The 60,948-nt window shown below is 39.6% G+C and overlaps 2 protein-coding genes across 2 annotated transcripts; both read left to right on the top strand.

Moving 5' to 3' along the window:
• The first annotated feature begins 907 nt into the window (after window positions 1-907).
• Window positions 908-37,729, top strand: PI4K2B (phosphatidylinositol 4-kinase type 2 beta). Its single transcript, XM_065404892.1, has 10 exons — window positions 908-1,181; window positions 7,939-8,096; window positions 17,711-17,911; window positions 19,712-19,843; window positions 22,936-23,089; window positions 25,456-25,523; window positions 26,136-26,235; window positions 28,123-28,256; window positions 32,179-32,238; window positions 35,995-37,729. The coding sequence occupies exons 1-10, from the start codon at window positions 908-910 to the stop codon at window positions 36,166-36,168; spliced, it is 1,455 nt and encodes a 484-aa protein (XP_065260964.1). The 3' UTR covers window positions 36,169-37,729.
• Window positions 37,730-42,986: 5,257 nt separating this feature from the next.
• ZCCHC4 (zinc finger CCHC-type containing 4) lies at window positions 42,987-58,640 on the top strand. The gene is made up of 13 exons (XM_065404981.1): window positions 42,987-43,132; window positions 43,833-43,951; window positions 45,303-45,385; window positions 46,254-46,529; window positions 47,134-47,214; window positions 47,517-47,589; window positions 49,543-49,693; window positions 50,253-50,353; window positions 52,918-53,039; window positions 53,254-53,329; window positions 53,890-53,941; window positions 54,806-54,950; window positions 57,617-58,640. Exons 1-13 carry the CDS (start codon window positions 43,030-43,032, stop codon window positions 57,750-57,752), a joined length of 1,518 nt encoding a protein of 505 aa, XP_065261053.1. The 5' UTR covers window positions 42,987-43,029; the 3' UTR covers window positions 57,753-58,640.
• The last annotated feature ends 2,308 nt before the right edge of the window (window positions 58,641-60,948 follow it).

Raw genomic sequence — 60,948 nt, 5'->3', positions numbered from 1 at the left:
AGTTTGGGATTCAGGAATAAAGCAAAATAGTGGAATGTTTCTGTTAAAGTGGTCAGCAATTAAATACGTGTTTGTGATACTGCCATATTTAGGTTTTGAAGTTAATAATCCTTGGAGATTAAGAGAACAGTTCACACTTCTTAGAAGTATTGTCTCAGACTGTCTATAAATTGACATCTGACAATAATATCAGTTACAATCAATTTATGTATTCAACATTTTCTTCCCCAACATGAGAGTTACAAACTTTAAAAAAATAAAACTTAGATTCTAGGGTGTCATTTTGCAGCAAGAGGTCCCGTGCTGTAGCAATTTCATTTATAAATTTCACAAAATGCAGCCAGACCAGGACTGTAGATTGCCTCGGATCGTCTTGAATGTATTTGTATGGGGTGGGCGATAATCTAGCGTTACTGGAGCTGGTGCATTGGCCCCAAAATTCACTTTCAAAGCAAGAGAATAAAAGATGATACATGTGTAAAGAAAGATATTGTCAACTCAAGTTTCCCAACGGGGAATAGAGCGGAGAAGCCGTGTGTGGGTCTGTGCCTGTGTGTTCGTGCAGGCCCCTTGGGAACGCAGGTCTCTCTGCTGAAGTGTGTGCGCTCGGGGGTGGGTGTTTGAAGAGTCTCTCTCCCTAGGTAGGCTGGGAGGACAAGCGTGGGAGGGCTCAGCGGCCGTCTTTCCCTGCTGTATTCCTTGTCCCTGTAGCTGGCCCTTTAAGGGCTGGCGAGGTATTCTACGTCCTTCTGCTATGGTGCGCATGTGCAGTGAGGGCTGCTGAGAGGTGGCACCGCGGAGCTTGTCAGTCCGAGTCTCGGCTGTTGTCTGCGCGATGCGTCCCCCCGGCGGCTTGTGAGCCCGCCTGGCGGCTCGCAGGATCTTACCCAGCCCGCCGCAGACGCTAATGGCGGAGCCGGGCCCTGAGGAGCCAGACGAGCGGCTGCTGCTGCTCTCGGAGCCGGCGTTGCAGGACAGCCCCCCCGCGCGGGGGCTCCACGGGAAGGCAGCTCCCGGCGGGGCCGTGAGGCTCGGCGGGGCCCCGGGGCTGGAGGAGGACGGAGACATAGACACGGACCCCGAGGAGGATGGTGAGGAAGAGCCGCTGCTAGGAGCGTCTGCTACCCGCCGGAGCCGGAGAGCCGGTGCCTCCTGGGACAGGGAGACTCGCATCGCCGCAGGTACAGGGGAGCCCTGTCCACAGGCTCTCCCCACCGGTGGGACTGCTCCTCTCCCCCAGTTTTAGGGCGCTCCCCTCGGCTTTTACTCTTTGTTCCCTCAGGGGGAACGAGGGGATTCCTCACCACCACCCCTCAGTTCATGTCTTGTCTTTGGTTTGTTGATCCCTTGACTCAGCGTTTATCCAGTTCCCTTTCTCTTTCCTTTCCGAGGTGCTTCTGGCTAGTTAGGGTAGGAGACGAAAAGGGGGGATGCTTCCTCACATTCTTCCTGTACATACAGCCTGTCCCCACACCATGTAAAATGACGGTTTACCCTCCTTTCTCTTGCTTGCACGTTGTGGATTACGATTTACTTAGTTTAAATACTTTTTTTTTTTTTAAAGAAGTGAGCCAGGGACAAAACATCAGGAGCTGTTACTGGAACAAGATCAAAGTTGTAATTGTTATGCGATTTGAGAGAGCTTACCTGAAGAGGGAGGAGATGGGGTGTAGTATGAGATCATTGTAAAACTATTTTTGCTGCTTGCAAGAGCTGCCTAGCTGAAGGCCTCTGTTTGCTCAGGGAATGGCTACAGTGTAATGTTGCAAAGATGATGGGTGTCATGAGGAGGGCTGGGGGGGGATCCTCGCCTGCAGGGATGCTTACGGCCCCCATTGGGCCGCGCAGCAAACCGTGACCTACCCCGTAGGTAAGCAAAGAGTCATGGAAGCTGCGGACCCGCTGGTAGCTTGCAGCGGCCTGCTTCCCAGTCCCTTTACCCTCCTCCAAAAGGGCCCTCGCAGCCCAGAGGACAGTATAGGTAGGCAGTGACAGTTCCTTCCCTGCTAGTTTGTTTGGAAGGATACCTCTGTAGATGAGAGGGTAATTGAGTCTCTATACCCAATGCTTCTTTGAAAATGCCAGCAAGGCTCCATCTCAGGAGACACCACCAATTTGCATCATCTAATGTGTGGGTCAGTTGTTATATAAAATCTACTTTCAGTCACTGTTAGTCTAAAACGGTGGGAGAGTATATTGCAATGTAATCATTTTGGGGACCACCATCCTCTAAACAGTGCTTTAAGGAAGGCTGCTACTGTAAATTAACTTAAAAATCAAACTCCTTGTCTCTCTATGCAAGGCCCTATGTGAGGTCACTTGCATCTATATATCCAGTCTCATGTATTCTTGCTTCCTGTTTTCCTCTCAGTTCTCTCACTTAACAGCTCTTGTCATCTTTTTCAAGTTCTGGCTTCACACCTGTAGTCATGCTGCATCTAGCGTTTGGAACAGTCTACCATTCCTGACAACTTGTTAAAGCTTTCTCATTTTTCTCCTTCAGACTTGCTTGTTCAAGGACTATGCAATTTCCTTTTCTTGTGAATAATATTTATTCACTTTCCATTATGTGAAAAGTGATCCAGTACTTGTTTTTATGACCTATTATAGGACTGGGAAGCTTTGTATTAGTGTGTCAGGTGTGTAAATTTCTGGCAATATGAAATTGACTTTTAGTACTGCTTTCTTGTCTTTGAAACCCAGTATTCAAGGGAAAAGTGTCTAAATTTGAAAGTAAGTGAGTCTGTTGGTGTAATTCCAAATGCAAAAGTGCCAAAAAGAGGGTTGTAGCAAGAAAGTAATAATAACTAACAAATTGTTAGTTGCCTTTCTTAGGACTTTATACCTCTCTTCAAGCCTCTCCAGGTCAGTAAAGGAGTGTAAACCTATGGCCTTGTCTAAACTGCTTTGCCTGCACTAGAAAAGGTTTGTTAGGCCTGGTCTACACTAACCCCCCCACTTCGGACTAAGGTACGCAAATTCAGCTACGTTAATAACGTAGCTGAATTCGAAGTACCTTAGTCCGAAGTTACCGCGGTCCAGACGCGGCAGGAAGGCTCCCCCGTCGATGCTGCGTACTCCGCTCGCCGAGCTGGAGTACCAGCGTCGAAGGCGAGTACTTCCGGGATCGATCCGGGGCACTTCCGGGATCGATCCGGGATCGATTTATCGCGTCTTAACCAGACGCGATAAATCGAACTCAGAAAGCCGATTGCTTACATCCGGACCCGGATGTAAGTGAAGACGTACCCTTAGTATAGCTATACCAGCAAACTTTGCTATTAGGGACGCAGCTTAAAGCTGTAAAATAATCCTTTTGTCAGTTTATCTTATAACAGTTCCCCAAATGAAATAAACTATATTGTGAAAAAAGTCATTTTAACCTGCACAACTGCATCTTCACTCAGGCTATTGCTGGCATAGCCATGTCAGTTTTTTGGACGGGAGAGGGGGAATAATAGGATTTTTTTTTTCTTCATATTTCTAACTTCCGTAACTATTCTGGCAAAACTTTTAACTGTAAACCAGGCCTAAGATTTAAAGAAGCTATGTTAAAATGTATTAGCTCATGTGTTCTGACATAACACATTTTAAAAGTGTGGTGTACATAAAGCATGTTGCCTTTAATATGTGCTGAATTGGTCGTATTATAGCTCCAGAATGAAGACTGCTTTGGCATGATGGAACTTTCTGCAATAGTCTGTGCAATAGACAGAAATTAACACTCTCGGGAACTAGGGACCATAATAAACCTCCCCACCATTCACACTTAAGTGCAAGGAGCATTTCTTAGACTTTGCCTTATCAAACATGTACACCCACATGCTATATATTTATGTATAACAAATTCCAAAACACAACTGTGATGGGATCCCCAGGGTACAACCTGGAACTGTGGGACTGTTGTGCACCTTAACTCTCCAACCTGGGCTGTCTCTCTCAGTGCTATGCCAGTGACAGGTAGCCAACCCTTCCAGGTGCTGTGATCATTCAGCCATCAGCATGTGGAGCCCCACACCCACCTAAATAGCATGAGTCAGTCACAAATTATACAGAGATCGGCACCAGCCAATGACCTCAGCCTTGCACCCCAGCAATATAGTGTCTTACACATGCAAGACTTGGACAGTGCAAGCTCATTAATTAGTTTGCCACTTTTACAAAGGGTAGTGGATATGCAACAGCCCTAGTTAACCTGAGCTGAGATTCCCCAAGCACTTCAACCAAAACCACAGTTTTAGATAAAATATTAAACAGATTTATTAACTATAGAAAGAGATTTTTAAGTGATTATAAGTAGCAAGCATAGAGATCAAAGTTGGTTACATAAGAAATAATAATCTTGCAGTCTAAATTCTACAGTCTAAGTAAGGTTTCAGAGTAGCAACCGTGTTAGTCTGTATCCACAAAAAGAACAGGAGTACTAGTGGCACCTTAGAGACTAACAAATTTATTTGAGCATAAGCTTTCGTGGGCTACAGCCCACTTCATCAGATGCATAGAATGGAACATATAGTAAGAAGATATATATACATACACTTCAACCTCTCTGGTAACAGACTTAAAGGTGGCAATTTTGCAACAGAAAAGTTTCAAAAACAGACTCCAATGAGAAACTGCTGAACTTGAATTAATATGCAAACTAGATACCATTAACTTGGGTTTGAATAGAGACTGGGAGTGGCTGGGTCATTACATATATTGAATCTATTTCCCCATGTTAAGTATCCTCACACCTTCTTGTCAACTGTCTAAAATGGGCCATCTTGATTATCACTACAAACATTTTTTTTCTCCTGCTGATAATAGCTCATCTTAATTAATTAGCCTCTTACAGTTAGTATGACTACTTCCACTTTTTCATGTTCTCTCTATGTATATATATCTTCTTATGATATATTCCATTCTATGCATATGATGAAGTAGGCTGTAGCCCATGAAAGCTTATGCTCAAATAGGTTTCAGAGTAGCAGCCGTGTTAGTCTGTATCCGCAAAAATAACAGGAGTACTTGTGGCACCTTAGAGACTAACAAATTTATTAGAGCATAAGCTTTCGTGGGCTACAACCCTGCATCCGAAGAAGTGGGTTGTAGCCCACGAAAGCTTATGCTCTAATAAATTTGTTAGTCTCTAAGGTGCCACAAGTACTCCTGTTATTTATGCTCAAATAAATTTGTTAGTCTATAAGGTGCCACAAGTACTCCTGTTCTTTTAGTCTAAGTAAGGTTTGAATCAAACAGTGTCTCACCCCACTGGATGTTTCAGGCAATTTACACAGGCTGGATCCCCTTCCCAACCTGGAACCAGTTTCCCCAGTTCAAAGTTTTATCTTCCAAACAATTTCCAGGTTTTGAGATGGGGGATGGAGAGAGGCCAAGAGATGATTTCACTGTCTCTCTTTTATACCTTTTCCCAGCTATTAGTAAGATCCTTGCTGTGAGGTCTGGTTTAGTTAGCCCTCATTGCATACTTGCCCTCTCTGAGTCTCTGGGATAGTGGATTCTTCTTGATGGGCAATCAACACGTCAGGCTGGTCTTGATGTAACTCCATCTCGTCAGGCTAGCTGTGGGCATTTCCAACTTCACACTACATTTTGGTAACAAACTTATAGCAACACGTCATAATTTCACATACAATGATAGTAAAATTCAACAGATCAGGACAGATTTTAAAATGATACTTCACAAGGCACGCATTGTACAAAACATGTCATAATCATATGACTGTGGTGAATATGGAGGTTCCAGTATTTTAAGATACAGACTGTCACAACAACACTCAACTGCACACATTTTTATCACTAAGGAGGGTCTGAGAGAACAATATATGACAGATGATAGTCATGTTGCTTAATGCACTACTGGAAAGAGCTCAGATATGGTGGTGGGCACAGTGTAAGAACCTATAAAGAATAGAATAGGGGGAGTCCCAGTTTTAACTCATAGAATATCAGGGTTGGAAGGGACCTCAGGAGGTCATCTAGACCAACCCCCTGCTCAAAGCAGGACCAATCCCCAGACAGATTTTTGCCCTAGATCCCTAAATGGCCCCCTCAAGGATTGAACTCACAACGCTGGGGTTAGCAGGCCAATGCTCAAACCACTGAGCTATTCCTGCCTCCTGCCCACCTGCAATCAGTTTAGCATGTATTAAAGTATTTGCTGCTTTCTGTCTTACGCCTTTAAAATGTGTTACGTTAGCTAACATGGTTTTTATTGCACATTTAAATCCAAGTCTAGACAAAGCCTAAGCAAGTGAAGTTGATTTACGTAAAAGCTGAGGGTGCTCAGAAGACATGAGTTATATTATCTAGGCTCTCATTTGAATTTTAAGCTGTTTAGTGATCTGATTCTGTAGTTAGATGTGGGCAGACCCTTGTTCCAGCATAGAGCCCTACTGAAGTGAAGTGTATACAAGCTGAAAGGGGATCTGTGTAGTTTCAGGGATCTGTCTGCCCAGATTTGATTGCAGTATTGGGGACTACATCAAAAATGGTTGACGATAGTGTATCTGTTGCAAAATTGCCACCTTTAAGTCTGTTACTAGTGTATCCCCCCACAAACAAAAACTTGGTTAAGAAAAGTTAGCATTGCTTAAAGGGAACCCTATCCACAACCCCTTAAAAGCAAAACAATGTCCCGTAAAGGTATCCTTTGGCATACTTTAGCCCCCAAACATCATATTCACACCATTTTCACTGACACTCTGATCTTCTATAAAGGTCCCATACACTTTAAATATGTATGATTTCTCATACCACCTTAATCAGTACAGTATCTGAGCAACTTCCATAAGCACAAAAGTGAGTGTCCTTGACCTTGTTTCCCCTTCCCTCATGTCAGGCAGTTAGTAGCGCTTAACCCACTTAACAGGAACAAGACACTCTTATTCTGGAATAAGTGTCCACATATGGAGTTATTCAGGAGCAGCTTGTATAAGTCCATGGATAGACCAGCCTTAACTTTTGCATCAGAATCCCTAAAATATTTTCTCTATCTATAAGAACTTTGCGTATGTAAAATACAGTCCAAAAATAAAAATGTGGAGAACTTGTCAGATACTTCAGATTTCAAAGCTTTTGATAAAAACAGATTTCAAAATGTGTCAATTGCAATAGAAGTGCTACGTCATGGAAACTGTTTTCATAGTACTTTGATTTTTTTTCGCACTTGTACAGAGCTGTAATTTCTATGTTCATTGGCATGCAAAAAACCTGGTGATTAGTTAATTTGAATACTTTAAAATTTGGATGTTAACAAGCATTTCAGAACTTAAACTGGATGTTAATGGTAGTTGCAAATGATCTGCGTAATGGATAGCTAGTTGTTTGTGGCAAAGGATTTGAAAATGTAAAAAACAAGTACATTAAGCAAAGCTGTTAAATGGACTATATCCTTGAATATTTAGTGCAGCTTGAAATACTTTACTCATCTAGCTTTCTTTACAAGGCCAACTTACATATGTGGACAGATGTTAGTAAAAATGATCAATAAAAGCTTTTTAGTCCACTCATCTGAACTTCCCTCATTTGGAAACAAAGTCTATAAGAACAAAAGAAACACGAGTTGTTTACATGATTAAATTTAATTTTTATTCATATTCCCTTGTATTTATTCTGTATTAAAGTTGATGATAAACATTTTTACAATATTGAGCTCAGATAAGTTGACACAAACTAGGTTTAATGCTTAACTTTTTTAAACAATAGATACTTTGTAGGCACTTGGTGAAATCCTAGTCTTGGTGAAATCAATAGCAAAACTCCACTGACATCAGTGAGGCCAGCATTTCACCCTTGGTCTTCAGTGATTGCTAGTGTCTTTTTCTAACTAAAGGAGGAAAAACTAGTATAATTTTTTTCTAATCGCCATCTATTGTGTAAACAATGTCTAATATAGTTCAATAGCATTTAGAGGAATAACTGTTTGTTTTTTAGGAAACGTGGGAAGTACTGCAGAGATGAACTTATTTTTGGATGATCCAGAATTTGCAGAAATTGTGGTGAGAACAGAACAAGCTATAGAGTGTGGAGTTTTTCCAGAAAGAATTTCCCAAGGATCTAGTGGGAGCTATTTTGTCAAGGATCCAAAGGGGGTGAGTGCATTATTCGCTAATCAGACATAGTAAACGCAACTCATTTTATTTGAAAAGGTGGAAGAAACTGACATTCTCTATGACTGTTAACCAAAGCAAGTGTCTCCCTTGATTAAATGGTGCGATGTTAGTTTAGTTTACTTTGGTGCATTAAAAGCACGGCTGTGAAAATCAATTTGATCAGGTAGTTTGCCTCATTAGCACATCTTGCAAAACAAGATAATCTGAAAATAATTCTAATTCCTGTGTAGTGGAATTTATTCAGGCACTCTTGAATGGCTGATGCTTAATCAAAATATATGGGGAATGGGATCTCTGTTACTATTTGAAAACCGGTCAAGGATTCTTCTTATCTTGTGTAAAATTCTGATATCCTTTACTTTCTATCTTAAAAGGACACCATAAACTTCAAAAACTTGAATGTTTTGAAGTTTTTGATAGTGCACTATTTCAAATAGCTTTACAGAGGTCTTAAACATTTCTCTTTTAAATATCTTTTAATAAGGATTTTTCTGCTTCCCTGCTCATGTTTTGATTCTCTTCTGCTTCTTAAATTTCAGCTTCAGCTTTTCCTCTCTTGTTAAATTAAAATGATCTGGAGAAATGGTCTGAAGTAAATAGGGTGAAATTCAATCAGAACAAGTGCAAAATACTCCACTTAGGAAGGGACAATCAATTGCACACATACAAAATGGGAAATGGCTGGATAGAAAGAAGTACTGTGGAAAGAGACACTATATAACCCCCAGGTATCACAAGCTAAATATGAGTCAACAGTGTAACTGTTGCAAAAAAAGCTAACGTCATTCTGGGATGTATTAGCAGGAATGTTGTAAGCAAACATGAGAAGTTCGTGCTCAGGAAAGTGATGTGTACGTGGTGATTTGAGACAGAGAAGTAGGACTTAGGCTTCTGAGTGACTTAAGTGCTTTTGAAAATGTTATCCAAAGGTCTCATTCTGTTCTTGTGACTGACTGGTTCTAACCCCTAGTGTGTACCAAAAAGAGAGGCTCTGGTTTGCAAGTTGACTTCACATCGCCAGCTGGCTTTGAGGGAACTTAATCACCCCTATCTGAAGTCCTCAGCACTTCCAAAAGCCAAAGGGATGTTTCAGCAAGCACCAAAAAGCAAAGGATTTTTGGAAGATTCTAGATGCTTAGCTGGCCAGCCTTTACCAGTAGTCTGCAAAGACCTCCCTGTTCGAGGCAGATTTAGGAACCTATTACTCTTGAATACCTGTGGTCACCTTGGGCATATGGGTCTTGAGCATTGTACAGTGTAGGTACAGCATCAGGTTTTCAGCCAACTTTCCAGATGGTTGTCCTGTATCCCCAAAAGAATGATCCTTGTTCTCAGGTTTGTATGGGGATTGACCATTATAAAAAACTTCATTTAAAAATCCCTGCCTGGGATATTAATGTGTTTATGAAAAAGTGGATGCAACCTCCTTTTGAAGCACTCATTTCCTGTGATCTTAAGTTTCTTACGTAGAAGGTTGCTTTCGTGATCACGGTGATTTCAGGTTACAGGGTGAGTGAACTCTTCAAGCTGTCTTGATCAACCCATCTTATTCCAGATTTTATGAGGATAAGGTGGTGCTGCGGACTCGTTCTAAATTCCTCTCTAAGGTGGTACCAGAGTTCCACCTTAATGAGTTTATAAACCTGACAACATTTTTCCCCTTGCCACGTGCCCATAGCACTGAAGTTTTTCTCCAGTTGTTTGATAAAAGGTTTTTGGGTTTCTATCTGGGGTGTCTGTCCTCATCTTCAAGGTGCTCGATGGCCTGGGCTCAAGATTTCTAAAAGATCGCCTCCAGGATGAGGGCAGTGGTTGACAACTCCACTTCTCAGCCACAGTGGAACTTCCCACCACAAAGGTAAGTAAAGTTCATTAATGCAGGAGACACAGCTGCCTCAGAGATTTGTCTGAGACTAGAATGAATTCCCCCAGGAACTAAGGACCATCACAAACCTCACCACCTTCCATTCCTAGTGAAATGTGCATTTTTTTCAACCTCATGTTATCTAATATAAACAGCTAGTAGTGTGTGCATATTTTTTTAAAGATCTACTAAAACAAAAACCACTCTGCACACAAATCCCCCACCAACCTTCAATGCAGAGAGGAGGATGAGAAAATGGACCACACGTGACAGATGTTAGTCATGTCATTTATTGCACTTCTGGAAGATATTCAGTTACTGTGGTGAAGAGGGTGGTATAAGAACTTTTCTAGAAAAGAGCTTGGTGTGGACTGATGCATTTAGAAAATCCATCCAACTTCTGACACCAGTCTGCTGGACAGTGCTATTACCAAGACGACCATGCCTTAAATAGCTATCTGATTGCATTTCAAATTGCTGTGATTTGGCTGGTCATGAATCAAAACAATTATTTTGGATGGCTTTTATTTTCAGTTGGGTTTGCATAGGTGGTTTTTTTTTGGGGGGGGGGGGGGTTAGCGGGGTGGGGAGAATCATTCTACAGGCCAAATATTGTGCCTGAGTTGAAGTACCTGTCGTTTTACATGCCAAATATTCACTCCTTATTTATACACAACTGCCTTGTTGCTAGTGCATGATGGAGCTTTTTACTCCTATATTCTTGGAACAGCTCTTAATCTTTTTTTGGATTTTGGAGAGGTCATCATGCATAGATGATATCATTAGAGAAGGGGAAATTATTTACTAATTTTGCTCCTATGAAAAGATCAACTTGCAGGATTTTTGCTTGCCCACCCATCTTTCCTCAGAGTTTGGAGGTTGCTGGTTTTGGATGCATCTTTTTCTTGTACACTCTTATTCTAATTATCTTGAATTGGCTTTTCTTTCTGTGATGTATGCAGTGGTGTTGTAGCTGTGCTCATCCCAGGATATTAGAGATACAAGGCGGGTAAAGTAATATCTTTATTGGACCAACTTCTGTTAGTTAGAGAGACAAGCTTTCGAGCTTACACAGAGCTCTTCAGGTCTGAAGAAGAATTCTTTGTAAGCTTGAAAGCCTCTCTTTCTCACCAACAGAAGTTGGTCCTATAAAGATATTACCTCCCCAACCTTGTCTTTCTGTGATATGTCACTTCCTGCAGTTGAATTAAGATACTAGAACTTTTTGAACACAGTACTTCTTGTAGTGGTGTGCTACAATCACTAGGAAGTCTGGCTCATGCTCTACCCCGCTGCCCTCAAAAGTTAAAAAACTAACAAACAAAACCCCACACACCTTGTGAGGGGAGTTCCATCACACTCACAGGAAGGAGCTAAGACTCACAAACAGAAATCATAATCCAAGTCAGATCTTATAAAAGCTCTTCAGAGCAGGGGCGGTTTTTTTGTTTTATTTATACAACACCTAGCACAATTGGGCCCTGATCCATGATTAGGGCCAGTCAGTGCTACGACACCATAAACTGATATTCTCTGTTGAAATCATGACACACAAAAACACCCATGAATTCCAGCAGTCCTATATATGTGTAACAATGCCTAACACCCTCAAGTGTCAACTATCCAAATGCCTATGATAGCCTTGGCTATCTTCTTTGTGGGACTTTTTTGGGAGGAGCCCTTTATTTTCCTGTTTGTTTCTTAGTGCTGAAACTATTACTTATATTTCCATTCAGCATCATTTAAGGTCAGAGTTCAGTTTTCTTTCCCTCCTGTGTGCCTGACAGTGATTGTCTCCAAAATGAGTCATTTCATCATACTTTTATATGTATGGAGGAAACAGTCATAAAATATTAAAATATGCGTGGACTTAATATTTATAAAAATATTTATAGGTAGGCAAGAGCTTTATTTCAAAATATGAAAGTATTGGCTAGGGTGTCACAAGAAGATTTATTACATTTGATTTACAGCTTTGCCTCATTGTCCCAGCAGTCTCTGTGCTTGTCAGTTCAGGGTTCTGTCCAGGGTTCTGTCCAGGTCCATCATGTCTGTTGCTGTGCTTCTTGGACTCCACAGACACTCCTTTGTCAACCATCCAATAGGGATGTAAATAGTGGTTAAAAAAAGTAATTGTTTAACCTGTTGAAATTCGGTTTAATGGGGAACTAAGAGTGTGGGGGCGCTGCCTCCTGCCCCACCCCCTGGCCGCACGCTTATTGGTTAACCGGTTAAACTTACATCCCTACCATCCAAGCCCCTTTTTTTTTAGGCTGGCTTTTAAATCCTTTTTCAGCTTGACATTTCAGTGTTGCATCATCTCACACCAAACCAGTTTTCTGATGTGTTTTCTCCCATTCCCCTGTGGGTAGGGAAAATAAGTCCTCTATCCCTTGTGTTGGGAAATAGGTAGTCGGAGTATTTTATTTCTTCGCTCTGTGTTAAAGTATTTAACATCCCTATGATTGTATCATTGTCTTGATAACCTGTTTTCCCAGAATATAGGTAAACTGAAAGTGTGGATTTTTGCCTCCCTCTCCTTAGCTCTTTTATTTGATGCCAACAGAAGTGAAACGATAAACTGCCATGCTCTTAGTTCATTGTGTATTAAAATACCTATGGGTAATGAACATAAGAACAGCCCTACAGGGTCAGACCAAAGGTTCATCTAGCCCAGTATCCTGTCTTCCAACCGTGGCCAATGCCAGGTGCCCCAGAGGAAATGAACAGAACAGGTAATCATCAAGTGATCCATCCCCCGTCGCCCATTCCCATCTTCTGGCAAACAGAGGTAGGGACACCATCCCTGCCCATCAGTGGTAAAGGAAACTTAACCCCCCCCCAAAAAAAAGCTAATAAGCTGTAAATTCAAATATAATATTGCAAAAGTAATTGAGCTGCAGTTTAAAATATTTTATTAAGCGCTCACCCCCCCAATGTGCATTGCATTTTACAGAACTTAGAAGATATTATCGTTGCTCCAAGGACTAACTGTCCTGAAGTCTTGGAAGTGTAGGATACACAAAACCATTAGGTAACTTGTGGAGTCAGTCAGGAGACTCGTGTAGACTTTAAATCCTGCTATGGAGACTTACTCAAACACACAGCTGTGTGGCTCTGTAACTCCTCTTCATTAAAAGGTTCTGCACAATTGTGCTGCCTAACAGTTTTGAACCTGTAGAGCTCAGCAAGATCATTGCTTCAGTCAAACTTTGGAGGCCATATCTGGGATTGGATAATCTACGTTTGACAATACAGAGAAAATACATCAAGGTCCAGTCAACTGGTGGAATGGGTGGGACTCCTTTAATGTGGCACATGTATTGCTTCCTTGGTAAGTTAAAAGTGTAATTCAAGGAGGGGCGAGACTGATTATAGGGTTAGCAGACTGCATATACTACTATATCTACCAACTCATCACTGGGAAATGAAGAAGTCACAAGTATTGTAGACCCTTCAAATAAATGTATTGTGCTTTGATTGCTTTGGGTAGCAGCAACTAAACTACTTGTCAGTGTTTCCTCCAAGCTTCTGACTTAGGACTTGTGACTAACAAAATAAACACAATAAATCCAGTGTTCAAAATGTTATGGAACTAAAAAAGCAAAGCAATATATCATTGTTTAAATAGAAACATTCCTCTAGTGATTGCAAAACAAATATTTCAGTATTGTACAAGTACAATGAAAAGCATCAAACTAGTAAAGCATGCACCATTAAAGCAAGTGATGATCCTCTATTTCTAGAAGGTGCACAAACATAGGTGTTCAAGCAGTGCTACCTCATTTCAGTTCAAGTATATTAAGTTGTTTTGGCTCCATCCATGCTAAAAGTTAAACTGATTACAAAAACATGGTTGTGACACACTCATCTGACTGACTCACAACAAATGTGGTTTGAGTTGTCTACTCTGCAGCTTTCTGCCTTGCAACTAGAGCTGACCCATATTTGTGTGTGTCCATCCAGCATCTCCTTACCGTTCTGGGAAAATGGGGGCAACTGTCACTACTACCCCAATAGAATGTATGTGCCTAGTGGGCTTGCACAGAGTGGCATCAGCTGCTTGTGAGGGAAGTGCATTTTGGATATCCTCTGTAATAGGAGGAAGAGGGATTGGAGAAATAGAAATGATACAAAGAAATGGTAGGTTGAAACTCTTTCAGGGAGAAATCCATGCACCAAAGTAGAACTTCGATGGAGTGAAATGCTGTACCATGTTCACTGTGTATTAAACTTATCATTTATGGCCACTAACTTTGTTTTGAGCAAACGGTGTCACTAATTGGTTATAAAAGTAGTTAAAAATTCAAGTGCGGGCAGAACCTTTCTGAGTGTTTTGATGAAAATGTGTGACATGGCTAGTTGGACCGACCTGTTCTTTTCAGCTTTGCAATTTGATTTTTCATGAATCACCTTTTATAGATATTGATCATTATAACATTAAAATTCTGAGAATACTTATTTACTGATGACTGCTTAATTTAAGGAATTCATTTACAATAAACAGAAAAAAATAGCATAAGTAAAATTTAAATGGTATTTTTCTACATGCAGAAATGATAAAAACGAGATTAAAATTTGTATTGTGATTTCATGATGAATGCTTGCTAGTCAGGATAGCTTCATTATGTAAATACACTGAGTCCTTCAAAATTGTTCAGACAAGAATGATCTATTATAGGAAACATTTTATGGGAAGCTTTGACTAATCTATACGCTATCAGGTTAGCAGTCAGTGTACTGCTGTTGTCCATGAGTACATAGAATTAAAATGTGAAGTCTGGTTTCATATGGTTCCATTACTGTTTGATTATTTATTATTATATTACCATAGGGCTTGTCAGTCATCGTTTTGCTCTTTCTGCATCTGAATTAGCTAATGCAAGTCATAATTAAAGTTATTTAAACTGTGGCATTATTTATTTAGAACTAGAAATGTTCAGTCCTCTAGTCAAGCAATTACCCTTTATTTTTATTGTTCTTTCTTTTTAAAGATAAGTAATGTAAACTATTTTATTAAATCATTCATAAAAAGATGGTAGATTAGAACATTTAAATTGTTTGCTTTAATACTAACTTTACAGCTGTTCTTTGATACTTAGAAAAAACGGCTTATGAATATCAATACATGATGAGTTAAAGCAGCGATCCCCAAACTGGGGCGCACCCCCCACATTCTGGAGGGCATGGAGGAATGTTCGGGAGTGCGGCAGGACCCGGGCCAGCCCTAATGGGTGGCAGGGAGAGAGCACCACCCAGCCCTGCTCTGCCCCCATCCCCACTCCCTCATGCAGCCCTGCCCCCAGCTGTGGCTCCTGGCTGTGGCCTGGCCCTGCCCCCAGCCGCATCTCTGGCTCCCAGCTGTGGCCCAGCTCCAGCCACAGCTCTGGCCCCAACTGCGGCCCCGCTTCAGGCCCTGGCTCCCAACTGTGATTGGGGGGGTGGGGAATTACGTTAGAGGTAAGATGACGTGCCTTAAAAAGTTTGGGGACTACTGAGTTAAAGGATTAAAAATGTCAATAAAATGGAAACCACCATATTTTTCTGACTGTCAGATCTATTTTTTTTTGTATAGATAGATATCCTTCCAAAGGGAATTTTTGTGTTAATGATTTTTGGGCAAGGCTATGTGCAGCTGTTAAAAAAAGAAAACAAAACTCAAGTGTTTGGTTTAAAAAAAAAAATGCTATACTGTGGGGAATTAGTGTTATATTGTCCATAGTAATATGGGCTGTTTCATTAGCACATATACATACGAATGAGATGGCTTTAAAGGCTTGCATGTGCAAAACAAAATCACAAATGGTTGAGTCAAGTGGAGTAGGTAAATGAGCTTAACGCTTATCTAAAAAGGTCTCATTGGAAAATAGTTCAAAAGAATAGTCTCGAGTTCTGGAAGCTACATGGAAACTTGCATTTTCTCTTCATATACTAGATATCCCAGTTCTCTGAACTCATAATCGTGTCCTACCTCTTCATTTTACAGCCTCTAAACTTTCCCTTGCTTCTTCACTGATTTTCCCCAGCCTCTCCACTACCAAATATATTGTTCTGGCTATTAGTAAGTAATTTTGCATTGAAAGTAAGGAACATTGTTAAAATCACAAGTATATTTACATCAAGCATAATTTGGTTTGTTGCAATTCAAGAGAGAATCTGTTTTAATTCAAAACTTATAATTAATATATTTGATTTCTGTATGAAGTTAGTTAAATCTCATCTAATTGAAGCTGATTCATAACTTCTTAGTAATGCTAGTTACTTTGTTGGGGTCCTCTTTCTCTAATCTAGTTGAACCAGCAGTCACTAGGGAAAGAAGTTAGCTTCCAGCCCAGAGGAAGCTTATTGATGATCTTCACTAAAGGGGTATAGGAATGGATAATGTCTGAATTACCAGGAGGCTCAATTATAGATAGCTGTTAATTCAAAAATACTGGGGGAAATCCTCTCAGAAATGGTATCAGTTGATATTTATCATAATCTAATGTTTATTTAGTGTTGTATGTATGTGGCTCTGTATAGAGCAGAGGCACCTGAACTGTGGGGTGCGCCCCCCTCGGGGCGCACAGAGGAACATTCGGGAGGGTGCAGCAGGGCCCAGGCCATCCCCTATGGGGGGCGGGGAGGGAGCGCCACCCAGCCCCACTCTGCTCCCACCTCTGCTCTGGCTGAGGCCCTGGCTGCTGGCCTCGGTCCCTGGCTGCGGCCCCACCTCTACTCCCAGCCCCAAACCTGTCCCCATCAGCCCCCAGCCTTGGTCCCCTTACCTCTGTCTGCGTCCCCCTTTTCCATCCCGTCCCCGGGAGCCGCGGCCCTGCTCTCTGCCCTATCTCTTGGGGGGGAGGCATGGACAGGGGTAAAGGGAGGTGTGACCCTGAAAAGTTTGAGGACCACTGGTATAGAGAGAATGAAGACATCGTCCCTACTTGAACCTTATTGTAGTCAGCGTACTTATTTACCTGAAACTGAGCTTGGAGACATAATCAGTCAGATGGACATTTCTAACAGGAAACTTAAAAGTAAACCCTAAGATTACTTGTAACAATAAGGACAATTTCAAGCTCGTGTCCCTTTAAGGTAAATGACTTGATGGCTTGAGACATTGTCCGCTATGAGAAACTGAGTCTGAAGCAGCTGTACAAGACAACACAGCCTCTTAAATAGATGCAAACAAACTAAAAAACATATTACTTTTTTATATACTGTCACTAAAAACACCTAAAATTTGATTAGCGGAAAGAAAAATGTTTTCTAGTTTTTTAGTTTTTGTGTGTGTCACTTTCTTCAGTATAGTTGTGTTTCTGTGCGTCTTTCACAAGTATTATGGGAGAGAAAACATCTTAAATTAGAAAATCTGATTTACTTTTAAAATTTGAGATTGACCATATCCCTTTTAATATAAATAAAACCCAAGCACTAAAGATATCTATCTTAAGATTTATGTGAACAAAAGTTTTTTATTTTGAGTGGTACATTTTAGACAAGCATTTCATTTTAATTATAAACTTGTGAATTGACATTACCATTTTAGTGTTACTATTCAACTCCTTGTTTAGACCAAAATTAACAAGTACAAAGCAGAATATCATCAATGATAGCAAACTATTTCCCAAGTCTATAAATCTTAAAATGCAAGTTGTGAATTTTTCAATAAAACTGTTGTGACTAATTCTTACACTTCAAATTATTATGTGAGTACATGTTACTTAACTTTGCATTTTTTTCTTAGAAAACTATTGGAGTGTTCAAACCAAAATCTGAAGAGCCTTATGGTCATCTGAATCCAAAATGGACCAAATACTTTCACAAGATCTGTTGTCCTTGCTGCTTTGGCAGAGGCTGCCTTGTTCCTAATCAGGGATACCTTTCTGAAACTGGTGCCTGTCTTGTGGACACCAAACTAGGATTAGGAGTGGTACCTAAAACTAAGGTAAAAGAGTTCTTATTTAGTACACTACAACTTAAGTATGCAGAATAAACGAGGATACGATATTGCAAAGTAGAATCAAACTGAGTATTTTTATCCCCAACTTGAGAGAGAGAAACTAATATTGGAGAAAAACAACTTAATGTGCATTGCATGAGCCAGTGAGAGAGGGTTGAATAGAATCCGAGTGGGGGGGGCCCGCAAGCTGGGGTCCAGTGGCAAAATTGTGTCTAATTACTATAGCATGCTCCTCTCCAGAACCTGTAATGGAGCCTAGGAGTCCTGGGGAAGGGAACCCACGTTTCTCTGCCTTCAGCAAATAGCTGTTAAATCCACCAGCAAAATGCATGTCTCATCCCTCTCCAATGGTTGGTCCACATAGGAAATAATGCCTACTATTGCTATCAACTGTCCCCTAGCCTCAGGTGATGAGGTCTGCACTGTGGATATAAAGCTCCAAATCCTGCTGATTACCAATGTGGGGGATCATTATGGTTTTGTATGATGGCATTTTTTTAGTTTAAAAAAAAAAAAACCTAGGAAATTGCATTAAAAATGCTGCTTTGAAGTTATTTCAAAGTTGCAAATTCAAGCACTCAGAAGTTAGGAAATGCCAGAATTGAGATTGTTCTTGCAGCTTTAATTCATCCCTTTTTGCTTATGTAGTATGAGACCGTCTTTAAATATGTGATCATACTATTTTTTCTTCAAAACCACTCCCTAATTCAGTGCCTAGGATGGATAGTGCTATATGAATATATCAAAACTGTGTAGCAAAGGGAGGATGTTGTCTGTAGAACCTCTTGTCTTGTGTAGTGCAAAAGGTGGAAGTGTGGTGAATAGTGAATGAGGCAGGGGACTGCAAGAAAAGAAAGGATGTTGTCCTGGTTAAGGAAATTGAATACCTATTTGGTCACTAATTGTGTGTGCATTTGCTTGGTGCTCAATGTGAGACACTTGGGGCCAAATTACAAGAAGTGCTGAATGGTCAGAACTGCAACTGAAGTCAGTTGAAGCTGTGCTTGGAATGTATAAAGTTCTATAAAAATACCAAGTCCTCTGAAAATTCAGCGCCTAGGTGTCTAGACACTTTGGATAATTTTGGCATTACTCTCTCCAGGTCTACATTCCCCAGCCATAAAATGGGGATAATACCACCTACTTTCATGGCAATATTATACAGATAAGTCATTAATGTTTGTGAAACACTCAGACACTTGTGAGAGCACCATAGAAATGCCCACGAGGAAACTAATAATTTTGTATTCAGTCCAGAGTTTGGATGATGAGCATAAATAAGACCTGGGGGGGAGAGCGATTGAATGAGAGGATTAAAAAATATTCAATAGTTATATATTCATTGAATGAAGCAGAGGTCCTGGGCAGAAAAATAGTACATGATCTTAGACCAACATAATTTGGCCCCCTTTTGCGTATACATTAAGGTTGCAGAAGGTTGGGCAACTTTAATTCATTATTTTCTAACTTCTGAGTGCTTGACTTTGCAATCTTAACATCCTTTTAATGTAGTTCTTTCAGTATAGTGGTAATACAAAACATTGTAGTTTAAAATAGGGGGCCAGTTCTAAGGACACTAGTCTAGAATTTCCAGACCTTTATGTACATTTAAATTTTCTGCCATCTGTAATGTTGCATGTGTGCAGCTTTTTTTGCATTGAATTTGCTTGTTTTTAAATATTGCTATTTACTTGGCATATTTATGATTGTTAGAAATCTTATTGTAAATCTGTAATTGAAGTGATAAGCAATTTTGAGCCATGTTTTAACTTGGATATTTTTAAGGTTGTCTGGCTTGTCAGTGAGACCTTTAACTACAGTGCAATAGATCGTGCAAAATCAAGAGGGAAAAAATATGCTTTAGAAAAAGTGCCAAAAGTAGGTAAAAAATTTCATCGAATTGGACTACCTCCTAAGGTAAGTTCTTCTGAGAAGCTTTGCATTGTAGTATTTTGTTAATGCCTTGTCTATACAGGATATATTTTGCTGAATCAAAAAGAGGACATTTATAGGTAGCTTCAGTCACAGGAGAAGAAAGCTGGTATTAGTTTAGGGTATGTCTACACAGCAGCGTGAGCCCAGGCTCAAGCCAAACCCCCCTTGCGTCCACACGTTAATTGCGCTAACCTAGGGCTTGGACCCAAGGTCCCAGGATCCTGGAGGGTCCGAGCCCATGTTAAACTGGGATGTAGGGTTCAAGCCATATTGTTTTGCTGGGTGCCTGTGGCCCTGGCTTGACTCGGGTCCCGGAAGTCCTCCAGATGTATCCGAGTTCCTGGCTGCAGAGAAGCAGCGCTGCAGGCAGCCAGCGCAGTAGCCAGAAGCGACCTTACCACCTGGCCAAATGCGCTCCCCGATTCCTGTTCCATCTCCACTGCTGCATGGAGCTTGCCTGGAGCAGGGAGCAAACTGGCAGGTGGGAGGCAGTTCCTGGTCGCCAGGATATTGGGGGTCATCCCTTCCCAGGCTGTGCTGACCTGGGTGCCCGATGCTCCCGCTCCCTGCAGTTCACATTCTGCTCTCTGGCCCCTCAGTGCCCTCCCTGGTGCTGCATGTGCAACGCGTGCACTCACAGTGGCAAGCGGGTGCCAGACTCAAAACTTCCCTGCAGCCTCCCGCGGCGGTGGCTGTAGTTGCTCTTTGCTGTTGCACAGAACTTGCCCAGAACAGGGAGCAAAGCTGACAGTGGGAGGCAGTTCCTGGCTGCCAGGATGTTTAGGGATCATCCCTCCCCTGGAAGTGCTGAGTCAGGAGCTCTGCCACTCCCATTCCCTGCAGGGCAGCTGCTTAGTCCCTACTCCATTCTCTGGCCCTTGCTCCTGGACACCTGGGGCTGCATATGCAGAGGCAGCATCCACTGTGAGGGCAGTGAGTGGGAGCCAGCCTCAAAACTTGCCCGCAGCATCCTGGGGATCCATTATCCCTGCCTCTTGGGGTGCAGCGGGGGCAGGGATAAGGGATCCCCAGGGGATGATGAAGCACACTGTGCTCCCTGCCGTGGATATGCACTTTACTGCTTCACAGCTGGCAGCAGCTAGGTTGGGGTGGGTGGGTGGGTGTGTTTGTGTTTTTCCTCTGACATCTACATTTTATGTCAAACTTCCAAACAGACAAAAATAAATACAAAAAACAACCAAATGAAAACACCTTCATTGAACATCCTATTGTAAAAATTAAGAATTGCGAAGTTTTATTTTAATCGTTTGATAGTCCCGGAGACCAATGTCCTAATTATCTTCCAAACTGGTGCACATGGGCATTTTCCTGGCAATGTGACTCAGCCTAGAAGTGGAGAGCCCAGTTCAGATTAGACGGCAGTTAAGTATAAAGCCTTCTCAAACTGCAGTCATTATACTGAGACTGCCACCAAAGGAGCTAATTATGCAGATTATGTACTCCTTATGGGAGTCCCATCAATAGCACCGCCACTGTTAGAAAACAGGGTGGGCAGTAGAGTTTCCCACAGTGCACCACGTTCCTAGGGCTAGAGTCCCAACATGGGGGAGCGGGGGCGCAAGGCACTTTGGGATATATTTACTTTGACTTGGGTGCACTGCAGTGTGGATGCCAGAGCCCTGAGTTCGAGCACAGGTCAGAAAATTCTTAGCCTAGGGTTAAAATACAGTGTTAGATGCTCAAGCCCAGGGTTCCCTGACACTAATCAGCTGAGTCCCACTAACCCTAGACTTACATTGCTGTGTAAACATGCCCCTATTCAACAAAAAGACTGCCAGCCTTGGCTAGCTTTAAACAAATTTCTGTCCACAAAGCGTATCCCTCTATTTAAACATATTTTAAAATCTGGTGACTTTACTGCATCATTTTGCATCTACACTTTCTACCAAGAGCATTCTAAAATTTACTGTCTCCCCACTGTATTTGTTCTTTACATCTTTCTTTTCTTCTTCTAGGTATTTTTTCCTGCCTTTGCAGTCTATTTTCCCTTCAGTATCTTTTCTATATTGTGTAATAATTGTTCTTTCTCTTTCCCTCCATCTTTCTTGTGGTGTTTTCTCGTCCAGCTGCCCAATGTTTTCAGTCATTCTCACTTAGTCTGTAATTCCTTTCCTCTCTTGGTTTCCCCATTTCTACATAATGCCCACCTTCATTTTATCTTATAGAATCTCCTGTCTCCCCAATCTAAGCCTCACATACTACTTCCTCACCCATAAAATCATACACGTGCTCTTCTTGCATCCCCAAAATCTCTCAACAGTGTTCTCTTGCTAATCAAGCAAATTCACACATGCGGGCTCCCCCCATTATCTGCTCACACATGCAGGCTACTCACAACAACATTCCAAATGACACTTGTTATGCATGCATTTCCCAGAAAGTCTCTGTCCACTCACATAGATGCATAGCAACATGCAGCCTTTTGTTCTGAACACAAGCACAGCCTCTCTTTCCTCCTGAGTGTTCTTTCTTTGCTGTGTGCCCTCTCTCACATGCAGTTTTCTTTCACACAGTTTTCTTCTTCCTCAGATACTGTACTATTGTGGAAATGATTTTTGGGGTCATGAAAGTCATACAAAAGTACTCTTATTTTTAAAAATTGTGTTAGTATTGTTGCTGCCAGTTCTCTGACTCAGACATGAAAGGTGCATATTTGTGAGAATGGAGGATTTTCTCCAATAACTTAATGTTCTGGATGAGTTTATCATGAAATACTGAACCAAGCATCACTGATGTTCACTTTGAGCAGAACAGCAGTTTTAGTAGTGTGTAGTGTCTACAGCTATTTGACTTTCTTGTGCAAACTAAGGGTAATCATAAGAAATCTGAAAGTGGAAATAGGTCAGTTGTATTTGAACCTATAAAATGTGGTTATCTAGAAATTGGGACAAGGGACTATTTTGTTGACGTAATACTTCATATAGCTTACTCCGAGTAGTACTGCCAAACACTTCGTGTTCAGAACTCGAAAGGACATCGTCAGTTCTTTCAGTTAACTTTTTACCTTCATCTGTTTGATTACATTTTCTAAATGCAGGTTCTTAAAATTGCAGGTTGGCTCCTTCCAGTTGTTCGTTGAAGGATATAAGGAAGCTGAGTACTGGCTCAGGAAATTTGAAACTGATCCTTTACCTGAGAATACTAGGAAACAATTTCAGTCACAGTTTGAGAGATTGGTTGTTTTAGATTATGTCATCAGAAACACAGGTATCTAATGTACTGTCCCCCAGTTTATATCTGCTTGCTCATTGGAGTCAGAAATTGTGCTGAGTGAAAGTAAAATTCTTCTAATACATTTCACATGCTTTTCACAAATCTGAAACTCCTTTGCAGATGAACTTGTGAAATCCATTGTAGCTACAAAAGTTTTGTCTTTGAAATTTATCAAGTATCATATCAGCCATTTAAGCAATTTTTAGCTTTTGGAAGGCACACAAAGGGCTAGAGCAATATGTAGCAAGTCAAGCACAGAACCCCAGCCAGTGATTAGCCTTTTGATGTGAATTGGGGATATTTGCTGTCCGGTTTCTCCTCCATTACTAGCAGAGGGAAGTCTCCCAGGACCTTTGCCCTTAACTTCCACTTCCCATATGCTAGCCAAGCTGTGTGGGACACACTGGGGTTTCAAGACCACTTAACTAGAAGGAGGAGCAACATCTGCTGCCAGATCTTTCTGCTGAGTAGAAGAAGATGGCAGCCCAGTTGCATATCACTTCAGAATTGGTCCTATTCAGCATGAGCAAGCCCTGGAGGAGAACTGTGAACTTTGGCCCTCAACATCTCATGCTGGGCAAACTTTCTTCTTTGTAGTTAGAGGCTGATGTTCTGTTGCAGGCTATGTAGGTGCCCAATTTCCTCATGAATGTGAAGGTAGTTGGTATGGACATTTCCTCCACTGCTGTGCCAGTAGTGGGTTCCTTCTTTTGCTCTTCTACAGGTCCTATCACTGCAATTTCCTCTTCCCTTCCTCCTCCTATTAGGGATGCAGCAGGAAAGCCTGTTGAGGATGCATATCACTTTAAACTCCCTGAAAGACGAAAGTATGAAGATAAGGATATCATTGTGCTTTCTGGTCACTGTTACGGTCTGGCAGCCAGTTTCCAAGCTTGATCCCAGTGTCCCCAAACTTTTACGGATTTTCATGATCTGTGCCATATTACTTTAAGGAGAAAAAGTTAAAAACCAAACATGTAAAGCAGCATCCACACAATCAAATTATGTACAAAAATAGCAATAGTGGAACAGCAAAATGTTCAAAGTTTGGATGCTTATCTAAACCTATGAAGGATCTAAATACACCAGCCCTCTGTCCCCACACAATCCTATTTTACCCAGCAGACTCTGTGAAAGAATTTACAACATGCCATTGTGTTTTCCTGGTAGAGAATGGCCTCTTAGGAATGAAGATTGTCTTCTATTCCCCTCCTCTCAGCATCTTTGGATAGACCTTTACTCCTGGGGAAATTGTGCACCAACAAATTAAAAATTCTGTGCACGATATTGTAAAATTATGCATATTTTATTTGTCAAAATAACACAATATAATCATGCTAGTTTCAATTATTTTGGTAATTTATTTTAAAATACCTATCAGCAAGTATGTCTGTAACAAAACAGACAACAAAAAAGACTCAGGAAATGTTTTTTGACAAATAGATTCCTTATTAGGCATATTAATACAGAACTTTGAGTAATTCATTTAAACTACAATAAAGAAATGTATTTCCTGCACCCCTCACAAGCATTGCAAAGGCTTCGGGGAGTCAGGGGCAATGGAAGAGCTGAGGGGAGAGGGAAGTAATTGCTGGGAAGGAGTCTGGGAGTGAACCTAGAGGGTTATGTTTTGGGTTTTTTTAGTGGCTGGGGGGAGGGAGGGGTGGGGAGTGGAAGGGATTGTTAGGGATTTGAGGAGCCTCCTCCATGCAGACCATAGTTGACCCCTAGCCTCTCCCATTGTCATGCACCTCTGCCCTTGTCCATGTGTGTCGCTGAACCCCCACTCAACCATCCCTACTCCCTCGTCCCCATGTGGCCCTGCACCCCCACTCCAATTCATCCCCTGGCTCAATGTTGTCACCCCACTAGCTCCTGTAACCCCACCCCAATTTGCCTTGCTCTTTCCCCACCAGCAGCCCAGAGCCAAATTCCTACTGCTGCTACTGATACTTCTCCCCTCCTCCCCCTGACTTGATTGGAGAGAACATACACAATACAGACAACTTATTCTGAGAAAACGGGTTATAATGAGTTCTGCTGACCTTCCTGATATTACATGGTTTGCTCAGCCAGAAAGGGAAGCTGAACTACTAGTGCATGACTCAACACAAAATTTGAATTAATAACATGAATATTTACATCTTTCCAGTTAATCTAATACTAGTTTTTTCCCCCACAAACTCTAAAACAAGTGTGTTTTGATGGAAAAAATATTTTTGTGAATATTTCCCCTTGTTCTTCTAATAAATGTCTTCAGTTCACAATAGAAACGAATTGTTTTACAACGTTATTTTAAGATCAGCTAATTGTAAAAGACTTGCAAGTCCCCACAACAACTTTTGTTTCCCTTTTTGAAGACAGGGGCAATGATAATTGGTTAGTCAGATATGAAAAGCAAGATGATGATATTGATCTTTCAGATAAGGTAAGAAGAATTTTTTTTTTTTTTTCAAAACTAGTCAGTTGACTCATAAAATTTGAGCAGTTTAGCTGGAATGCTGACGCACAATGTGCCTTAACTAGGAATGTGATAGTGTACTCCTTCTGGTGAAATATGTGGATTTCTGCTCAAATTTAAAATAGAGTGATCTGGATATAACAACTAATGGACTTCATATGGAAGTGGAAGCAACATTTTGTAGCACATGTGCTTTGACAATAAAGCTGTCTGCTAACATACAAACGCAGTATCTTAGCTACTTTATTGATATGCTCTGTTAATCTAATACTTAGTCTTGGTTTTGTTGATTTATATTAGATCCTTTGGGCTGTCTTGATGTAGTTGCTTTTGGTCATTTATACTGTTTACAGAGGTGAATAAGTGGATCCAAACCTTATGCACTGGACTTGGCCTCATTTCAAGTACTCCCACTTAATGCCATTATTTTTATTTATTTTTTTTGTTCAGTCTAAAGCACTTGTGTTGCTAAACCAGCTATATAAAAAAAATTAATAATGCAGTTTACTGTATACTTAATTCTGTGTATACCTTATGGATATTTCAATTACTAGTAACTTGGAAATGTTCTTACCCTAGGATATCCAATGGACTACTAGTAAAGAACCTGTTATTAAAATTGCTGCAATTGATAATGGTTTAGCTTTTCCCTTTAAACATCCTGACGAGTGGAGAGCATGTGAGTATTGAGTTCTTTAATCTTCAATTTGAGGGAATAACTGTCTTCAGGCTGCAGTTTGAGACTATTTACTATATTTTCACCATAGTAACTTTTGTTTTTATTGAACAATGGTGTATTTTTTTTCCTCGAGAAAATAAGCGAATACTGAGTGGCTTTTTACTGTTTTTTGGATCGTGTTTGTGCTTCGTAGTCACTCGCTAGCTTGTTTTTTCACCCCACCAGTAATGGATGTTACTAATAGGATGCATCGATATGAATACCTACTTAGTTATGGGGGGTTGGAAGGGATTTAGGGATGCATCTTTCATGTGCACTTTCTGCTTGCTATCATAAAATTTCTCTTGAGTGTTAAAATTCCCAGATTATTTCTATAAACGGGAATGGTCCTATTTCTTCCTATTACAAAACAAGCTATTCTTCATCCTTTTGTAATACTTATTGAAATTAGTAGACAAATACAAAGTGACATATAACTTCAGCCTTATTCTGTTGCACAGAGGTTAAGATAATCTTTACCTGGGACAGCAAACTTAAGTACAGTGGATGCTGGTTAATACCAATACCAATCTTAACTTTTGGTTAAGAGCAACATTTTGCTGAGAGTTGATCCCTAATGGGATTTGGCTATTGGCCTCAGGCATGCTGCTTATTAACACTTTTTGGAAGAAAGGCAGGCAGACTTGTGAGGCTGCAGCCAGGGAAGGAAGCACTGAAATGTGCCAGGTACTGGCCACAGGCTGGTGTGTGGGTCTGCAGCCAGGTAAGGTACGTCCCAGCGCTTCCTTCCCTAGCTGCAGCCCTGCAAACCTGCCTTCTGCTTATGGGCAACTTCCAGATAATGTAATTTTTTGCTGAGAATTGAGAGGTTGCTAATAAGCGGAATCCACTGTATTGTGATACACCGCTACCTCGAAATAGCGTGACCCGATATAACACTAATTCGGATATAACGCGGTAAAGCAGTGCTCCGGGAGGGGCGGGGCTGCGCACTCCGGTGGATCAAAGCAAGTTCAATATAACGCGGTTTCACCTATAACGCGGTAAGATATTTTTGGCTCCTGAGGACAGCGTTATATCGAGGTAGAGGTTTACTAAAATTAATAAAATTTATACTGAACAGAAAAATAGTAATGCTCTTTAATCTCAGCATATAAACTTCTTTAAATTGGACAAGATTGGTGCAATACTACTTGTAAAAATAAAATTTGCATCAGTGTAGTTCAGAAGCCTTAACTCTGGGGTGCAGAGCTGCTTTTCTCTAAAAAGCATTATATAACATACATAAACTTAATCTTATGTTCTTTCACAGATGATAGCATTGAGAAAAAACCCTTGCTAGAGTTGTTAATTTTTATTTTTCAAGCTATTTTAAGAAAATATCTTAACTTGCTAAGATTGACCTTTACTTAAAAATTATAGTTAGATTATATTTTTTAAATCAGATCATCTGGAAGTAGTTTTATTTGATCATAGGCAGTATTTCACTCCAAGACAAACTATATAACTGATGGGGAGATAGGGAAAGTAGAGACTTTTATTTTGGAACAAGTAACTTTTTTTTTTTTTTTTTTAATTCCAGTAAATATTTGTTGTTACCCTAATTACCTTTTTAAAATTTCTTCTGTAGTCTCTGAAAAACTAAAGCCTTTACAGCAATCAAATTTAACTTGTAATTACGGGCAAACACAGTGAATGTAATAGTGGCAAACAAATTTGGGAATATGATATATGTAAATAACCTTTGGTAACTGTTGACTGACAGATGGTTTAGTATTTTGATACCTAATAGCAAGTTATTTCTTAAGGTTTCTGCCCGTATCAGATCATTTGATTCTAACTTCTACCTGTTAATTAATCAAGATATTGAACTGTTTTTCCCATTAGATCCATTTCATTGGGCTTGGCTTTCTCAAGCAAAAGTTCCTTTTTCCCAAGAGACCAGAGATTTGATTCTCCCTCGTATTTCTGACATGAACTTTGTACAGGATCTTTGTGAAGATCTTTATGAACTGTTCAAGGTGAATCAGAATTCATTTTTAATTGAGAGGGGATAGTTAATTGAGTAGTATATGTGGAAGGAAAACTTAATTGTTAAAAGTTAGCTTAGAAACTTGAATTGCTTTACTTAATTATTTCACAATATGTGATACTACTTATGCTTTACCTCTAATGCTAGGATGGCAAAAGGGGTACATAGGCTGACATATAGTAGTCATACATCCCCCTCTGTAAATGTATGCCCTTGTATTGTGCATGAAAGATTTGAAATTGTTGGTAATCGACTTTATTGATGGGTAATAGCCTCCTTTCTTACACTTAAATTTTATATAATCAATTAAAAATCACTAAACTAATAATGAAAACATGTATTTAAAAACATTTGTCACTTAAGATGCCTGGCAACATGCACTTCAAATAAACAGTAATAACTTGGGGGGAAAGCTTCACTGTAATATCAGGTATTAGTCCAGCTGGTACATATTTAAAATATTTCATTTTACATGTGCCTTCAAAGCGATATTAAAACCTGTGTCATTCCATTAATGAATGGGCTTCCAGAGAGAGGTTTTGTCAGTTTTATTTTAAGATATTCAAACCATATATTGTCGTGAATACACACACACATCCTTTTACTCTGCTTATTAAAGCATTGAACACAGCTATAATCTTAGTAAAGGGGACTTATATAAATTCTAATCTTGTAAAATATGAACATTTATCATGCTGAATACTCCAGATGACCATAGTGGTGGTGGTGGGGGGGGGGCATTGAGCATGCAATTCTGATTGGAAAAGTTGGGTCCTGAAACACATTCATTAATGTAATTTTGTATTTGTCTGACTTAAAATGATTAAAACACCACAATCAAAATTAACAAGGAGTCTGGTGGCACCTCGTTAGTCTTTAAGGTGCCACCAGACTCCTTGTTGTTTTTGTAGATACAGACTAACACGGCTACCCCCTGATACTTGACAATCAAAATTGGCACTAACTAACACCCACTGTTAGTCACAGCAGAAATGCAAAGGATTGAATGGATCTGGAGACAGACATGTCCTTTTTCCCATATAGGTAGTTTCTGCACATTGGGGTTGAGTAACATGCAAGTTGCCTGGCAAGTTGCGTGGGCCCTTTTTAAAGACACCATAATAGAGGCTCAACTTCAATGTATACCCCAAATTAAGAAAAACAGTAAAAGAACTAAAAAAGAGCCACCGTGGCTTAACAACCATGTAAAAGAAGCAGTGAGAGATAAAAAGACTTCCTTTAAAAAGTGGAAGTCAAATCCTAGTGAGGCAAATAGAAAGGAGCACAAACACTGCCAACTTAAGTGCAAGAGTGTAATAAGAAAAGCCAAAGAGGAGTTTGAAGAACGGCTAGCCAAAAACTCCAAAGGTAATAACAAAATGTTTTTTAAGTACATCAGAAGCAGGAAGCCTGCTAAACAACCAGTGGGGCCCCTTGACGATGAAAATACAAAAGGAGCGCTTAAAGATGATAAAGTCATTGCGGAGAAACTAAATGGATTCTTTGCTTCAGTCTTCACGGCTGAGGATGTTAGGGAGATTCCCAAACCTGAGCTGGCTTTTGTAGGTGACAGATCTGAGGAACTGTCACAGATTGAAGTATCACTAGAGGAGGTTTTGGAATTAATTGATAAACTCAACATTAACAAGTCACCGGGACCAGATGGCATTCACCCAAGAGTTCTGAAAGAACTCAAATTTGAAGTTGCGGAACTATTAACTAAGGTTTGTAACCTGTCCTTTAAATCGGCTTCGGTACCCAATGACTGGAAGTTAGCTAATGTAACGCCAATATTTAAAAAGGGCTCTAGGGGTGATCCCGGCAATTACAGACCGGTAAGTCTAACGTCGGTACCGGGCAAATTAGTTGAAACAATAGTAAAGAACAAAATTGTCAGACACATAGAAAAACATAAACTCTTGAGCAATAGTCAACATGGTTTCTGTAAAGGGAAATCGTGTCTTACTAATCTATTAGAGTTCTTTGAAGGGGTCAACAAACATGTGGACAAGGGGGATCCGGTGGACATAGTGTACTTAGATTTCCAGAAAGCCTTTGACAAGGTCCCTCACCAAAGGCTCTTACGTAAATTAAGCTGTCATGGGATAAAAGGGAAGGTCCTTTCATGGATTGAGAACTGGTTAAAGGACAGGGAACAAAGGGTAGGAATTAATGGTAAATTCTCAGAATGGAGAGGGGTAACTAGTGGTGTTCCCCAAGGGTCAGTCCTAGGACCTATCCTATTCAATTTATTCATAAATGATCTGGAGAAAGGGGTAAACAGTGAGGTGGCAAAGTTTGCAGATGATACTAAACTACTCAAGATAGTTAAGACCAAAGCAGATTGTGAAGAACTTCAAAAAGATCTCACAAAACTAAGTGATTGGGCAACAAAATGGCAAATGAAATTTAATGTGGATAAATGTAAAGTAATGCACATTGGAAAAAATAACCCCAACTATACATACAACATGATGGGGGCTAATTTAGCTACAACGAGTCAGGAAAAAGATCTTGGCGTCATCGTGGATAGTTCTCTAAAGATGTCCACGCAGTGTGCAGAGGCGGTCAAAAAAGCAAACAGGATGTTAGGAATCATTAAAAAGGGGATAGAGAATAAGACTGAGAATATATTATTGCCCTTATATAAATCCATGGTTCGCCCACATCTCGAATACTGTGTACAGATGTGGTCTCCTCACCTCAAAAAAGATATTCTAGCACTAGAAAAGGTTCAGAAAAGAGCAACTAAAATGATTAAGGGTTTAGAGAGGGTCCCATATGAGGAAAGATTAAAGAGGCTAGGACTCTTCAGTTTGGAAAAGAGAAGACTAAGGGGGGACATGATAGAGGTATATAAAATCATGAGTGATGTTGAGAAAGTGGATAAGGAAAAGTTATTTACTTATTCCCATAATACAAGAACTAGGGGTCACCAAAAGAAATTAATAGGCAGCAGGTTTAAAACAAATAAAAGGAAGTTCTTCTTCACGCAGCGCACAGTCAACTTGTGGAACTCCTTACCTGAGGAGGTTGTGAAGGCTAGGACTATAACAATGTTTAAAAGGGGACTGGATAAATTCATGGTGGCTAAGTCCATAAATGGCTATTAGCCAGGATGGGTAAGAATGGTGTCCCTAGCCTCTGTTCGTCAGAGGATGGAGATGGATGGCAGGAGAGAGATCACTTGATCATTGCCTGTTAGGTTCACTCCCTCTGGGGCACCTGGCATTGGCCACTGTCGGTAGACAGATACTGGGCTAGATGGACCTTTGGTCTGACCCAGTACGGCCTTTCTTATGTTCTTATGTTCTTATGTAACATTTATGGAAAGGTGGTTTTAAGCTTGCACTGTTCCTGCTCATGCTGTTCCTGTTATGTCTTAAAGGGTACTGTCAACAGAAATACTCCACTTATATCTGAAACTTTTTACTGTTATAGGTAATACCTAATTAATTAAAACTGAAAGACAATAAAGAATCTAGTTTCAGTTACTTTGCGCAGTTTATAGCGCTCTGTTTTATAGTCTACTTCCCTGTTTCCCTTATATAGGTCACCTTGTGTGGTCCTTTCACACAATAATAGGTGAAAGACATTTTAAAATGCAGTTTCAAAACCACAAAAAGAGAGAACCGGGACAGCTGTAGTATCTGAAACTACTTCTAATTCACTTTGATGTTGACCGTGTCCAAGTCCAATCTGTCATCTTTCACAGCTACTACACTTAATTTTATAATTGCTTTCGTACTTGGAATTTCCTTCCTAGTTATGGTTTGTCACAATCATAAACTTTAAAATTTTACAAAAGGTCAGTTCAATTGTTAGAATAAGATTGTGTTTCCAAATACATCTAGTTTTAAGAATGGTAAAATGTTTTGAAAATAACTGCTTTGTTTTTATTTTGAATAAAGACCGATAAAGGATTTGACAAGGCTACTTTTGAAAATCAAATGTCAGTGATGAGGGGACAGGTATGGCTGACTTTTAAATTCCTTATGACCCATTTAAAAAATTTTACCACTTAGTAAGATATTTAATATTGTTGCTGTATTTCTTAATAGTTTCCTGATTTTTCAGATCTACCTGAAACTAACTGCTGTTAAATTGAAAGGGAGTTATGGGTGATTAATATCTCTGAAAAATCTAGCCAAATGGCCATGAAGACTGAACTTAATGTTTCTTTCCTAGAGGTTGTTTCCATTCATTAGGATAGAAATGAGGCAGCAGGGAAGCTTATATTGATGTTGGTCTTTCTGTCTGTGTTTTACAGCTAAAGAAATTCCATTTCTGATGCTATTAATGTAGCATCTCTAACAAACTCTATAATAATTCAAAATCAAAGCTTATTAAAAGGGTTTTATGAACTTTCAACAAAATATAGTGATAAACTTTGATTAATAAACTGTATTTAAAGAAACTGGCATACAGCTAAATCAGCAATTGAGAAAATGAATTAAACTAGCAGTTAACTTGAGATAAATGTGAATGCTGAGGAAACGTCACCTAACCTTAACACTATGTTTATTTCTTGAAAGACAGTTTTGTGAAACCTAGCACGTTCTAAGTGTGTGACAGAGCAACAGGAACTCCTTACAAACCATTCGTTGTACCACATGTTTACACCTTGGGATTTACAAATTAAGTGCATTTCAGTTAAACTGCAATTCAATCTTAAAGTATAGAATTCTATGTAGTGGTTTTATTGAGACTGAATTCTGATCAAAATACATACTTTTTAGTATGATGTTTACACAGTGAATTATTCCAGTTTGAGTAGTTTAGCAGTTTATGTAAACACAGATATACCTACTTCCCAGAATTATTGAATGAAATATCAAAAGGATAAATTTCTTTCCACCTGTCTTGCGCACCTCTGGAGTACTAGACAACCTGCTTTCTTTGCTGGCTTCTCTAGCATGTAACACACAGGTTATGCTCATTTTGCATCAATCATTAGTTGGTTGGATCGCTTTGGGGTTTATTTTTAATATACAGTAACCCCCTTGGAGACCGAAGTCTCTGCCACCATAACTTTAGAATATTACATTTTATATTAGCTTTCTAGTCAAAACATTGTAAGCCAGTAGATCTCCCATTGAAGTTACTATTTTAAGTTGAAGTGCTAGTCTGTGTGCTAATTAATGTATGACTTGAACATAAGATTTAATTTGACAGAAAGTATGTCTTGTCAACAAAGTTTATTTGATTCTTTTTTAGGAGATTTACAAGTTTGGGGGTTAAGTATGTTGCATCTATACAGTTACCCTTGACTTTTGTGAAGCATTTGACTTAGTACTGTATTACATTTTGTTTAAAAAAGGGCACTATAAAATCTAGAGCGCACATTGAATGGATTTAGAACTGGCTTACTGACAGATCTCAAAGTAGTTGTCATTGGGGAATCATCATTGAATGGGGGTACTTTTTGAGGGGTTCCACGGGGATCAGTATTAGGCCCGATGTTAGTCAACATTTTTGTCAGTGATCTGAAAGTAAATATAAATACAATGCTGATTCAAATTTATGGATGGCACAGACTGGTGGAAAAGGCCAGTCGTACAGAATAATCTGGATTGCTTGGTAAAGTGGGCCAAGTCAAACAAAATGATTTTAATATATCCAAGTGCAAAGTTAGAGGAATGAGGAATGCAGGCCAAATCTACAGAAAGGGGGGCTGTATCCTGGAAAGCAGCGACTCTGAAAAGGATTTAGGGGTCATAGCGGACAAACAACTGAACATACGCTCCCATGCAATGCTATTGCAAAAAGGGCTAATGTGATCCTTGGAGGTAGGGAAGTGAGTTTTACCTCTACATAAGGAATTGGTGAGACATAATGGAATACTCTTCAATTCTGCATTCAGCATTTTTAAAAGAATTTTGAAAAATTGGAGCAGGGACAGCAAAAAGCCATAAAAAATGATTGAAACTGGAGAAAACTGCCTTGTAGTGAGAGTCTTAAACTAAATAGATTGAACTCTTTATCAAAAAGAAGATTGAGATGACTTTATTACAGTGTATAAGTACCTTCACAGGGAGAAGAGAAAGGGCTCCTAAATCTAGCAAAGAAGGGCATAACAAGAAACAATGACTGGAAGCTGAAGCCAGACATTTTCAAATTAGAAATAGGTTATACACTCTTAACAGTGAGTGATTTAATCACTGGAACAAACTACCAAGGGAAATGATAGATTCTCTACCCCTTGATGTTGTTAAATCAAGACTTGGATGCCTTTCTAAAAGAGATATGCTTTAGCCAAAAAACAGTTATGAGGCTCAATACAGGGATAGCTGGGTGAAATTTAATGGCCTATGATATATAGGAGGTCAGATGGGATGATCTAATGGTCCCTTCTGGCTTTAAACTCTATGAATTTGATTTCCTTGTGCTCATGATTTCAGTCTGAACAATGCAGAAGTTATGCATGTTCAGTTTTACAGTGGCATTGTACAGGGTTAATCTGACCCTTTTCACAGAAGTCCCTAGCATTGATACTGCTTTTCTGCTCTCTGAGTCAAATATGGTCCAAATATGGTAAAATTAAGTAGCACTTCTGGCAAAAAAGCCAGTAAAAGCATATTTGTCAAAATGAACTGTTAGGCCTGGTTTCTGAAAGAACTTATGAAAGAAGTTTGGTGTGTGGACGTATGAAAGTCACATCCCCTTCTTCACAGAGTTATCACTGGGAAGTATTCATCAAGCACCAAACTGATTCAAGTGAGTAACCTTCTCATGACACGCCGGTAACTTGCCACTGAAAATTGATTATTTAACAAAAGAATTCTGCAAAACCTTTAACTTAGAATCAAGACAAATTCTAGTTTAGAAAAGCCTTTTTAAAGTAATAATAGAGATCTAGCTAAGATTTTACTGTTCAATACCATATTCTCTTAAGAATTCTTAGACCCTTTTGTATTCCAAGCAATTTTCTGAAGCTATTTCAAGAATTACACCAAAATGTCTGTTGACTCATAAGAGTCATTGGATTCAGCACAAACTGAGTAAGCCTAGCAGTTACTAGCTGCATTAAGAGACATTCTCTTCCCTTAAGCCATGTATCGTTCAGGGATCCATGTATCTAAAAGCTTAGACACTTCTCTGTGTAAAGGCTATAATAGCATCACTAAAGTTCAGCATAGTCTGGATGCCCTAAAACTTTCCATCTTGTAATGTAAAATAGAAAAAAAATTGTTCTGTTTCAAAGGTTCCCAGGGTTCATGAAACACATGAGGGAATAACTAGGATAACTGCATTTTAGATGGGTTTTTAATTTAGCCTGTAATCGTTCTCTTGTGATGTGAGACAATCATTTCATAGCTAAAATCTTAGCTGGCAGACTTCTAGGCTAAGAAAATATTGATGGCCCTCCTGTGTTTTAAGATATGGGTTTCTTTGGAGATGTGATAGACTATGTAGACCTGAAAGCATTTCTGCATTCTTAACCTATTCCGGTAGTTCAGAAAGAACTTGCTTCACAAGATGTATTTAAGGCAGGGTTTGGTGTGTATGCTCTCAAGAGAAAAGATTAGTGGAACATTCAGCTGCCCAGTAGTAACTTATGTTGTTTTACTTGCAGATTCTTTAGGAGAAAGATAACCGAGGAAATAGAATTACCAGAATCCTATGGGATTGATTTATTTTTAAGAGCAGCATCTAAACAAACAGGCTGAACAATCAATTTTTATTGGGTACCACTTATTTTATTTTATTTTATTTTATTTCTGCAGATACTAAACCTCACTCAGGCATTAAAAGATGGAAGGAGTCCAATTCAGCTAGTTCAGATGCCACGCGTGGTTGTGGAGCGAAGTAGTACTGGAAGTCAGGGCCGAATTGTTCATCTGAGTAATGCATTCACACAGACCTTCCATAGCAGGAAGCCTTTCTTTTCCTCCTGGTAGCAACATAAGAGGAAAGTAAATGTCTGTAATTTAGTAAGCTACTTTACAGAAATAGGCTCTGCAATAATGTAATTCTGCTGTATACCGAAGGCTCTGACTGCCAAAACCTCAAAACTTAACTTGAAAATGTAAAGATTTAAGAATTGTATTTTGAATGTAATCAAAGTTTACAATTTTTGTGTCAAAATTGTGAATCCTTATGTCAGGGAATGAGAGGAATTTGTCTATACTGTATTTTTATAGGCTGAATTCATACTAAAGGGAAAACTTACAGTTTACATATTCTGAGAGACTACTTTTGAATACAACATAGAAAAAATGCTTATTGTTGGATATAAATGTGAGCACACAATTATAAACTGATCCTTTTTATAGACGCTTTAGAAATGAAGCACAGCATGTTCTTTCTTTGATTGTAAAAATGCTATTCAGTGTTACTGCTTACAGATGTTATAAGTTATTCCATGGGTTTTCACAGCCTAGTGAGTTGGAAAATATTAAAATAAAATGGTCATGCATTTAAAAAAGTGCATTAGTTGCAATTTTTGAAACTTGAAAAATACTCCAAAGGTTTTTGAGTTGGGGACCAAAAAAGCACATCTTAGTTTAATCAGAATTAGGGCAAATTGTTGCCCTCATATGTGTACACAACTTCATTTGGCCTCAGTGGGAGTTATGTCCATGTATTGTTGGGTGAAATTTGGTCTTTAGCCTCTTAAGGATCACTTGTATATTTAAATAACTTATGGAAAATTGTCTGTAATATATTTTCTCCATAGGTACCATTCTATAGTTCCATCATGACAACAAAATACTGCATCGTTTTGTTTAGAATTGATGGGTTGACTGCTATTCAATGGAGTATATTAACTGACACCAAAGTAGTTCCCTGCCATTGTTGATTGATGAAAACACTGGAGTGTTGGTTGTTGAACCACCCCACTTGCAACATTTCAATTTAAACACTCTCCATTATTTATTGTGGACCAGCAAAAGCAGAAAATAGATTGCAATGTGTAGGGTACAGCAACACTGTCATTGGACTCCTTGCAACCCCATGTTTGTCTGCCACTTATTTGTTTTTATGTTGAAGCTACAGAGTTTAGGCTCATCTTCCACGTCTGTGGCTTACGTAATATGGTAAATTATTTTTACTTCAGTGATGTCCTTGAAGGTTAGGACCTGGGGTGGGGGAAAAACCTTTGTTACAAATATTGTTGCTTTTAGGAAACGTACAGTTTTTAAGTATTTCAGACATTGCTGTATTTTATAATTCCAAGCAATACTATTAATCCCAAGAACAAAATCCTTGTATACTGTTTTATATAATTTTGGGTTGATGTACATATTGTAGCACGTCAGGAATTCACTTGATTTACTAAAATGTCTAAGCCTTAAATGTATAACTTACTGGACTGTGGTGTTTAAAATAAGATGGAGGCAGCCACCTTTATAAGGTTCTATGGCTTCAGTTTTTAGCTGAACAATTTCTTAAATTTTAAAGAGTATATTTAAGTTATTGGGCATGCTTACTTGCAACAATAAATGTCAGTCTGAAATGGACAGTTTGTGCCTCAAGTGTCTTATTTCTTAAGTAGGAAGAGGGCCTTAACTTAAACTTTTATAAAGTCTGCATCCAAACCACTTTCTACAAGATAAAATGTACATGCATGTAGAACATTATTAGAATTTTTTCAATATTACATATAACGGGAAAGAGTACAACAAAAAACACTTGCAATGCCATTAGTACTATACTAACAAACTTACATTTGTTTCTAATAAACAGTTGGATATATTGGATACTAACTTTATTTTGCGTACTTAACATTCTGAGACTCGAGTACTTGCTGTGAAGAAGCTGTTCAGCCATTCATCTATGATGAGAGTGAAACAAGAATTGGTATACTGAAAATGGTTACATTATTTAGCTAGTTAGTAAATATTCTTTACCTATCTAAATTAATAAGCACCAACAACAGAAGAAGACGGTGAGTCCTGAATCCTGCCATTTCTATAATCACTTGACAAGTCATTAAAATAATAATAATAATAATAATACTCTGCAGTTTCTATCACTTCCCTTATGTCAAGAGTCACAATATAAATACAAGTGCTGCTGCTCTGTTACAACTTGTCTCCTGCCAATGAATAGTAAGGAGCAAACAAGAATTCCTCTTGGCTGACTTTATAAATACTGTGAATAATATGCTTGTGAAACTAAGAAGTGCAGGCAGCTTGACTCCAGCTAATGATCTATAGTTAGATACTCTTAAAAACATGTTATTTTATTTTCACCTGATCATTTCCTTTTGTGTTCTGTGCCCATATGTTGTCCAAGATAGCATGTACTTGTCACACTTACTTGTCTACACAGCAAAGGAAAACCCATGGTTGGCCTGTGCCAGCTGACTCTCAGGCTTGCAGGGCCAGGGCAGTGGGGCTGTTTCATTGATGTGTAGACTTCCAGAGTTGGGCTGAAATTCAGACTCTAGGACCCGGGAGCCCGGAAGTCTACACAGCATTGAAACAGCCCCAAAGCCTGAGTCCACTGGCATGGGCCAGCTGCAGTTTTTCTTTGATGTGTAGATATATCCTTAATTACCAGGGAAGAGAGTAGAATTTTGCACATCCCTTTTTTCTTTGCTATTTTAGTGGAGGATGACTCCTTGTTTTAAATTCCGGGGGGGGCGGGTGTGAGTGCGTGTGTGTAACATTTGAGAAGGAGCAGAGGTCCTATGGAGTCACAAGGACTGCACTTTTACTATGGGGAGATATGCTTTTCACCTGCTAGTTTCAGAACCAGTATTACTTAAAGAAGCAACTGTCAAAGTCAGAAGGGCAGTCTGTGGTAGCTGATTTCTATATTTATCTGCCAGTTGACAACCTCCACCTGGCAGCTAAGAGACCAGCTGGGTTTTCTTATCATATATCTATAACAAATAACAAAGGTTGTGCAGGCTAAATTCTGCTCCATGTGACATCTATCCCCTATATTCAGTGGGGTCGTATAAATGTACCTGATGAGCACTCACTAAAGACTTTTGATTGAGAAGGAATAGAATGCAGTTCATCTGATCTCAGCTGTGTTGATTCTGTAGGCAAAATTTGTTTGACTGAAGTTGGAAAACAACTCTTGTGCAAAGGGATCAGCTGCAGGCGTAAACTTTTCCCTGTGCTGAAGTCAAATTTCAGAGTAGGCCCACAGCGAGGCCTACTTATGCAAAACCACCCTTTCCGTCTGTGTAAGTTAATGTGCATGAAAAATGTCAATTTAAAAGGTAACTTTTAAAAGTATAAACAACTTGAAAATGTGGATGTTGCACTCCAAGAGCAGTGATATAGAAAAATCTGATAAAACCTATTAAAATACAGTTCCAGTTCAACTGGTTCCTGTTGCAGTCAAAGGAGTAGGCTTCCCCTGCATTATACCCACGTTTGAAAAGCCTGTTTTGAATGTGGCTGAATGATGAGAGGTGTGAGCACCAAGGCGCAGCTCTTGCAGAACAAGAAAAGCAAGGGCTAGGTGGACTCTCAGCTCTCTCCCCACCTCCAGCAAGGAGGTCGTGTTTTTAAAAGATGTGCGAGAATAAATTTTGAAAATGGGGTCTGGGCCGGGTAGGTGCAGCCAGGGCCAGCTCCAGGGTTTTGGCCGCCCCAAGCAGCCAAACAAAAAAACCAAAAACAAACAAACAAAAAAAGCGATCACGATCTGTGGCAGCAATTCGGCGGGAGGTCCTTCGCTCCGAGCAGGAGTGAGGGACCGTCCGCCGAACAGCTAGGTGTGCCGCCCCTCTCCGAAGTGGCCGCCCCAAGCACCTGCTTGGTAAGCTGGTGCCTGGAGCCGGCCCTGCTTATGATCGGTATTTAGCAATCTGCAAACCACTGTATTATACAGCCCTCATGAATGGCAGATTCTGCCTCCAGCTAGCAACTGGGTCTTGGATTAATGGGCTTCTGGTTAGTAGCACAATGACATCCTTGATGTCACAGTTATCTTTTTGTGGCCCCAATGAAATTGACCATTTTTGTGTGTGATCTCACCCAACTAAAAAAACTGTCCGGTAGCAACACCAGGTTCATGTACCTTGTGACTTTCATTATGGCTTCAATATTCACCCTGCCCCCATTTCTATTGTCCCTGACATCCTGTCAATGCCTTTTTAATGTTCACAGGAATTTAGACGGGTCAAAGCTAAGAGCTTGTGTACAAGGGGGAAAAGCCTGGAGTAGTGAGTGCAAATAGCTATTGATATGGAATGGTGGTGTCAGTGCAGAATAACTATTGCAATGTAAATCTACACCCTAGCTCTTTCATACTAAGTTCCTGCTGAAAACCCATCTTGTATACAATCTATAATTGTTTCATCTTGCAGAGAAAATGGGGGATCCTCCCCATAATTTCTCATATATTTTAATTCCTTCCCCGACTGGTAAATTGTGGGGGAGAAGGTTTTTTCTTTCTTTTCTTTTTTACTTTGTATTGTCATTTTCATGTAAGTGTTCCATGGAAAATTTTGAGTTTTGTGGGAAACCTGAATTTCCGCCCCTAGTTTACAGCACTGTCAGCTGCTGAGAACCACCAAAAACCTTTGGCCAAACTCTTTTCAGTTTTGTGATGAAAAATGGAATGCTTTCAAGGCAATCAGACCCTTTTCACAAAAATTCACATTTAGTCAAAAACCCAAGTTTCCGTCAAAAAATGTTCTGATAGAAAATTTTTGACCAGCCCTACTTGGAGGAATATACAGATCCACAAATACTCGGGAAGGGGAACATATTATTTCAATGAGACCGAAACACTCACTGCTGATAACATTTAATGGTCCTTTTCCTTCGCTGCACATGGCTTCCCTCTCTCTACAGAGCTCTTTCCAACCTTGATTTTCATAGATTCATAGATTCTAAGGCCAGAAGGATCCACTGTGATAATCTAGTCCGACCTCCTGGAGAACACAGACCAGAGACATGCCCCCAAAATAATTCTTAGAGCAGATCGGTTAGAAAACTATTGCATCTTGATTTAAAAATTGTCAGTGATGGAGAATACCTTATTTCCAGTCTGATTTTGTCTAGCTTCATCTTCCAGCCATTGGATGTTAGACCTTTGTCTGCTAGATTGAACTACCCATTATTAAGTATTTGTTCCCCAGGTCCGTGCTTATAGACTGGGATCAAGTCACTCCTGCACCTTCTCTTTGCTGAGCTAAATAGATTGTGCTCCTTGACTCTATCACTATCAGGCAGGTTTTCTAAACCATTAATCATTCTCGTGGCTCTTCTTTGAACCCTCTCCAATTTTACCTCAATTCCTTTGAAGTGGACTTCTCTGAATGGCCAACAATTTAATCAATGGGGGGAGTGTTCCCTATTGGTGGATGTAATCCTCCTCACATACTCACAAGCCTTTCTGTCTCACTCCCACTTATTTTCCCTTCTGGGACAACTTTTGTATCTCACCCGTTCTTCTATTTTCCAGAGTGAAAGTTTTAAGGCTTCAATTTAGAGAGATGTTGAAGAGAATTGAACACCCAAGTCTGATGAATGTTAATGGGAAGTGGGCATCCAAATCCCTTAAGTTGCTTTGAAAGTCTCCGCTGAAGAACATCAAGTGCTATGCCCCTAAAATGGCTCTGGATTGGGGCGAATAGAGGTAGGTTGTCTCTGGCCAGGGCTTCTCCTGAGCAACTGCAGTCTTCCTGAGCTACCGAGAACTTCCTGCGGTCTCTGGGAGCAGACTCCCTGCACAAAGGTCTATGGAGGCTTAAATGGAGAAGTGTAGAGATGTGAGGAGGATACCCTCATCCTTGCAAGCTGCCTTCCTTTATTTCCCCATCACCCACATTGCCAACGTGATTTGTGCTTTCTTTGCCTTTCTGCAGTTCTCCTGAAATCAACCATTTCTTCTTTGATGTCCCCCCTCTGATGGAATTGTCATTTGTACACACCTATTGGAATAAGATTACTGTGTTCACAGGTGCCTTATTCTTTGCAGACACCCCTTTCTTCTCATACTCATCTCTTATATTAAAATAATCTGCACCGTCCTGAAGATGCTGGCAGCTGAGGACAGACACAAGGCTTTCTCCACCTGCTCCTCACACCTCCTTGGTGTGACTCTGTTCCATGGCTCAGGAACGGTTGTGTATTTACAACCCAAATCAACTGGCTCAATGGACATTGACAAACTCCTCTTCCTTATCTACACAGTTCTTGTTCCAATGCTTAACCCCATCAGCTACAGGCTGAGGAACAGAGAAGTGAAAGGTGCCATTTGGAAGCTTTTAGATCAAAAATTATTGGGCAAAAGTACATGAGAAGCTCCTTTAGACATGTTCCAAATACCCCAAACATTGTTCATTCTTCTGGGTAATTTACTGAATCTTCCAGACTCATTCCAGTTTCCTCTAGGAAATGTGTGGATTTCTCCTGATAATTTTTTTGCCTCCTTACAGATTTCTGAAAATACTTTACAGATTGCAAAAGACACTGCAAAAAAATAACAACATATCAAGCTATGTTCCACATCCCTGAAGAGGCATTCTAGACCCATCAGATTATATTCTAGACCCTGTAGCCGCAGCTCTCTGTGCGGGTGGGGTCGAGGGAAGGGACAGAAGTGAGGAAGACGCTCAATTTGACATTTAACTAGGGATGCAAATCCCAAGTGCTACCCACCTGCGGCGGGCGCTCCTCCGGCCACGGGGTGGCGCTGCAGCCGCCGCTCGCGGCGTGGGGGTTTGCATGTGTTCTCTCGCCCGCAGGGATCACCACCCCACACCGGCGGTGTGCGCGAAGGCTGCCGGGACGGTGGCATGGCAGCCTGCAGCGGGAGCCGCGGACTGGGGTTTGGAGGTTGACATGGAGGATGCGGCGGCCGGAATCGAGAGGAATCTGCGGGGCTCGGGGGTAGCGGTGCTGCTGGGGCAGGAGTCCGGCCGGCCCGCTCCCTGCTGCCCGCACGGTGAGTCGGGGGTAGCGCTGTCCTGAGCCCGGCCTCTGGGAGGGATCCTGGGTGGGGGGCAGAAGGTAGCGGGCTTGGGGGGGAGCTCAGGGGATGGGAAGGGGCTGGGGAGAATGCGGGTGGGTTGAAGGGGAGCGGAGGGAGGGAGGTGGGGAGGGTCGGGGAGGGGAAGGAAAGGTGGGGCTGGGGAGAATGGGGGTGGGTTGGAGGGGAGCGGAGGGAAGTAGGGAGGGTTGGGGAAGGATGTCAGGGAAAGGAAAGGTGGGGCTGGGGGTAATGGGGGCTGGTTGGAGGGAAGTAGGGAGGGCCGGGGAAGGAAAGGTGGGGCTGGGGTTAATGGGGGCTGGTTGGAGGGAAGTCGGGAGGGTCGGGGAAGGAAAGGTGGGGCTGGGGAGAATGGGGGCTGGTTGGAGGGAAGTCGGGAGGGTCGGGGAAGGAAAGGTGGGGCTGGGGGTAATGGGGGCTGGTCGGAGGGAGCAGAGGCCAGCGGGGATTGATGGGGAGGGAACTCGGGACGGGAAGGGGCTGGGGAGAATGGGGGCTAGTTGGAGCGGAACAGAGCAGAGGGGACGTGGGGAGGGATGGCCATAAATATATCTCAAATCTAATTCTATAATCCCTTATAACGAGTATTGTAGGAAATGGAAAACTTGCATTTTTTTCTTTTAAATATACTGATCTCAGCCCATTTCTCCTTTAGGTCCTACTCTTCTGTTTGTAAAGATTAGCCAAGGAAAAGAAGAGGGAAGAAGATTTTATGCTTGTTCAGCATGTAGAGATAGGAAAGACTGTAATTTTTTTCAATGGGAAAATGAGAAGGTAAGAAAATACTATTTAAGCTATGGTAAATGTTTTTTTTTTCTTTTGTGTGTATATATATTTGAACTGAAGATTTCTTTTATCTGAGAAGCAATAATATTTACTGTTTCTAAAGTTCCAACTGTTGGATGAAGAGAATGGGCTAAATGGTGAAATATCCCTGCAGCTCTGGGGATGCAGTTTCAAATAGGATTTGCTTTCAAAGGAAGTACAGCTGAGGTTAAATGTCACTCTACGTGAATATTACAAAACACAATACAGTTCTTTGCACCCTTTCCTGATTTGTATGTCTTTGCTCAGACAATTTAAAAAGAATGTTAACTCTTGGTGGAGCTCAGAGAGGATACCTTGCCACTATCTTCCCACTGGACTTGATGTTATCATTTCTTCACGTTCATGAGTGTGTAACTTATCTCTCTCCAATACTATTCTCAACATATCTGTGCATGATTCAAATTGGATCTTAAAACTCACTTCTTAGGGGAAGATATTAGCGCAGAAGTTTATTAATCAGGTTCTTAAGCCTTTCACCCCTTGGTCTGCTGTTCAAACCCAGCTGTTTGGAAGTGAGGAAAAGTTGTCTAACTTGAAAACTGTGTGTGATGGCTATACACTGGATTGTGTGGAGTGAAGTGGTGTTGCCAGTGGATAGACATGTGTCCATACAGGAATTATACATACTTTACAAAGCCACTACTATAGGTTCCTTGGTTCCCAGTCCATTAAACTTCCCTGCCTTCCATTGTGTCCTTTAAATAAACTAGTTTTGTCGCTTCTTTGTAGATGTTTTGCAGCTGCATTAAAAAGGTTAAATAAAATCTGACAGGAAGTATGAATTTTTTATAGGAATAAAATAAATATTTTTTAAATACTTGGGGAGTGCCAGTCATACTTTCAGGACAGCTACAAGGCCTCGATCCTCCACCTATTGAAGCCAATGGCAAAATTCTCATTGTCGGTGGCAGCACCAGGCTATAGTCCTTACAGGGATTAGGATCTCATTTAGACTGTGGCATCCTTTAGCAGTGGTAAATCATTGCAAAAGAACATTTTTGATTTCCCATTCCTGGTTTTATTATTGTAGAAGGATGAAAAGAAGGGAATTTATCCTTTCATAGGATGTTTGAATTCTTCCACGGAATCACCTTCCCAGTATGTTGAATGCTGTTATGATCGCCGCAGGGATTGTGGGAATTATTCTGAGTAGTAGAATCTTTTGCAGGGATAGTCAGATGCTGAAATAGAAATGTTAGGTCTTCTGGGATTCCATACTTTTTTCAACAGAGAAGTGTGAACTTTTCATATAGCATAGTTAGGTTCACATCTTTGTTTACATTTTCTATATCTACAGGTGTCAGAAGCTAGACTTTCAGCACGAGAAGAAGTTAATAGAAGTTATCAACCCTCTTTGTCACACAGACAGAACGTGGAAAGGTATTGTTACTATGTGCATTTTCATTACTAAATATGAGCATGTAGTTAGTTTAGGTACATCAGATGTACTGATCATCCCTCCATTATACTAATTAAAAATATGAAAAATTACAGACAAGATTTGGGAAAATAAGAACCAGTCAACTATGAAGACAAAATTACATGAAATGTTTCCTTAAATTGTGATATCTTCAGGGCAGGGACTGTATCTTTGTATGAGTGGACAGTGCCTAGCACATTGTGGGCACTAAGGTAATAAAAATAATGTAAGTCAGCAGTAGTAGGAGTTCAAATTAAGTGGTGAATGCAGTTAGAAAATAGTATAAAAATGAAAGCCAATTGCTCGACTAAGTGAGCTGGATAGCACAGCCCAAAGGAAATGTACACTACCGAATATTTCATAAAGGTCTTGCTGTCATCCTACTCCAGAGTTTTTAGAAGAAGTTTTTGCCCCAGCCAAGGGTATTGCTGACCATGTTGCTGCTAGAAGTCTGGAGGGGGCCCAGTGTCTTCAGTTACTAAGGTCATTTGAACCTTTAGCACCAAAAGAACAGGCTTCTACCACTTGAGTTAAAGGAGTGGCTCTTTAACTAGTAGCAGGAATAGGTTCTTCTCTATGTAGACCAGCCTCTGGTGAGATTCACAACACAATTAGCCCCATACTACACCCTTCTCTTGTCAAGTAAGGCTTTTCCCAAGCATGCAGTTGAACATTTTTTTCTTAACCATTAATTGATGGAGGTGCAGTATGTTTGAAATAGTGCTATTTTATTGTTTAAACTTTTATAAAATACTTGGACTAATTTCATACCTTCATTCAATGGTTTGTTTTGTAAAATTGGTTCCTCATTTTATCTTGTATTTGAAGGTATAAGCAGTTTGGTCTATTGCCATTATCAAAAAGGAAATTTTGTCAAGAATGCCAGCAGTTGCTATTGCCCATGGAGTGGGGAAAACACTCTGGCCATCAAGTACTTAGTGATCTCTCCATTGCCCATTTACAAAGGCCCAGTCAACTTTTGTGTCCACTGAAGAATAAGAAGACAAATGCACAGTATTTGTTTGCAGATAGAAGCTGTCAGTTTCTGCTGGACCTTATTATTGCACTAGGATTCAAAAGAGTGCTCTGTGTTGGCACACCAAGGTATGTTAGTGAGCATCAATATGTCTTGCAAGAAATACTTGTTACTAATTTGCTTAGTCCTTTTCCTTACATGATTGAGTATCTAGTAGAAGGGTTCTCTCCCTCTGTGTGTGACATTAAAAGTGCTTTCATGAGCTCTGGTTCGAAGTACTTGGTATTGCCAAAGCAGCTCATGAAGTTCTTATGAAGATGCAGGTAGGGAAGACCTTATAAATATTATAGTGAAATACCAACAGTCATCTTTCATTAGAAAGTAGAGTTTTGCTGTCTTCCATGGTAGTGGCACTGAAGTGCACTGGGTTTTCCCTTCACACAAGAAGCCTCTTTTTATTTAAAAAAAAAAAAAAAAAAAGTGTTGAGAATTCTGATGGGCTCAACAATCTCCACTGCTTTATAACCTCTGATATTGTGTTTCAGGTAATGGGACATTTCTTTCTAACTTTAAATATTAGTGAAATTCAAAGATTGATCAAACTGAAATCTCCCAAATTCAAGTTATTTCATCTGAAAAATAAGTTTTTTTTCTTTATCTAGATGACTATTTTCTGAAGCACTCATGATATGATATATGATATGTAAAACTGCTTTGCTTTAATTACTTCAGGCTTCATGAGTTGATCCGATTAAAAGTGTCACGAGAACAGGAGTCCAGTGTTAAAAGCCTTCTGCTAGATATTGATTTCAGGTAGGTTTTGCTAAGTGTCTGTCTGGGGAACATACACACACTATTTTTTCTGTGTGGTTTATTTTATTTTTAATTTTTACCATCTGTTCTTTTTTCCCCCTAGCCAGGATCCATGAAGTATACTTGTTTTCCAACTAGCTCAGGGATTGGCCAATATAAGTACTTCTGCACTCAGCCTGCCAAGATAATTTGTAATTAAGCAGTCATGGCCCTGTGCTCACAAGTTTTCCCCCTAAATCTTGTTACTAACATGCAGGAATTTATTTATATGTTTTCTATTACATTGAAAACTTACTTTACAGGTATTCACAGTTTTATACAGAGGAAGACTTCTGCCACTATAATATGTTTAACCATTATTTCTTTGGTGGAGAGGTAAGGGCCAGTCAAATTCCCTGAACATTTTCTCAAAGCTGTGTATGTTGTTCATGTAGAACTTTGTTCAAATTACTGATATGGTCCAAAATATTATAAAATAGTTACCATAATGTAATGCCCAGCAAACTCTATTTTAGATCAAAGAATAGCAGTGTCTATTTCTTCAGTAACTTATACCGTTATATCCAAGAATAACGGCCTATTTTACTTTAACTACTTTTTAGTTACTTTTTTCTCTCTAATACAAAATAGTTTATCAGTACAAGTTATTTTCTCCAGTCTGAGAAGTGACTTCATAAAAATGGCCCCACCCTTTTCAGCAGATTCTCCCTTTGTGTCTTCAGAGTCCTATCTGCTGGCTACTGCTTTTTACTCCAGTTAGTCTTGCAGATCCAACACCGTGAAGAGGGAGCAAGCTTCCCACTTGTGAATCGCTAACCGAATGTATTATTAAAGTCCCACTGAAGACAATGGGGTTACACTGGTCCACTGAGGGCAGGATTTACTACAAATGTGCAAGACTGAAATATCTCAGCTTGACTCTCTGAAGTGAGGACAAATATGTAGTGTTGACAGTTAGTAAAAACATCTTTTTACAGTTATACTGAGCACTTTTGGTCTGGGAATCATTGAAAAGAAACATGCAACCCCACAATGCCATATTTATAGTCACTTTCCAGAGTACAACTATACTGTAATATAATCTACAAATTTGAGATTGTTTCTGACAATACCTTCATCCAAGTAATTTTACACAATAAATGTTACTGTAGCTACCAGCAGGGACGGCTCTATGTCTTTTGCCGCCCCAAGCACAGCAGTCAGGCGGCTTTCGGCGGCATGCCTGCGGGCGGTCCACTGGTCACGCTGAGCATGGAAGTCTGCCGATGCCACGCCTTCGGCGTCCCCGCCACCGAATTACCGCCGAATCCGCGGGACCGGCGGACCTCCCGCAGGCGCGCCACCGAAGGCGGCCTCACTGCCGCCCTTACAGCGACCAAGAGGCCGTCCCCCGCGGCTTGCCGCCCCAGGCACGCGCTTGCTGCGCTGGTGCCTGGAGCCGGCCCTGGCCTCCAGCTTATAACAGCATATCTATAGCTTTTAACGTTAACTCAAAAATAATAAATAAAACTAACATTCAGGAATGAAACTAGCTATTTGAGGTTTCAGTTCCATAATGAACTTTCCTTGCTTTCTTGGTTCAGAACCAATCCTTTATCATTCTACTAAAGTATTACTGTATCTTAATTTAAAAAAAAAAAAAAAAGTGTATTAGGGATAGTTACACCCCGTTGTAGTTTAATTTTTTAACTTATGGGAAGTCTCAAATGATTGGCACTATAGAAATGTATACATAATAGTATAATAAATCATTTGAAGCTATTAAACCACTGTACTTTTTTGGACGTGGTTCATAGGGGAAGGAACAGTACATGATTGTTTAGGATGTAAGTAGAATACTAATCTAGATGTGCAAGGCTATCAGTGGAAATCCAGCTCCAGAATGGAATATTGGTTTCTGAAAGTAATAGATTTGGTAATGATATGGAATAAACTGGAGACTTTATCCTAATTTCTAGTGGGGTGGCTATTTAGCATCTGCATTCATAATTTGCTAATTGCTAGCCAAGGGAAAAGAGCAAATATTGAATGGGCATTGGCCTCCATCCCTCCAGGTCTGGGTTAGGACCCAATAAGAAGGGCAGTGTTAGGAAGCTCGAACTGTTGCTATCCTTACTATATCTAGCCTATGAAAAATAAAGGACTCATTTTCAGTGTTCTCAATCTAACAATTTTCACAAACACTAAAAAATTAAAAGGCAATACATATTTTCAGACTTCTAAAAGGAAACTACAAACGTATTAAAAAAACTTTTTTTTAATAATGCCTGAAGCTGTCCTTAAACTTTTTGAGCTCTTTTTCTGGAAAGTAAACGATATCTCCTGCAGGCTGCACATGAAATATGTAGAAAATTCTTGCATCAAGAGAAAGGTGAAGGAGTCATATTGGTGACTGATCCCCCATTTGGAGGTTTGGTGGAGCCCTTGGCTTTTAGTTTCAAAAAGCTGATTGCTACATGGAGAGAGACACAAGAGGAAGGTATTTGTTGCAAGCAAATAAGATAATGGAGTTAATAACTTCATCACCCCATAATAATAAACTAGTGTTTAAAACGGTACCTGACTCTTGAGTTGATGTACACAAATTTTCATTCTAGTTTCTAAAGATGTAAGACCAATATGCTAAATTAAATGTATGTTGTAACTAATGGTTGAGGTGCTCTTTCAAATATATGACTAATAATGTCCTGACATTGAAACAAATCACTTTCTTTATACAAAGTTTCATATTCTTTTTTTTTTTTTTTAATTTCTTCTATATTTGTTTTGTGGATAAGACATTAAACCAATGTCACTTTCACCTATCCTTGGTTGTTGTCTAGGTGGAAGCTAACTACCCAGGTGAATTTACTGATAGGAGCTGGATATAACTATAGTGTCTGGCTAACATTCTGCCCTCTTAATGGAATTGGTTCCATGTGAGCTATTGTCACACACATAACAGCTGCATTGAGTGCATAAATATTAGTAAATTTTCATGCAGCTCATTCTGCTTTCCTTATTTAACAAAAAATATATCTGAATCTTTTTATTATTAGATCACAGCAACAAAGAGTTGCCAATTTTTTGGATATTTCCATACTTCTTTGAGTCTCGCATTCTTGAATTTTTCCCAAGTTTCAGTATGATGGATTACCAGGTATGACCAAATCTAATTAATGCTCTTAATTTACACTACACATATAAGAAATTAAAATGAGCTGGACTGTGGATAATCAGAATACTTTTGTGCAAAAGGCAATTTGTCTTCAACTTCATGCCTTGTTGTGCAGCAGAGCGAACACCACAGCATCTGTCAAGTTATTTCTGTACCTGATGCATATATGCCACATTTATATTGGTGATCTCTCAGATAAACTGTGGAGCACTGTGATGCCTTTATCAAGCTCCTTTGACACTTCTGCTGCCCTGCTATCCACTAATCCTTCTCACTTGAGATGCTTTTACTATAACAAAGCTTTGGGCTTGCCCACATGGGGTCATTCAGGAAAGTTAATCATTAACTAAGGGTTTGTCTATATTTAAAACGCTACAGCAGCACCGTTGGAGCGCTTCAGTGCAGACGCTCATTACAGTGACGGGAGAGGTTCTCCTGCCACTGTAGTTAATCCACCTCCCCAAGAAATGTTAGCTAGGTCAACAGAACAATTCTTCCATCAACCCAGCTATGTCTCTCAAAGGTGGATTTTTCAGATCCTTGAGCAATGTAAGTTTTCAGCGTAGAACAGCCCTAAGGTCTGAATTTAAAGTGGATTAATTAAACCTCCATGTGGACATTCTCATTTAGAATTAAAGTGGCCTTAATTCAGTTTAATTTAATTCATTTACAAAGTGAATATGGCTTCTTTAATTCTGAATGAGTGTGTCCGCACAGGGATTTAATGCAGTTTAGCTACTCTATTTTAAATTCCCACCTTTAGTTAATTTGGATTAATTTTTCTATGGCCTGGTCTACACTACAGACCTCTGTCAGTATAACTGTGTCACCGGGAGGGGGGTGGGGGAGTGAAAAATCCACACCCACCCACACACACGACAGTGCTGTGTCAGTGGGAGAGCATTTTCCGCTGACATAGCTACTGCTTCTCGGAGAGGTGGATTAACTGTGCTGATGGGAGAGCTCTCTCCCGTTAACATAGTGTCTTCATTAAAGCACTACAGTGGCGCAGCTCTATCAGTGCAGCTGCATGAACGCAGCACTTTAAGTGTAGACTTGCCCTGAATATCCCTTTGTAGACAAGCTCTTTGAGTTACTCAAACACCTGTCTTAAATAAATCAATAAGCCCCAAACAGTTTACTTTCCCTAAATGTGGAATTTCTCTTACCCATTGGGCCGATGAAGTTTTGTAACTTTCAATCCTGGACCAATGAAAAGCCGAAGGTCTGTTTCTTACAACCCTCACAGCTAGAAATGGGATCTGTTTACCATTGGAAACATTCTTTCGCAAATGCTTGTTCTAAGTGTCAGGGATAAAGCAATGAAATGGTTTTGGCTCCATGAGTGGATACATGTAATTCGTAAAGTTGTTTGCGTGTTGTACTGTATCAAAGGATTTGTATCTGTGAGGTCCATTGTGTTGTATGGATGTCTGTTAGAAGTATATTAAAACATTTTTCCTTGTGAAACAAATGTTTTTATATTCTGTACTAAAATTGGTGAACTATGCATATCCTTTTTTAATACCATCGTGTAAAATGACTTAGGTGTCCTAACAATATTACATTTCTATGGTACTCATCACTATATCATCTGAGTACATCACACTATTGATACATAAAATTACAGCTAGGAAAGTAGAACTCACCTTACTTATTGAATTAAGCCAGTTTCCTAGTAACAAGGGCTGGTGTTTGCTTCTGCACTGAGTTGTGACATGGTGGTTTGGGGAAATGCTTATTTAAACGAACCATGCAGCACGTTTTTAAGATAGAAAAATTAATTCTGAGCTTGATCTCTTATGAAAGTCTGATACATGATTGCAGTCTATTATTGTGAAATTGTGACACTGACTGCCGAGAGCCCAAGACAAGCAATAGTAAACTAGTTTCCAACCTGTCTTAACTTCAGTTCAATGGCCTGAGGAAAGAAGTGAATATTTTTAAACATTGTATATGTATATATTGGAAACAGGTTTACATTTTTGGCTCTGTAATTTTGGTAGTGTCCAAGGTGACAGTTTCTATAGCAAGATACCAGTTTCCAGCACTAGGCTCAGAAATAGTAATTGTAATTAAAACTTTTTTATGTGGGGTGAGAAATGCTTCTTAGCCTGTGAACTTTCATACTGCCAGGCTGAACAAACTGGATGCAGTTTTCCTTTAAGTAATGGATTATTTTAACAAAGGGGAGATATCTCTCTCCTCCACAGCAACTGTAAAATTACCGTAGATCTGCAGTGCAAAAGTGTAATAAAAAGGGAAGATGCACTAGTTTAAGTGGTAGGAACCCACAGTCACCCCCAGCAGTATAATCACACTAATTAATAATGATGACCTAATATCTACTCTAGCGTTTATAATCTAATTTTGCTATTTTGTTTGCACCGGGGATGGAGTCTAACTCAAAGAAACATGAACTTCTTGGAGGGTGTAGAAAGGGAATAAACATGCTAAATGCCATTGTCACTTTTTAGCATAGTACTTGGAAGGAAGTTTAAAGATATTTTTAATTAATTTGTTCTTCCTGTGCCTTCATTTTCTAGGTAGACTATGATAATCATGCACTTTATAAACATGGAAAGACAGGCCGTAAACAGTCTCCTGTTCGTATTTTCACCAACATTTCCCCAAGTATGATAGTACTTCCTGAAGAAGAGGGTTACAGGTAAGGTATAAAAGGATATGCTTACAGTACATGCTCAAGTGACTCCAGCCAATATTTAAAAAAAAAAAAAATTGATTATTCCATAGCTTGATAGTGAGATTTTAGATTTACCAAACTAAATTTGCATTCCTCATGCAACTTTTTGTTGAATTGATCCATTGATAAAGTCTTTGAGCAAACAGCAGACCAATGCTTTTGTAACTGCTTCTTTCAGGTTTTGCTCTGTGTGTCAGCGATATGTTAGTTCAGGGAACCAGCACTGTGAGATCTGCAATTCATGTACATCAAAAGTAAGTCCCTCTTTCTGGAAAGGAATTTTAGCAATTGTAAAGTGATGTATTTGCATACTTTTGTCTTGTTATAAACCTGTTCTCATATTGACGGTATATCTTTCGTGGCAGGGAGCTCAGTATGGGAGGCTTTCTATTGATTTGGGCTACGGATCAGGTCCTGTGGGATTTTCTGTCTCCATTTCCTGGTTGATTTGGGTTGGAAGGAGGACACCAGAAGTTTACACATTTGCCCTTCACCCTCATGACCCCATCCATCAAAAACATGCTGCCATGTACCATTTTTCCTATGTTTGGAAAAGTGGAACAATATGCTGCCCTTTAAGGCATATCAGTACTGCTAACAGTTGCCAAAGGATGCTCAGGATCTGAGTTTTCAGGGTATCTGTGTTTGCCACCTATGTACACGCATATGCCATATTTTTGAAATATTTCAGTGATGTATACCAGGAAGACTGGGAGTATAGTACAGTTCAAAATTATAGTACATATTTCATTAGTAACGTTTGAAAATGTTTTTGTTTAAAATTAACAAATTACTTACAAAATCTTTTTTGTAGGATGGAAGGCGATGGAATCATTGCTTTCTTTGCAAAAAATGTGTAAAGCCCTGTAAGTAGAGAAAATATTTTTCTAAGTAATACAAGCACACATTATATAAGTTATAGTCCAAAGAAGTCAAAACAAAAACTAGAAATGAAAATAGTAAACTATAAAAGACCTAATGATTCAGTGCAAAAATACCAAACAAACCAAAAAAAAACAACTTCCATAGACCGCCCCCAAAATTCAGCTTGTCAGGGTGGATTTCAGCTGTGCGAAAACATATCTTTTTGTTGTTGAATCAAGGCACAGTAAATTCCTTCTGTATTAGTTATAGAAGAATTTAAATAGTCTGATTCCTGTTTATTGTAGAATCATGAAGAAATTCTTATATAGCTTTCTCAGCTGAATTCTATAAACATATATAGATGGTTCTTAAAACACCTGGCAGGGAGTGGGGACTAAGTTATCATTTCAGATAGATGAAAGCAACTCTCATTTGGGGCTGTCTGTGCATACATAGGAATAGTTTATCAATTTAGAGCCAAAGCTTCTTGGTTACTTTAACTACTATTTCATATTTCCAAGATTAAGACCGTCATCCCTGTGATGAACTTAGTAGTACAATATAGTACTACTACATCAGAACAGTTTTATCAATTTATTGTATTTACTAAAAGAAAAGCAATGAATTTATGGGGAAGTCCCGGGTTCCTTTTTTCTTTTCTCCCAGCACATTTAGTGAAAACAAAAAAATGGCTGGTGAAATAGAAACGAAATGTAAACCTTTAAATACCTTTTTTTTAATTACAAGCAATTAACTTCTTGATGATGTTAGAATCATATTTCAGTTTTAATATATAAGTTTGTGAGTTTTGTAATATATGTTTGTAACTTTTCAAAATCATAAATCCCTGTTTACTTATTTTTCAGCTTGGATTCACTGCAGCACTTGCAATCGCTGTGCTCTTCGAGGTCACACTTGTGAGAGTGCTAAAGCTGGCTGCTTTATTTGTGGTGGAGCAGGTCACAAACGCAGCACCTGTCCTAATCTTTCTGTGACTGAAAGAGCTGGCAAGTAAGTTTGACACTGCACCTCTCAATTGTGGGACATTATTATTTCATGAAAATGATTTGATAGAAGTAGGGAAACAGTTGCTCAGTAACCTCAAATTGTCTGTGATAGTGAATAAATTGAGTAAGTTTTGAGGTTTTTTTCATTTCACATGATGTTTGCTGCTTGCATCCTTTGTGACTTTGGCCAAGTCATTTAATCTCTGTCTCAGCCTTGTCTATAAAAAGGAGATACTACTACTTCAAGTGTTTGTCCAAATGGATTGCCTCATGGACATGGGATCATATTTTGGCCAACAGTGTCCATTGGGACTGCACGTGTGCCCTGTTGAGCCCCTCACTTAATTTATTTGACTAACTGACCTTTTGAGACATAGACTCTGCCTATTTTGATCACGTGCTGGGTCTTAAAGAAGCTTAGGAGACCCATGACTGTGGCATAATGTCTTGGGTACTAGACCACTGGCTGAGTCAGACTTAGCTATCTACACTTTGAGCTGAGGGTATAATTCCCAGCTCAAGGAGACATACTTGCACTAACACTGATTGAGCTAGTGCACCATTGGAGATGCTAGGCAAGTACTTGGCACAGCTAGCTGCTCACAATGCCACAGCTTCATTTTATTTTTAGTGTGCTAGCGTGATCAGAGTTAGCATATGTCTCCTCAAGCTGGGACTCGCACCCCCAGCTAAAGTGTAGATGTGACCTTTGAAGAGACAGGAGCTTCTTTCTAGAGAGTTTCAGAGTCTCTCACATGGAGCACTCTAACAAAAACAATTTAAAATAGATGTGTCTGGCCTTTTGTGGGTGTGTTTTTTAAAAAGATCTGCATATTGAGCATATTCCAGGCACATACACCTCTCTAAGGTAATAAAGGCACTTTAATATGCCCATCATTGAAGGGCCTCACAGACCAGAAAAGTTTCTAAGTCTGGAAACTTAGACTCAATCATAGTCACTGCTGTAGCACCAAGGTAACTACTAAAAAAGTGGGGAAAGATTTTAATTTGCCAACAAGCTTAACTAGCTACTAAATAACATAACACTAAGTAGAGCTAACGCTAAACAATAAGAGAAGATACAGCAGTGGTTCTCAAACTTTTGTACTGGTGACCCCTTTCACATAGCAAGCCTCTGAATATGACCCCCTCCCCCCTTTATAAATTAAAAAACACTGTTTTGTATATTTAACACCATTATAAATGCTGGGGGCAAAGCGGGTTTGGGGTGGAGGCTGACACCTTGCGACCCCCCCATGTAATAACCTCACAACCCCCTGAGGGGTCCCGACCCCCAGTTTGAGAACCCCTGAGATACAGCTACAAGGATACTTGTGTTCCATCTTACTGTCATGGGTGGTAAGAAGGAACTGAGTAGCAGTTGGGACTGTGCTGCTTTTATGTACTTAGGTGAGGGACTCTAACTGGATGGCTCCATGATCACCAGTTGGCCAAAAGAATATGATTTTGTGTACATGGGGTTCATATTCACCTAGAGATGTTTTGGCCACATGGATCCTGCTCTCAGAACCACAATTACTGTAAGGTTTTAGTTTTTTGAGGTTAAATCCATTATTTTTTGTCCTAAGCAGAAGAACCCAGATGACCATAATAAGATCATGCAGTTACTCAAGTTCAATAAGGCATGTGCACATATTAGTGGGTGATGTAGTGTTTTAACCTTTCCTTTTTATAGGTGAGATGGCAGAAATTGTGGTTCTACGAGTAGAAGCCTCTGTATATACAGCCCAAAAACTATATTAGCATTTTGTGTCCATACCACATCAGCTCAGGTATAATTTGCTGTCTATTATCAATGCAAGGCTTAGCCCAGCATTTCTGTTTTCCAATAATTCTAATTATGGAATAATGTATAGCCAAAATGTAAGGAAATCCTCATTCATAATTTTTTCCTAAAATATTTTTTCTCAAAGAAGTAAAATCTACATGAAAATAAGTCTGACCTTGCTTTTCCATGAAACTTTGCATGCCTGCAGGTTTTGGTGAGACCAAAGACATATATCTTACTGGAATACTGTAGTTCTTACAGACCATTGGTTTTTATTATTCTCCACATATTTCTAGTGCATTGAATTGTTGGATTAACATGGGCTTCCTTTGCTGGTTAATGTAAACACCTGCAAATGTATGTAATTGTTAGTACAAAGATTGTGTAGTTTTTAGTTGATAGCATGTTGCGTGCCCATGACCGATGGAAAAGAATCCACTTGTTAATTATTTAGGTTTTAATTCCTGTATTCTATACAGATTCTTATGTTTGTTAAACTTTGTGCAATTTCTTCAATAGTAAAGTGAGCAGAGCAGTTCAGTATTGAACATGCAATGTCAACAATTACCATGTTTTATATTTGATCTGTGATCATATATATACTTTTAAAAGTTTATAAGCATTTGGGTCTAAAATTACAATACCGAGTAAAGATATCTATCTATATAAAATAAACTTATCACTGGGGAGGTGAATTAGAATCTCACAAATCCAATTTCAAAGAAAATTTTCCTTTAATAGCTGTTTTTGAGATCATACTTCTGAGTTTTTGCTCATGAACAGTCCAGAACTTTTATTTATGTATTTGTTTACTACAATGTACAATTCACTGGACTTTGATAGCATGTAGTAATGGGTTTGTCTGCCTCTTTGTTTTCCAGAGCTGACAGAAATCAGAAGCTAAAGAAGAACAAGAAGATAAAAATGGATACAGTTAAAAGGCCATATGTGAAGCATGCTACGTTCTCAAGGAAAAAAATCAAGAACAAGAACAAGAAAAACACTCTTGCCTGTTAATCTTCATTTACCTAAAACTGTGAATGATTTTACAGCCAACTTTTGCTTTTCTGTACATGTTTGTTAATATGAACTTTCAGATAAAATCTGGTTGAATTAAAAATTACTACTTGTAATTAGCAGTAGGACAAAACTGCTATACAAGCTGCTGTTTCAATCTGTGAACGTTTTCAAATGGGAAATAGAAATCAGTGTATATACACTAAAACATGTCTGTGCTAAAATAAAAAGTGGAATAATATTATACAGGACTATTAAGTTAAGGGGACAGGAATTTTAATAGCTTTCAGTTAACTTGGTATTGACCTTATAAAACAAAACATAATTTTTTGTCCTTTTTTCAAACATTTCCACCCAACTCTTATACTCTCTCAGCACCATGCACCGGGGCCATCTGTCTAACAGCCTTTTGTTATTTATCTAGTGGTATGTTGATTGTATCACTGCAGTAATGGAGACCAATGCTTTATAATTTCTAGATAAGTAGACATATGTAATTTTTAAATTTTAGCCACAGTGGGGACATTGTAGACAACAAAAATACAGAGGCTGTTCCTCTCCAGCTGTTACAATATTTTTAGTAGGATTTTAGTGATAAACTTAACAATAGATTTATAGATTCTAAGGTCAGGGACCATTGTGATCTTCTAGCCTGACCTCTATAGCACAGGCTATAGAACTTCCCCAAAATAATTCCTAGACAAGTGCCCCTTGTTATAATATTTTTAAATAAGGGATTTTTTAAATAAATAAACTTAAATGTGTAACCTCATTTACTAGCGGTGATGAGTCTCAAGTTCAAGGAAACTCATACAAATTATTCTTGATACTGTGCTAGACATGAATATAACAAATTCAGAGGAAAATGAAATGAGCAATGCAATGGAAAATAAACTTTATAACTGTACTTGTTTGATTCAAGTAATTGATTTTTTCTATTTAGTATTAAATATCAAAGACATCATTGACAATTTTTTCACTGTCTTCTCCCATCTGCCAATACACAATTTCATTGTGCTACGGTGTGCAAAACAAAATCTTCCACAGGGATAATTTGTCAGGTATATGAAATCTTGCAACAGAAGTTTCTCTGCTAATTTCAGACCCTGGTCATCTTGCTCTGTTTCTTGGACACAATGATTGAAACAGATGTAAGAGGGATATAGAAAACAGTCATAATTAGTGTGACTTTTTAAGGCTTACTAAATTTCATATTATATATGCTTAATTTATAGTTTTAAAAGATTGTGTTCTCTAATTGCTATTACTGCAAACTCCGTTAGGAATCTGAAAGTTAAGCTCTGTGTTTTTTCTCTCATCTGCACATCATAACCAGTATTAAAGGTCTGCAATTATAATACATCTATTGATGTGCAAACAAGAAGAAAAATGAATTTTACTTGCCCAGAGCTGTGCTCGTTCTGCAAGACTAAAAAGTACTAAATCATTATGGGGTTCAGAGTTGTCTGCTCTGTTTCTGTGCTTCCAAATAACATTATTTATTCAAACATTTTCTAATGTAGAAAATGATTGGGAGTAGAGGGAAAGGTGGTTGTTTTTTCAAGTTGATCTGTAACGCTTATAGTACTGTAGAATTGTTGGACTGGAAGGGACCTCTAAGTCCAGTCCCCTGCATTCATGGCAGGACTAAGTATTATCTAGACCAGTGTTTCTCAAACTTTTGTATTGGTGACCCCTTTCACACTGCAAGCCTCTGAGTGGGACCCTCCTTATAAATTAAAAACACTTTTACAAATGTTATTATAAATGCTGGAGGCAAAGCAGGGTTTGGGGAGGACGCTGACAGCTTGTGACCTCCCCCACCCCATGTAATAACCTCACGACCCCCAATTTGAGAACCACTGATCTAGACTATCCCTGACAGGTGTTTATCTAACCTGCTCTTAAAAATCTCCAATGATGGAGATTCCACAACCTCCCTGGGCAATTTATTCCAGTGCTTAACCACCCTGACAGGAAGTTTTTCCTAATGTCCAACCTAAATCACCCTTGCCGCAAGTTAAGCCCCTTGCTTCTTGTTCTATCCTCAGAGGTTAAGGAGAATAATTTTTCTCCCTCCTCCTTTAACAACCTTTTATGCACTTGAAAACTGTTATCATGTCTCCTCTCAGTCTTGTCTTCTCCAGACTAAACAAACCCAGTTTCATTCTTCCCTCATAGGTCTTCTAGACCTTTAATCATTTGTGTTGCTCTTCTCTGGATTCTCTTCAATTTGTCCACATCTTTCCTGAAATGTGGCGCCCAGAACTGAACACAATTCTCCAGTTGAGGCCTAATCAGCACGAAGTAGAGCGGAAGAATTACTTCTCGTGTCTTGCTGACAACACTCCTGGTAAAACATCCCAAAATTGTTTGCCCATTTTTTTTTTTGGCAATAGTGTCATACTGTTGACTCATACTTAGCTTGTGATCCACTCTGAGCCCCAAATCCCTTTCTGCAGTACTTCTTCCTAGGTAGTCATTTCCCATTTTGTATGTGTGCAATTGATTGTTCCTTTCTGGGGGCGCTTGGGCAGCTGGGGATGGGGGGCAGGCTAGTAGCTGCATGGGGGGGGGGGCTCTGGATTCCAGGGAGAGGGGCAAGGGCCACCCATGGTTACAACCCTGGTTTACTCCACTTCCTTGACTGAAAAACATCAGTTTGGGTTTTATACTACATTTTTTTGGATTGGTTCATAGGTTTAATTGTATCAGATATTCACACCAATTTTGTTTTGTAGCAGTGTAAGGTTCAAAGTTGAGTGCTAGCCTGAATTAAAGTGGTTTTTTTTTGTTTGGTTGGTTGGTTGTTTTTAAGTTTATAAAGCAGGCAAATACCTTGTTCTGAATGTTCAAACCTTTTACAGCCAACTTTTGCTTTTCTGTATATGTTTGTTAATATGATCTTTCAGATAAAAGACCAGTCACTCAGAGTCAGGCCTGGGACTGGTCTACACTACAGAGTTAGGTCAATGTAAGCCAGCTTATATCGACCTAACTCTGTAAGCCTCTACACTAAAATGTGTCACACACTCTCAAAGAAACTGCGAAACCAGATGATCCTTTACTCTCACAGATCTTGGGAGACAGACCTGTCCTCGCTTACAGACAACCCCCCAACCTAAAGCAAATACTCACCAGCAACCACACATCACTGAACAAAAACACTGACCCAGGAACCTATCCTTGTAACAAA

The sequence above is a fragment of the Emys orbicularis genome, chromosome 5 (assembly GCF_028017835.1).
Source record: "Emys orbicularis isolate rEmyOrb1 chromosome 5, rEmyOrb1.hap1, whole genome shotgun sequence".
NCBI classification, from domain to species: domain Eukaryota; kingdom Metazoa; phylum Chordata; order Testudines; family Emydidae; genus Emys; species Emys orbicularis.
This window is presented reverse-complemented; position numbering and strand designations above follow the sequence as displayed.

Bases quoted from the DNA above. Each gene is read 5' to 3' on its own strand.
- PI4K2B (XM_065404892.1), top strand. From the start codon at position 908: ATGGCGGAGCCGGGCCCTGAGGAGCCAGACGAGCGGCTGCTGCTGCTC. The intron at 1,182-7,938 runs GTACAGGGGAGC...TTTGTTTTTTAG, and splicing joins GGAGACTCGCATCGCCGCAG to GAAACGTGGGAAGTACTGCA. The intron at 32,239-35,994 runs GTATGGCTGACT...TTATTTCTGCAG, and splicing joins TGTCAGTGATGAGGGGACAG to ATACTAAACCTCACTCAGGC.
- ZCCHC4 (XM_065404981.1), top strand. From the start codon at position 43,030: ATGGAGGATGCGGCGGCCGGAATCGAGAGGAATCTGCGGGGCTCGGGG. The intron at 49,694-50,252 runs GTATTTGTTGCA...TTTTATTATTAG, and splicing joins GAGAGAGACACAAGAGGAAG to ATCACAGCAACAAAGAGTTG. The intron at 53,942-54,805 runs GTAAGTAGAGAA...CTTATTTTTCAG, and splicing joins CAAAAAATGTGTAAAGCCCT to CTTGGATTCACTGCAGCACT.